The sequence below is a fragment of the Bombina bombina genome, chromosome 2 (assembly GCF_027579735.1).
Source record: "Bombina bombina isolate aBomBom1 chromosome 2, aBomBom1.pri, whole genome shotgun sequence".
NCBI lineage: Eukaryota > Metazoa > Chordata > Amphibia > Anura > Bombinatoridae > Bombina > Bombina bombina.
This window is the reverse complement of record NC_069500.1, coordinates 1,353,854,468-1,353,926,556: the sequence shown is the minus strand read 5'-3', so window position 1 is coordinate 1,353,926,556 and position 72,089 is coordinate 1,353,854,468. Positions and strand designations below refer to the sequence as shown.

Sequence of the window (72,089 nt, the reverse complement as noted above, 5' to 3'; positions counted from 1 at the left end):
GCAGTTTAGTGTAGGCTAGGGTTTTTTTTTTATTTTGGGGGGGCTTTTTTATTTTGATAGGGCTTATTAGATTAGGAGTAATTCGTTTTTATTTTTGATAATTTCATTTTTTATTTTGTGTAATTTAGTGTTTATTTTTTTTTGTAATTTAAATAATTGTATTTTATTAATTTAATTTATTTTATTTTATTGTAATGTTAGGTTTTAGTGTAAGGCAGGTTAGGTTTTATTTTACAGGTAACTTTGTATTTATTTTAACTAGGTAGTTATTAAATAGTTAATAACTATTTACTAACTAGTCTACCTAGTTAAAATAAATACAAACTTACCTGTGAAATAAAAATAAAACCTAAGATAGCTACAATATAACTATTAGTTATATTGTAGCTAGCTTAGGTTTATTTCACAGGTAAGTATGTATTTAGTTTTAAATAGGAATTATTTAGGTAATAATTGTAAGTTTTAAATCATTAATGGCCTTAATGACAGACAGAGTACACTATCTACCTACTTAAGTGCCCATGTGCTGTGTTATACCGGCAAGACCACACAGTCTGTCAGAAATAGGTTCTGCCAACACAAAACTTCTATTAGATCTAAGGATATGACTGCCAGTTTTTGCCCATTTTGTACAAATGGGTCACTCAGTCAACTTTGCTTCCAGGTCATTGACCATATTCCTCAATTTAGGAAAGGAGGAAATAGAGAATTTAGGCTAAAACAAAAGGAGTTATGGTGGATTACATTTTTGAATATCGTTCATCCTAATGGTCTGAATAAGAATTATGATTTGCATTTATTTTTATAATTTGTGTATATATAAAAAAGTTTTTATTGTATTTTCTTACTGTCTTCGCTAGATGTCACTGTCTTATTGCAAATATGCCTGGAAAAGCAGGGGTTAAAATATGTCAGAGGCAATTAGTGATTTGATTGGTTCAGGTACGCTTTTTAAATATGAGTATTCACCTGTTCAGCTATGCATGCTTAAGGACCATGTAGGTCCGAAGCGTCGCACTGTTTTGAGGTCTTGTATCCTCCAATAAAGAATTATCACCAGAAACTGCTGTGGTGCTGTCACATCTTTTCTATAGACTATATATATATATACATATTGCCCTCTAGTGTAACATTTCTAAATGCATTATCTTTATCAATTTAATCATTTTTAACTGTCACCCTAGTCTCAAATGACTGGCATTAAAGCTCGACTGGACTGCAGAACGAAAAAAGGAAACAAACACAATTTCAGATTCAGCTCCATTGATTATACTCAAACTTTACTCACAACTGACAGATAAAAATTTTTATGTATTCCATACTTTTCAAGTTACAATGTTGTGGTGAGTTTTTTCAGCAAGTTAGTTTCACAGACAGATTTAGTTGAATTTAGATGCAGTCCAAAAATAGTGCAATTAACAATTGTATATGAATTCCTGACACATGGGCAATCAATACATTGAGACATTTTTAACTAACATATTTAAATCACCAAATGCATAACTGGAATTATAAATGAACCTTTAGATCAAATTAAAATTGTGCCAGTTACATTTTTTTTAAACTGTAACTTGAAGAATATTTTAAACTTTTCAATAAAAAAAAAATGTTTATAGCTTAAAACAAAGTTAAGAAATGTCCCTAAAAAGGTCAACACATCCAACATATAGAATTTGAAAAGTCCAAAAACAGTTTTAAAAGCTACTGAAAAAGTGTTTTGTTATTGATTGGAATAGCAGTGTAAAATTGTCCATATGCACAGTATAACAGGAGGTTTTGTGCGTCAAATGTATTTAAATATTGTAAGTTAAATGGTTTATCGCTGGTAGCCATGGGATGTACTTTGCAAGGGAATTCTGATTTAATGTCTGTTTTAGTGCTGGCACTTTCTTAGATTCAAAAAACCTTGCTTGCGAATTTAATATATTGGGGAAAACTCACCACAGCTCAAAAATTACAGAATTCAAAGTTTGTACCCAGCTCCATTGTCATCAGTCTATCTTATTACCGCTCACTTCCATAGTTGCCCACATCTGAAAAACATTTGCAGCAGAGCCATGTCTATTATTGGTTTGCATAGCTCCTTCCCAACTCCAACCACCACAAAAACAAGCACATAAAATACTAGTAGTGTAATTTAGCCATACTGACTGCTTAAAGATATAGGAAAATCTGGGCGTGGCTAAGCAAGGAACATGGCCGGTCGCAACTTCTAAGGCTCCAATAGAAGATCCAATAATCGATCGTATATCTATTGAAATGTTCAGCATTTCATGTTCATATAACTGCATAATAAAGCCTACTCATCTACTGAACAGAATGCTATAACCTTGATGGATCTTGGTGGATTATTAACCTTTTTGCTTTTTATGGAACTTTTCCAGCAGACGGCCTGACAAAGATATTTACTACCCTCCCCCGGCCGCATGGGTTAAGCGGCAACTGCACTAACCTCTATAAAACTATGGGAATTAAAACAGGACAAAATCTGCAATTCTGACGAAAGAAATTTGTCACATAAACAAATATGTAGGAGTCACTTTGCCTGATATCGACTCTTTTGCAGAATTTTGAGCAGGACTACTGTGCGAAAATGACAGACTTAAGGGCTGTACTAAAGTCTGAAATGGAGAGCACTCACGGACACCCGCACCAAATAGTTCCCTCTACTGCATCCCCAACTATTCCAAATGAGTCGCTATCTGAGTCCTTTAAACCCTCTCATTTCCCAATAAGAAGGCAGACTTTAACGGCGGACTTCGGAACCACACGATCTGTAGATCATACAACCGTCTCATGTATCCGTGACTACTGGGGCCCAATTGTGGAGGGGTTCTCTGCTGTTAGTGTGTGATGCAGGCGTCGGAGAAGAAACACTTGAACGTGATCGAACCCACCACATGAGAAAAATGGCACAGACCTGGGAGGTTGTGTTGGGGGATGCGGCCGGCCCTGTTCCGTCCACACTAGAAACACTGCTCAAAGGATGGTCCAAGGCCTGGCAACACCGGATCTCAAACTCCTCAATGACAACAGGAGACCTCTTCTTGTCTGAGATCTGCAGTTTTACCATTGCGACCCTAACATTGTGTTGCTTTAAGACTGGCGTAGGGTAATGTTTCTTGGGACACCCCATTTCCTCATAGAGTGCTACCTCTGAGACACTGACATTTTTATTTTACATGATGACAGTAATGTCTGATGCTAGTCCTCTCGCTACATAAGTTTCTTTGCTAGCTCAGCAGTTTAAAGTTATTCCCCCTTCACCTTTATGTAATGCTGATGGTTTGCTTATCTATATTCTAAAATGTTTTTCTTTTTAAATGGGAACATACTGTAAGTGCTATTGGAGACAGCATACCGGAGTTAGCCTAGGTATAATTGTGCTCCCTTCTACTATGTCTGTGTATAACCTGCTGAAATTTCTATGAGAACCCCATATTGTTACTTTAAGATTTATATAATCCCTACTAAGTTGGTTTTGCAGAACATGCCACTATTTTATATTATTATGTATACTCCTTTTCACACTGATATAGCTAAATCTCCCTTCTCTCTACATCCTGGAGTAGGATAAATTTATGTCGGAAGACACTTGATTTTACATACCCAAGATTTGCATATCAGTCTTTTGAATACCTGATAGCGTTTTGGGAATGCTGGTTGATTTATGACTTCATGTTTGCTCCCTATGAGTTCCATGATGGGGGCCTGTTAATAAAGCTGTACACTTAGTTTTTTGTTAGATCTTGTACCCAGCAGTTCAGGTGGTTTATATGCTATATTTTTGTATTGTTCCCTTTAGTGTAACAAATCACATTTACTGATTATCTTATTTAAGCCCCAGTTCCACATAACTGACAGCTTTTATAAATTCACACGCTCATTTAGCCCTCTGTTTCAGATCTCCCTATCTTCAGTTAAGACCAACCCATTTAGAACGTAGTTAGACCTGAGCCTAAAGTACAGTTGGAGACAGGACCGTAGGAAAAGGCCAATATACCTCTAGAACATATTATATCTGTTTTCTTTTTAGAGTAGGCTTCAGTATGCTAATCCTGCAGGTTTTATATAGCAACAGTTTGATACGCACCCACATTTTGGTCAACCTTCAGTAGTTTTTAATCTTTCTACTCCCCCTGTAGAGTAAGTAAACATATAGCTAGCAGTGTCTTATACCTCTGCATTAGGATATTTTACAATACTATTACCACAGAGTCCCATATATACATTAATAACCCCTTAGGGACATAAGACAGGAATACAGTAGCCACATTTATGTATACGTGCTTGCTGTCTTACGGTTTTGCTCTATAGGTCCTTCAAGAGTTAGACACCTGACTGAGTACAAGATATATACTGCATTTTTTCAATATATTTACTGTTACTGTTTCATTGGCAATGACTTCATAACCCTTATTATCCGAGGGTATACCTCGTCTATGACATCAATGGGTGCTAGTTGATACTCATATACTCTTACCTATGGTCTTGCTGATCACTCTTATTATCCTATTTCGGTTACGAAACATAACCTAAGTGAACTGAGGTTTTGGTTAAGTATACTTTATCACAGAATTAATGTCAGATATGGATATGTTCATTGGGATCCAGATCCCATACTCTGTTTAGAATGTATTTTGTCAATACGTTTACTGTTAAATTTATATAGGCTATGACTCACTTCCCTATACAGAGATGGTAAATAATGGATATACGAGTTAATTATGTATAGTTATACTTATCCCCTATATAATATAAGGTCACTCATGATGTATTGTTTTGATGTGCCTTGGCTTTCTGCCTACGCAATTCCTGGACCTTACATAGGCCCCAAGAGAAATCTGATTGTTAGCTAATACCGCTATACTAAATAGTTATATAACGTCCTGGCCACGCCCTCCACCCCCCTCCCCCATCTCCTTTCGAGCGGCTCTTGCCCGCTGCACTTTACCCTCTCCCCTTTATACACTTTGGCCCACTGCTGGCCAAAATAAATGCTAATTCTCCACTTACTAATCTTATTAGACTTAATAGAGTATAGATAGGTGAAGTGGGGAACATTCGCTATGTAATAATATAAAATGAAGTTCCATCTTATTTGCTCCAGACACTTTTGTTACAATATATCTTGGCATTGCTGGTCTTATTTCTACATGTCTTCCCCACATTATAGAGTGCGTCACCCTCATGTCAAAGATAAAATTAGAGACAGCTCTATTTCTCATTATTACTTATATATGTTCTTGTTCATGTGACCATGGGAATAATAGTTGAAGATGCAATCTTTAACTGCTTTGAGGCTCTTTATATGATAAATATGTATCTTTTGCCCTGTTGCAATTTATGTGTCTGGACAAACTTTATATGTATTTATTTATTTCACACAACTTCAACAAAAACCGTTTAAAAAAAAAAAAAAAAGATATAGGAAAATCATATGCATTTGTGATTGGCTGATGGCTGTCATATGATACAGGGGGAGTGGAAATAGACATAACTTTGAACATTTTCAGACTCATTTGAAGTGCTATTGTATTGTCTTGTTATCATGCATTTGTTGATAATGCAAATCTACTATATTTACTGGTCCTTTAAACTTTCATGAGACAGACAAAGGGTGTCACTTCTATTATCAAATTCACTTTGTTCTTTGTCACTTTGTTGTTGTATCATTTGTTGAAAAGAATATGTGCATATCCTCAGCAGAAGCAATGCACTACTGGGATCTAGCTGCTGATTTTAGTGGGCACATACATTTGTCTTTTGTCATTGGCTCACTAGCTGTGCTAAGCATGCTCCCAGTTGTGCATTTCTGCTCTTGAGATAAGTTTAACTATGTGTTTAATCTCTTTGCATTGGTTAAACACATGGGAGATATTCACAATATATCGACAATTTCCTCCCAAAATGTTTTTTTTTGTTTTCTGGACAAATTGATCATCCTGTTTTTCAAGTGATCACAATACAAAATGTATCTGTAAAACCCCTAGCTGCGAATGCCTTTTAAACAGAAAAGTTCTCGAGTTCCTTTTTGTGTGTTACTTAACTGTTTTCAGTATAGAAGCTGTGATACAATAGCCCACTCACATCTCTTAAGGTTTTGACTTAACCCCTTTGTTCACTGAGGAAGGAAAACACTCATTTACATGTGTGAGATTAAAGGAACATGAAACCCAAACATTTTCTTTCATGATTATGATAGAACATACAATTTTAAATATATTTACAATTTACTTCTATTACCTAATTTGCTTTGTTCTCTTGGTATCCTTTGTTGAAAAGAATACATTGGTAGGCTCGGGAGCTGGGAGCTAGCTGCTAATCAGTGGCTGCACATATATATCTGTTGTCATTGGCTTACAGACATGTTTAGCTAACTCCCAATAGTGCATTGCTGCTCCTTCAATAAAGGATACAAAGAAAATGAAGCAACATTGATAATAGAAGTAAATTGGAAAGTTGCTTACAATTGTATGTTCTATCTGAACCTTGGAAGAAAAATTTTGGGTTTCATGTCCCTTTAACCTATTGCAATCTGAATCCACCAAAACCACTGCTAAACATTTACGGCTAGATTACGAGTCTTGCGTTAGGCTTAAAAAGCAGCGTTGGCTGGTCCCAATGCTGCTTTTTAATGCCCGCTGGTATTACGAGTCTTGAAGGTACAGGTGTACCGCTAAATTTTTTGGCCAGACTCGGAAATACCGCAAATCCACTTACGTCAATTGCGTATCCTCTTTTTTCAGTGGGACTTGCATAGCGCCGGTATTACGAGTCTGACAAAAAGTGAGCTGTAGACCCTCTCCTGTCAAGACTGGTCCCGCATTTAAAAGTCAGTAGTTAAGAGTTTTACACTACAACGCCGTAGCATAAAACTCTTAACTAAAGTGCTAAAAAGTACGCTAACACCCATAAACTACCTATTAACCCCTAAACCGAGGCCCCCCCACATCGCAAACAATAAAATAATTTTTGTAACCCCTAATCTGCCGAACCAGACATCGCTGCCACTATAATAAATATATTAACCCCTAACTCCAGCATCGCAAACACTAGTTAAATATTATTAACCCCTAATCTGCCAGCCCTAACATCGCCGACACCTACCTACATTTATTAACCCCTAATCTGCCGCCCCCAACGTCGCCGCCACTATATTAAATTTATTAACCCCTAAATCTAAGTCTAACCCTAACACCCCCCTAACTTAAATATAATGTAAATAAATCTAAATAAAATTACTATAATTAACTACATTATTCCTATTTAAAACTAAATACTTACCTGTAAAATAAACCCTAAGCTAGCTACAATATAACTAATAGTTACATTGTATCTAGCTTAGGGTTTATTTTTATTTTACTGGCAAGTTTGTATTTATTTTAACTAGAAATTACAAGATTTTTAAACTAATTTCACCTAATCTAACCCCCCTAACAAAATAAAAAAAGTCCTCAACGAAGCTGGGAGAAGTCTTCATCCAAGCCGGGCGAAGTGGTCCTCCAGACGGGCAGAAGTCTTCATCCAGACGGCATCTTCTATCTTCATCCATCCGGCGCGGAGCGGGTCCATCTTCAAGACATCTGACGCGGAGCATCCTCTTCTTCCGATGGCTAAACACAGAATGAAGGTTCCTTTAAATGACGTCATCCAAGATGGCATCCCTTCAATTCCAATTGGCTGATAGAATTCTATCAGCCAATCGGAATTAAGGTAGAAAAAATCCTATTGGCTGATGCAATCAGCCAATAGGATTGAAGTTCAATCCTATTGGTTGATCCAATCAGCCAATAGGATTGAGCTGGCATTCTATTGGCTGTTCCAATCAGCCAGTAGAATGCCAGTTCAATCCTATTGGCTGATTGCATCAGCCAATAGGATTTTTTCTACCTTAATTCTGATTGGCTGATAGAATTCTATACGCCAATCGGAATTGAAGGGACGCCATCTTGGATTACGTCATTTAAAGGAACCTTCATTCTTCGCTTGGACTTCATTTGAAGAGGATGCTCCGCGTCGGCTGGATTGAAGATGGACCCGCTCCGCTCCAGATGGATGAAGATAGAAGATGCTGTGTGGATGAAGACTTCTGCCACTTGGAGGACCTCCTCTGCCCGTATTGGATGAAGACTTCTGCCCCTCTGGAGGTCCACTTGTGCCCGGCTGGGTGAAGACGTCTCAAGGTAGGGTGATCTTCAAGGGGGTAGTGTTAGGTTTTATTAAGGGGGGATTGGGTGGGTTTTAGAGTAGGGTTGGGTGTGTGGGTGGTGGGTTTTAATGTTGGGGGGGTATTGTATTTTTTTACAGGTAAAGAGCTGATTATTTTGGGGCAATGCCCCACAAAAAGCCCTTTTAAGGGCTATTTGTAATTTAGTATAGGGTAGGGAATTTTTTTATTTTGGGGGGGCTTTTTTATTTTATTAGGGGGATTAGAGTAGGTGTAATTTGTTTAAAATTCTTGTAATTCTTTTTTTATTTTCTGTAATTTAGTGTTTTTTTTTTCCGTACTTTAGTTTATTTAATTTAATTTTAGTTAATTGTAGTTAGTTTAGGTAATTTATTTAATGATAGTTTAGTGTTAGGTGTAATTGTAATTTAGGTTAGGATTTATTTTACAGGTAAATCTGTACTTATTTTAACTAGGCAGCTATTAATAGTTAATAACTATTTAATAACTATTGTACCTAGTTAAAATAAATACAAAGTTGCCTGTAAAATAAAAATAAATCCTAAGCTAGATACAATGTAACTATTAGTTATATTGTAGCTAACTTAGGGTTTATTTTACAGGTAAGTATTTAGTTTTAAATAGGAATAATTTATTTAATTGTAGTTATTTTATTTAGATTTATATAAATTATATTTAAATTAGGGGGTGTTAGGGTTAGGGTTAGACTTAGGTTTAGGGGTTAATAACTTTATTATAGTGGCGGCGACGTTGGCGGCGGCAGATTAGGTGTTAATAAGTGTAGGTAAGTTGCGGCGACGTTGGGGGGGGCAGATTAGGGGTTAATAAATATAAAGTAGGGTTCGGCGATGTTGGGGGCAGCAGATTAGGGGTTCATAGGGATAATGTAGGTGGCGGCAGTGTCCGGAGCGGCAGAGTAGGGGTTAATAATTATAATGTAGGTGGCGACAATGTTGGGAACGGCAGATTAGGGGTTAATAAGTGTAAGATTAGGGGTGTTTAGACTCATGTTAGGGTGTTAGGTGTAGACATAAAATTCCTTTCCCCATAGGAATCAATGGGGCTGCGTTAGGAGCTGAACGCTGCTTTTATGCCAGTGTTATGTTTTTTTAAGCTGAATCTGCCCCATTGATTCCTATGGGGAAATCGTGCACGAGCACGTTTAGCCAGCTTACCGCTACCGTAAGCAACGCTGGTATTGAGGTGAGCTGTGGAGCTAAATTTTGCTCTAAGCTCACCTTTTTGCGGCTAACGCCGGGTTTAAAAAAACTCGTAATACCAGCGTGGTCTTAAGGGAGTGGTGAAAAAAAATGCTTGTTAGCAACGCACCCCTGTTACCGCAAAACTCGTAATCTCGCCGATTGAGTGGACTAGTAACATTTTTCATTTACAAAAGTAACTATAGTGATATATTTCCACCCCTAGGTTTGTTACCATTTGACTTTCATTTGGTTTCCAAATAAACTTTAAAATGATGTTTACATCAATCAATTCATTTTCATTGGGATTCAAACTTTCCCCTCATAGTCACTTCTCTGTTTATATTTTATAATTCTATTACATAATTGCTCATTAAGCAATGTTTCCTAATGCAGTCTGTGTCATTTTCCAGTTTTTTTAACATCCTTCTTACCAATCTTTTGAACAGTTAAAATTTTATCCACAAACATTTCCTTTCTCAGAAACAGACTTTTACCTCAGACTGAAACTCCAGTAGAAGTAATTCAGAAAACACCTTTTCCACAACTAAATCAATGGCTGGTTATATATTCTGTGTTATTAAAGAGTATGAAGAAATGTGGTGTGATTGGTTGAGAGATGGTTGTGATCCAGATTCAATATTTTCTCAGAAAAATGGGCATATTTATTAAAAAAACATAAGTAGTGGGTGGTCTGTATGAGATTTAGAATAATGATGTTTGTATAATGTCAGGTAAGTCACTGGAGAATTTTAGTTTTACCTCAAGGGCTTAAAATAAAATAGCATTACCCATCTGTGGAATAATGAACTGAGCTGAAATATTACTAGTAAGAAAACTGCATTTAGCTCAATGAGTTTAAAGAGACACTCAAGTCAAAATTAAACTTTCATTATTCAGATAGAGCATGCAATTTTAAACAACTTTCCAATTTACTTCCATTAAAAAAAAGTGCAAAGTCTTTTGCTATTTAAACTTTTTGAGTCACCAGCTCCTACTGAGCATGTGCAAGAATTTAACAGAATAAGTGTAAATGCATTTGTGATTGGCTAATGGCTGTCACATGGTACGTGTATGCATTTGTGATTGACTGATGGCTGTCACATGGTACTGGGGGAGTGGAAAAAGACATAACTTTTAAAATTGTCAGAAAAAAAAATCTACTATTCATTTGAAGTTCAGACTAAGTGATATTGCATTGTCTTGTTATTTTGCATTTGTTGATTATGCAAATCTACTGTGTTGACTGGTCCTTTAACAACTGGGTCAAGGAAAAACACAGTGGATTGACAATATTATGAATTTATTGTTGAATTAAATGTATAGTTTTGGGTATTTAATTGAAATAGTTTTTTATTGATTTTCAAGAAAAACAAAGTAAAATACAAGTCATAAACATTGTGTAGAGGAAGGTTTACAATATACACATATCTCGTTCCTACATGCCCATCACAGTAGGCCAATGAGGTGAGAAATGAACACATATCAGTTGTCTCATCCTGCATAGCGACTTGCAATTACATCTACATACATTATAAACTTACAGATTTAACTCCCCTTCCCCCCCCCCCCACCAGATGTTTCCAAACTTTCTCTATGTTTTACCAGTTTATAATAGAGTCTAATATCGTATCCTTACTGAATATATTACGTGAGTCTGGGCAATTTAAGTCAGGTCCTAATGGATGTCTCTACCCTCCTCCCCACTGTCTCACTGTCCTGATCTCTCTGTCTCTCGTCTCTCCCCTGGTTAGCGTGTGGTCTCGTGTGACCCTTCAAAATCCAATAAAACCATATTTTCTGAAACTGAACAGTATTTCCTTGAGCCCATGCTGCCAATTCTAACATTATGTAAGTGTTGTTTATTTTATCTCGGACTTCTGCCCACCCTGGTGCTCCTGTCTTCCAGTGTCTGGCTATACATATACGTACACAGGTGCACAGTATCCTAATGAAAGTGTTGATTGCTGAGTTGAACGGCCTAACCCTGTCATGTAGAAGTGCCTGAGTTATTGTTAGATCAATCTCTTCATCCAGTGTGTCACTAAGTAACCTCGAAAGTGCCTGCCACACCGGCTGTACATTTGGGCAGTCCCACCACATGTGCCTATACGTCCCCCTCTCCCCACATCCTCTATAACATGTTGCGTTATTCAAGGAGGAGGTGTGAGCTGTCCTTTCCGGCGTAAGGTACCATCTGAAGGCCACCTTCAAACAGTTCTCCTTCATATCAGCACTTAGTATGCTCTTCCCTATTTCTGAGAAAGTCTGTTCCCATATAGCCTTTTCTCTTACTTCTCCTGTATCCTTCTCCCATCGCTCCATGAGAGGAGACTTATGTGTGGTCGTCTTCCCCTGCAATGCTAAGTATATCTGAGAGATCCCATGTTTCCCTCTGGTTTGTGTGGTGCAAAACCTTTCTAGTAGGGTCAAGGGTTGACTTATTCTGCTGGTTAAATATTTAGAGATAGCTGATGAGATCTGTAGGTAAAGAAACCAATTTAATGTGTATGGATAGATTTTGTCTCTAACCTGATTAAAGGTAAGTATCGCCGCTTTATCTAGAAAGTCTGCCACTCTGTACAAACCCTTGTTATCCCATTTCCCTACTAGTTTTCTAAGTTCCGAAGGCAACAAGAACTTCACAGGTAGTAATAGTGAGTAGGGAGTGAGTAGCCCCTTTTTTTTTGTAACCGTATGCCAGTTGTGTAAAGTATCTTGTGTTACATGTGATATAAATGAGGACCGCTTTGTATTTCCTGAGGGATCCCACAAGATATCCGCCGGATTCTCTCTACCTGCAATATCTGCCTCTATTTTTGGCCAGATCACTCCCTGAAAATTTTTCTCCAGTAAAACTGTTTGTGCTAGCCTGGATGCTTGGTAGTAGTCTACCAAATTTGGGACACCGATCCCCCCCATCTGTCTGTGTTGTTGTAAAGTCTGCGATGCTATTCTCGCCCTCCTATCTCCCCTCAAAAATCGTAGTAGGTCAGATTGTAGGGTTTTTAAGTCTGTCAGGGGAACCCCTATCGGCAGGGCTCTAAAAAGATATAGGATCCTAGGAAGAACGTTCATTTTAATAGCCGATAGGCGTCCATACCATGAGAATCTACCTCTCTTCCAGTTGTTTAAGTCCTTCCTAATGGCTTTATAGATGGGTAAATAATTTAATCTATATAGTTCTGAAAAAGTGTTGGTAATCTTAATTCCCAAGTAAGTGATATGAGATTTAGCCCACGTAAGATCAAAATTTAGTTCAATCGTCTTTTTAGTATAGGGTGGGAGACAGATCGATAGGGCCTCGCTTTTGTCCAAATTGACCTTAAAGCCCGAGATCCCCGAAAATTTCTCTAGAATGTCGTATAGGTTAGGTAAAGAGATCAATGGTCTGGTCAGTGTCAAGAGCACATCGTCCGCAAAGAGTGTCAATTTATATTCTTCAGTAGCTATTTGCACTCCCGACACATCCTTCGATTGTCTGAGTAGTGCTGCCAGTGGCTCGATGCTAATGGCAAATAGCAGCGGCGAGAGTGGGCACCCCTGACGGGTCCCACCTAAAATATCTATGGGCATCGACAGGTATCCCGCCGCTCCCACCACCGCCGTCGGTCTGGAATATATAGCTGTCAGCGCCTTTATAAAAGCTCCCTTAAAGCCCATTTTGTCTAATACTTTAAACATATAGGTCCAGTCTACCCTATCGAACGCTTTTTCTGCGTCGAGTGATAGAAGTAGTGATGGTGTCTTGGTGTGTGTTAAATAATCTACCAAAGTCAAGATTCTCCTTACTTTGTCTGGGGCCTCCCTATCCATAATAAATCCTACCTGATCTTTGTGGATCAGTGATGGCAGTATCAATTTAAGTCTGTTGGCTATTATTTTTGTAAAAATTTTAAGATCCGTGTTGATCAGTGAAATTGGCCTATAATTTTGACAGTGCTTTGGGTTTTTCCCTCCTTTAGGTATCACCACTATTTTAGCTTGTAACATATCTTGAGGCAATTCCCTTCCCGCCAGAATACTGTTGCAGAAAATTAATAAGTGGGGCATCAATTCTTTCGTAAATAACTTATAATACTCCCCTGTCAGTCCGTCGGGGCCCGGTGCCTTCCCCGACTTTAAGTCTTTAATAACTGTTAATATTTCCTTGGGTGAAATGTCTGCGTTTAATGCTGTAAGGTCTGAGTCCTGTATTATTGGTAAGTCGATTTGACCTAATAGTTCCCTTGTCTGTCTAGTAAGGTCTCCCGGGGCCACCTTTTTCCCATCATAGAGGTGCTCATAAAACTGAGCAAAAGTCTCGGTTATTTCCTGTGGGTTTGAGGTCAAAGCCCCCCCCTGTCTGTGAATGGAGGGGATTGCGAACAGTTTTGTTCTCTCTCTCAATTTGTATGCCAAATATTTATCCGGCTTATTCGCGTATACATAGTACTGTGCTTTCAGCCTCAAAGCCGCACGGACAGAGTTTTCATTCAAAATAGTGGATAGTTCCACACGTTTGGATTGGAGGGACCTATAGACCCTCTGTGACATAGTACGTTTATGTTCCTGCTCTAGTGTCTCAACCTCCCTCTGGAGTGTGTTCGTTCTTTATGTAGCATATTTTAACACCATGGCCTTTTCTTTAATAAGCAGACCTCTCAGAACTGGTTTGTGTGCTGCCCAAGGTATCAACGGGTTATCTGTTGTCCCCTCGTTTAATTGCCAGTATTCTCTCATTGCTTTTGTTATCCTATCGTATATTTCTGGTTTCCTAAGTAAAGTTGGGTTATATGTCCAAGATCTTGGCCTTAAGAAATTTAGTATGCCCGCTATTTCTAGTACTACTAATGAGTGATCTGACCAAACGCATGTTTGTGTGTGGGATGTAACTAAATTAGTTGTCAGTATTTGACTCACAAAAATATAATCTAGGGTTGAGTATGAGTTGTGTGCCGGTGAAAAGTAAGTATAGTCATGTTTGGAGTTACCAACCGCTTCCCATGAATCTATAAGATTGTGTGCTCCTAGGGAATCCCTGATTGACTTAACTATCGCATTATGGCGATGTTGTTTGCTTGATTGACCCCTGGTCCCTTCCCCCGAAAATGAGGACATGGTAACATTAAAATCCCCCGCTAGAATCACCCTATCTTGTGACCACTGAGTAAGATGTTGTGAGATGATGTCAAAGAAGGAATTCTGCGTCTCATTGGGTGCGTATACATTACAGAGGGTGACTTTGGTATTTTGTATTGTACCTCTAACTATCACAAACCTACCTTCTTTATCACTCAGTACATTATCCAATATAAAATCTAGAGATTTGTGTATTAGTATTGTCACCCCTCTTTTTTTTGTATCCGTCGTTGAGTGATAGTTATGGGGAAACTGTTGTGTCCAGTACTTTGGTATTGTCTGGGTTATAAAGTGCGTTTCTTGGAGAAATATAATGTTAGCGTTCAATTTCAGATAGTGTGTCATAGCCGTCCTCCTTTTAATGTCTGAATTTAATCCCCTAACGTTATGGGAAATTAGTTTTATATTATGTGCCATCTTTGGTCTCCACTATCCCCCCTTCTCCACGTTCTGTCCCATTCCATCTCAGGAAGCCTGAATATTCCCCATAGAACCCTCTTATTAACATGTAGCCATGGTACCTGACTCTCTCTAGATCTCCGTGTCCCTCTCAGCCCCTCACCTCTATTACTGGTAGTAAACATCTGGTTTAAAAAAACAAAATTTAAATAACAAGCAAAGTGTAACAGAAAAACATGAACTTTAGAAAAACCTGCTATGGTCCAACTCATGGAATATCGGAGTGCAGTTAGTCACATCATTCATATATTATGGCATATCTTTTATCTTGAACTCAAGTGAGACATAGTAGATAAGAAAAAAGTGGGAAAAAAGAAAAAAGAAAAAGAGAGAGAGAAGAAAACAAAAGGCATCATAGTTGTCAACATTTCTAGTTAGGAAGATATGTTAAGCCTAAAAATGCTTTATAACAAGAAAACTTTGTGAGAAAGCACAATACTAGATGGTACAACATTTGCATAACATTTATATACTTATCTGACCCCTGGTTTAAGTTGCTACAGGTCAAAAGAGTTCAGCACTAAACTTTTAATTTTGTCCGTAGTGCTTTCACAAAAAGGGAACATTTTTCCCTTATTCAAGGATATCTTCTAATGTCTTGATCATGTTCATGTCTTGCGCTTCTTTTCGGGTATCTTGGACCATTGTTTCTGACGGTATCTACCCTCCATATTGGTTTGAGCTGTGGTATCATCTTGTTGTAGCATAGGTGGGAGATCCATCTTCATCCTACGGCAAGTTTCTGGAATCTCCTGAGGGCCTTTTATAGAAAATGTCTTGTTTTCCCACATTATGTGGAGAGCGAAAGGGAAGCCCCATCGGTAAGGAATTTGATTTTTCCTCAGCATGGAAGTGAATGGTCGTAATGAGCTTCTTCTTTGCAAAGTCCTCAGGCAGAGATCCTGATAAAACTGTATAATAGTCCCTTGGTACTTAAATGTGGGGTTCTTCCTCGCTGCAGCAAGAATCTCCTCCTTCTCTTGAAAGCGCAGCATCTTAATGATCACATCTCTGGGAGGGTCTTCCCCTTTAGGTTTAGGCCTCAGGGCCCTGTGCGCCCTTTCCATTTGAAACCTGTCTTCTCCCTTTGTGCCAGTAATACCCAGAAAAAGGTTAAGCAGATATGAATTTAACTCGCCTGGGCCTACTGACTCTGGGACTCCTTTCAGTCGTAGATTGGATCTGCGACTACGATTCTCTAAGTCTTCTAGTTTATCATAGACCTCCTCCAATTCTGATTGCTGGGAGGTGACTTTTTCTTTTACTTCATTTAGATCTTCAACCATTGTATCTCCACTCTCCTCTAAAGAATTCACTCTTGTGCCCAGATCTATAATCTCTTGTTTAAGGTCTTTTATGCTATTGGTCACAGAGTTTTGTAAAGTCTCCATTTTTTCAAGCATTTTTTCAAAGTTTGCATTAATGTCCTGTTTGGAAACTAAGTGATCTAGATCTGCTCTTGTAATTGGCCTTAGGTCTTCTGTTATACCTCCAGACCCTTCATCCCCCTCTCTCTCCTCATCTGATTGTTGCAATTGTGGGTCTGAGGATTTATCTCCCTTGATAGATTTGAAAAATAAGGTAGATGAGGGTTGCTTGTTTAGTGCTGATGCTTTAGAGTTTTTTTTGGCCGCCGCCATCTTTTTCTGTCTATGTTGCAATGACCGGTGGAACTCCCAATTTCACAGCGCCTACAGGGCCAGATCAACTAAATATATCTATAGTGCCCCAATCTTTGTTTTTAGTGAGATGTGCTCTAATTTCTTCTGGGCACTTTTCAGCAAATGTTAAACACCCCAAGACTAAGGTATCTTTAAAGTCTCATCATGTATGTGAGAGGCCTTGACTGCATATCGAGAGAGCATAATAAACTTTGAACATGTTGGTTATAACTTATGTGTAAATGAGACATTTTCCCAAGGTATCTTCATTTATTTCCAGTGGGCATATTGTTTGTGGAGCTGTTTCTGCGTGTCTTTATAATAACAGCAACTTCTCCCAGTTAACTCATTCTTTTATCTTTTAAGTGCTGCAGCTTTCTCTGTTGGTCACAGCAAAAACATTTTTGTACTTCTCCTTCAGGTCATTAAGGTTATGAATAACCCTGTTGCTTAAATGTAATTTTTGACTGAATAGAGAGTAAAGTGTGGTGTCTTTGACATTGAAAAAGTTAGTTTCCTTGCCTCTATGAGGCCTGTGTAGTAGCTGCGCCCTCCTTCTAATAACGGGCCTCTGAGTATATACTTCTTCCCACTTTATAAGTCCCTTCTCCTCAGTCACATCTTTATCCTATGAACATTCTTCCCCTCTCCACATTATTGTTTGCCCAGCATTAGTAACTTTTTTATTAATTAACCTTGTTCCGGTCGTCTCTGCGTGTCTCCAGTTCCGTAGCTTAGGAGCTGTAAAAGTCGATCACTCCTTTTACGTCTACCTCCTCCTGTTATTCCTTGGCTTCCCCTCCGGGTGATAATTAGCTTGCTATTGTATCCCAAGGCAGCCGGTCGGGTAAGCGCTCTCTCTGGGATTGAAAGTAACTCCACGTGTATAGGAAAGATGGCGTCTGAAGCGCCAGTGTGCAGGGTCTTGTCACATAAATTCTCTTATTAGTAGCGCCTTTCCCCTCTCGAGTCTCCTCAACCCTCCGATGGGTGTCCCTATGGTACTGATCTCTATTAGTACTTAAGTTTTAGCCTTTTTCAGCAATTTTATGCCATTTTAGCAGCAAGTCTGCACGGAGCTTCTGCACTTAGCTGCCATTCCTCTGCTCGCCTAGGCTCCGCCCCCCAGTTTTGGGTATTTAATGGGTTATTATACTCAAAAATGTTTCATCATACATATGAAAGATCAGCATTTAAATGAGTTGAAAATATTTTTTACTTGAAAAATGCCAAGTAAATGCTGTTTAAAGTTAAAGGTCCATGAAACCCATACATTTTCTTTCATGAATCAGATAGAGAATACAATTTTAATAACGTTCCCAAATTTACTTCTATTATCAAATTTGCTTCGCTCTCTTGTTCTTCTTTGTTGAAGAGATATCTAGATAGGCAGCGTCCACATGCCCGAAGCACTACATGACAAGAAATAGTGCTGCCATCTAGTGTTCTTTCTAATGTATAACATTGTTGCAAAACTGCTGCCATATATTACTGCAGACACGTGCACACTCCTGAACTTACCTTCCTGTTTTTCAACAAACAATAACAAGAAAACTTGTATTTGATAATAGAAGTAAATTGGAAAGTTGTTCAAAATTGTATGTTCTATCTGAGTCATGAAAGAACATTTTTGGGTTTTATGTCCCTTTAAAAGGAAATAGCAGTGTCAATCTTTTGTTTACAATCCACATAACAAAATATTGAAGTATTCAGGACATTGCATTTAAAATGATTATTATGAATGTATTATTACATTTTTTATTTCTAATAATAATAATAATATTAATAATAATAATAATAATAATAATATTTCTAATAATAATAATAATAATAATTATAATATTAATAATAATAATAATATTAATAATAATATTTCTAAAAATAATAATAATAATAATAATATTAATAATAATAATATTTCTAATAATAATAATAATAATAATAATATTAATAATAATATTTCTAATAATAATAATAATAATAATAATAATAACAAAACTTTGTAATGACAGAATTATTATTTTTGAAATGCCTTATTTAAGATTAAAAAGCAATATTCATTTAAAGGGACATTCCAGACAAAATAGAATGCAAACGGGTGCATTTCAAGTTGGAAAATAAGCATTTTTGCAATATAGACGTATTAGCAAAACTGTTTCACTCTCCCTGTCTCATAATTTTCCTCCATGAATCCCTCTATCACTCTCCCTGACTCATATCGTCAGTCCCTCTATTACTCTCCCTGTATATTGCAGTCACTCCCTCTATCACCCTCCCTGACTCACACTCTCACCCTCCCTGACTCACACCCTCCCTGACTCAAACTTACTCTATCACTCTCCTTGACTCACAGTCACTCTATCATTCTCCCTGACTCACACTCTCACTCTAATCACCCTCCCTTACTCACACTTACTCTATCACTCTCCTAGACTCACACTCTATTACTCTCCCTGACTCACACCCTCCCTGGCTCACACTCTCACTATCCCTGGCTCACACTCTCATCCTCCCTGACTTACACTCACTCGATCACTATCCCAGACTCACACTCTATCACTCTACCTGTCTCATGCAGTCACTCCCTCTCTCACCCTTCCTAACTCACACTCTCACCCTCCCTTACTCACACTTACTCTATCACTCTCCTAGACTCACACTCTATTACTCTCCCTGACTCACACCCTCCCTGGCTCACACTCTCACTATCCCTGGCTCACACTCTCATCCTCCCTGACTTACACTCACTCGATCACTATCCCAGACTCACACTCTATCACTCTACCTGTCTCATGCAGTCACTCCCTCTCTCACCCTTCCTAACTCACACTCTCACCCTCCCTGACTCACACTAACTCTATCACTCTTCCTGACTCACACTCACTCTATCACTCTCCCAGACTCACACTCTGTCACTCTCCCTGTCTCATGCAAGTCACTCCCTCTATCACCCTCCCTGACTCATACCCTACCTGACTCACACTCTCACTCTATAGGGAAGTAAGTAAAAATATAGATAAAGGGGAATCAGTTGATGTGATATACTTAGATTCTGCAAAGGTGTTTGATACAGTACCACATGAGAGATTAATGTACAAAATTAAGGGACTGGGAATGTTAGCTCATGGATAAATAACTGGATAAAAGACAGGGAGCAACGAGTAGTAGTAAATAGATCATACTCAGATTGGACAAAGGTAATCAGTGGAGTCCCCCAGGGATCAGCACTGGGCCTTGTTCTTTTTAATATTTTTATGAATTACTTGGAGCCAGTGCGGTTAAGTCAGAGGCTGGTGAGGCACTTTCTAGGATATGCCCAAGAAACACACACACACATATACAGTATATATACATACATACACACACAAAAATACACATTTTCACATATTTATATATATAACACTGGGGTGTTTGCAGACTGAGGGTAACTTGCACTAAGGTGTTTGCAGACTAAGGGTGACTTTCACTGGGGTGTTTGTTTACAGACTGAGGGTGACATACACCGGGGTGTTTGCAGACTGAGGGTGACTTACACTGGGGTGTTTGCAGACTGAGGGTGACTTACACTGGGGTGTTTGCAGACTGAGGGTGACTTACACTGAAGTGTTTGCAGACTGAGGGTGACTTACACTGGGGTATTTGCAGACTAAGGGTGACATAAGCACTGGGGTGTTTTTTTACAGACTGAGGGTGACTTACACTTGGATGTTCCTTTAAAGAGTGAGGGTGACTTACACTGGGGTGTTTGCAGAGTGAGGGCGACTTACACTGGGATGTTTGCAGAGCGAGGGTAACTTACACTATATATATATAGATATATATATATAGATAGATAGATAGATAGATAGATATAGATATATCTCAAAGTTGTAAAATGAAGATTTTTTTTCTTGTGGACATATATATATATATATATATATATATATATTTTTATATCATAAGAGATTCTTTTTGAACCTTAGTTTGGCTGCAATGTAAGTCTTAGTGGCAGTGAGGTTTAATGCAAGAGATCACATGAATAAGTACTGACCCTGCTAAGATTGTTGGATTGGAATGCCTGTCTCTTCTGCATTTACAGTAGTTTCTCTTTGTACAACAGCATAAATCGTAACTTGGATGTAGAAGCTGTTAACAAATATCTGTAGAAAGCTTCAACACTCAAAGAGACACAAGTAAAGTTTCTTGTAGACTGCATTACATTTATTCTAGTACTGATCACATCACTTAGCATGACATTTTAAATGCAGTGAAACTACAACACCTACATAAACGGCAGACCCCCTCTCCCCTCCCACTCCTACCTGACAGCTTCCCATAGACAAAAGACAGGAGTGCACAGTAAATAACTTGGATGATTTTAGTGATGTGTCCGCTGCAATCCATACAAGAGGGATCACATCTAAATTCCATTCCCATCAGCCCTATTGATAGCTAGTAGGTTGTGAGGCAGTCCCACTGCTAACAACATTCCACAATTGTTTTATGAAAGCTGCTACTGCATGTGTATTACAGAAAGTGCAGGGGCTGAGAAGGAAAACAATTTACCCAGCAGACCTGTGCTCTCTGCTGACTAGACACTATAATAAAAAAAAAAACCACTATTATGTTTAATTTCCTACCAAAGGGAGTTTTGCTTGAGGATATAATAATCACCACCCTCCATTTTAATTAGTATCCATCAATTAACAATCAAGCAATGGCCCAGTAATATTTCCTCAACATGCCACAATATTTCTCCATGTCATCTTCATTTGCAGCAATACCCACTAACAACAATAGCTTAAGACAAAAAAAATCTTTCCAACAAGTCGATCCACCATAACCCACCTGCAACAACTACAGCAGAGTGGAGGCATTAATGCAGACTTCATATGTTTCTTAACAAGGCTAGGCTAGCTGTAATTATATGATTAAATAATCTGAATCAGAATGTGTAAACTGTAAAGATTAACTACTATAGCCCTAAACCCTCTACACCTACTAACTTGTTGGAGTGGTCACAGCTCCATGTGCTGCATGAGCCTGGCCTCCACTTCTATCTCCCTTGTTGTAATAGACTGTGGGAGCACTCACATTCCACCCCCCTCCCCACGGTGCTATCTTGCAGCAGAGCAGTTTTCTTAGCTGCTCAATGCTGTGCTCTGCCACAGTGCCACTATGCCCAGAAAGTAAAACCCCAGCTGGACGGCCCTACCAAGGTAGTAGCTGAAATACGTACCCCTCTGGAGCTCTATAGGTCTATGATTACAGCTTTTTGCCCAGGATTGCTCCGTTCATTGACCCGTAGTGGGAGTGCAGCGCAGTCGTATGCATGGGTCTCCTGAGTTATACATATACATCTCTTTTCAACTTCTTTGGCATTTTTGCGGCCATATTGGATTGACCACATTAGTAGGAGGGAGCATCTGTTACGTGGCTGTCCCACTGGTAAGTACTTAGTAAGTAATTATTTTATATTTATTATTATTATTATTATGGCAGTAGTTCTGTAGACCCAGTGGGACTGCCCCGTAACAGATGTTCCCTCCTACTAATGTGATCAATCCACTGTTGCCACCAAAATGCCCAAGAAGTTGTAAGGCAGTGTATAAGCTTACCATAACTAACAGACGTGACATTGTCTTCTTCAGGGCAGGGCAGTCCCTTTTCAGAATCTCAGCAGCTGCAGCTCAGCTCTGTTCTTCACAGTTCAACACCATCCATTACAGGTCACAGTCACACACATGACTCGGCTATCTTCTTCTTCACTCTTCCTACCAGCAGTAGGAAGAAGAGATAGTAAGTCACATGATTTTCTGAAAAAATGGCAAAACCAGGTTTGCCCTGTGCAATGTCTTTAGTCCCTTAGCCACAAGTACATAAGGTGCAGTGTGTTATTCCCCTTTTTTATATAGCAAGCTTTATATGAACTACAGGTACAGGTTGCTAAATGCGGTTAGATACACTCTCACTCACCCCGCTCTTCATGCGGCAGCCTCACTTGGTCTGTCCTCCCGGATCTGACTCCTTTCAAGGCAGAAGGAAGAGGTCTTACCTGGTGTAGAGTGTCCGCTTGCAACCTCCACAGTCGCGGTTCCTGTTGCGTCCCAAATTTCACAGCTCGCCCGGTCACAACTGCACCTGATGCTGCCTTCCAATTTGGGATGTGATCCTGAGAGCAAACTCCTTCCTGTTTGCAAGTTACATGAAGTAGAAAAGAAGAGGCGGATCCATCCAATACTTCCAAAACACTGTGAATTTATTGTAGCAATTTTCTTTCACAAACAATTGTTGCAAAAAATTGTTGCAAAAAACTTCAGAGACACACACTTAAAACCATAGGAGCTGATGTGAGGTCCGGTTTCAGTCTTGCATGTTTCGGCGGATCCTGACCGCCTTAATCATAGACCATACCTGAACCTCTACACCTGTAGCCTTTTTACCTGTGTACAGGTATACGCCCTCTAACATTTACTCCAATCAAATGTATACAATAGGATTTAGCCTCAATCGGCTTGACAGCTTGGAAAAAAATTCTATTAACTTACATAGGTTAATCTTAATCCTATAAGTGTCTTTATGTAGCATTTTATAGAAAGACTCAGCTAGTGTTGAATTGCAAATTCAACCCAAAAGAAGGTACTCATTTTTAGTCATTTACAACGCCAACTTCTAACACATCTATTAAAGACACATATAGAAAAATCATATACAGAAAAAGTTTTTTCAGCAGTTGAGGCTGGGGTTGAACTCACAACCTTTGCGTTAAGAGGCATTAGACTTAAGCACTATGCCACAGCAACCCCATAGCTATTATGGTACATTTAATATAGCTATATAGCCTTTATTTAGCATTAGTTTCCTTATAATAGCTAGATATCTAGAAAGTTACTTTTATGCAGTCTTGTTTGTTTATATATGTATACTATTATTGACTCAATTTTAGCTTTAAACTTCCCATATATAGAACTAACGAAAGTTGGGGTTGATAGGCCAAATATTGCTAGATTATACTACTCTTAAATTTAACTATTTATTACTCCAGCAATTAATGATGTCATGTTCTGAGTTAAATCCCTCTGGGACTAATGTCTTAAATACAAAAATCCAATATGCCTCTTGTTTTTTTTAGAGTATTTAGCCTGTCACCACCTCTGTGTGACTTTTGAATGTGTTCAATGGCTGACCAACTGAAGGTACTTATATCCTGATCATGTTCCTCTATAAAGTGGGATGCAAGAGCAGAGCATGATATATCATTTTCTATATATGAGATGTGCTCTCGAATACGAGTTCTTACATCCCTTGTTGTCATTCCTATGTACTGGTTTTTATGCTCTGTGCATTCAACTAAATAGATAACATGATCAGTAGAACATTTTATACAGCCCTTGATATCATATTCTGATCCAGTAGTATATGACTTACAAGTCTTGGTTACTTTGATATACCCACATGCTCTGCATCTTTTACTTCCACATTTGTACACTCCATTTGTATGCAGCCAGGAACTTCCTGCACCCCTTTCCTTATTTTTAAGTTCACTGGGAGATAGTATATTAGCCAACGACTTACTTTTTTTATATACAAATCTACAGCCTTCATCAATTATTGGTTTTAGGGTACTATCTCCATAGATTATAGGCAGATATTTATTTATAATGTCACAGACATCCTTGTACTGATCTGAGAACTGGGTAATAAAGAGAGGTCTGCTATCTTTCTTTTTTTTTTTTTTTTTGAAAATTTTTCTTTATTAATAGAAATCAAACAATTACAGTTGTAAAACAATAATGCAGTTCAGGTCTCAGTTAATTCACAGGCATTAAATTAACAATAATGTTCTAGTCCTTCAAAACTGGGCTTATTTACAGAGGTGGTATTCTTAAACAGGTTAGTGACTAAGGCATTTTAAGTTCTTTTCCTTTTTTCAGCATTCAAATATTCCTCCCATAGAAACACAATAGAATAGTATTCCTCCAGTTTGTTCACTAAACCATAATGGTATTTCTCTAGGGATAATGTTAAGGTGGTGGAGTTTATCCATTCCTCTCTAGATGGAACATCAACACTTTTCCATCGTCTTGGAATTAACTGTTTAGCACAATTCAGCATCATATTCAGTATTACCGCTCTAAGCCTGCATCTAATCTTGGTTGGCTTATGGAATAAACACGTCTGTGGGTCTAAGGATATGTCATGGTCTGTGGCTTTGCGAATCTCAGAGGTCACCAGTCTCCAAAATTCCTGTATTTTTGGACAGTGCCACCACACGTGAAGCAGTGTACCTGTCTGGCCGCAATTTCTCCAGCATAAGGCTTGGGTGTTAGGGTAGATCAGGGATAACCTATGCGGTGTCAAATACCATCTACTTAGTAACTTCATGTTTGTCTCCCTGAATTTCATAGATGTGGTAGAAGAGTTCATGTGTTTAATTATGGTAAGCCAATCCTTTTCTGTAAGAGGGGAGTTTAAATCTTTCTCCCACTTCTCTGTATAGGAGGGTAGCTTGCGTGAGTGATAACTTAGTAGTTGTTGGTAGGTCATAGAGAGGTGGCCCTTAGTTGCCATTTGTGAGAAGCATATATTTTCAAACGGTGTGCGTGTTCTAAGAATTTGCTGTTTATCAGGGTGTGTGCTAATATAATGCTGGAGTTGGAAAAACTTATACCATTGTTGAAAGTGATCAATATTCAATTCTATTAGCTCTTCTTTTGTACATAGGGACTGCCCCCTTAAAACCTTACTAAATGGAATTAGAGTGTGGATCGTGCTGTCGGTTGTACCAATACTTTTGTACTTTATTTGAAAGACAGGATTAGTGATAATTGGGGATAAGGGGGATGGAATGGATGATATAGAAGGGAAATGTTTGAGAACATAGTGCCAGGATTTAAAAGTTTCTCTTGTGAGTGAGGATATTGACGTAGTACATGTTTGTTCAGTAGGAGATATCCAGCAGGCACTACCAAGATTGGGAAAAGAGGCTAGTGAGTGTTCTAGTGTAATCCATTCCTTATTTATACCGTTTTTACACCAATCAATGATACGTACCAGCTGTGTTGCTAATCTATAGAGTGCTATGTTTGGGGCCCCTAATCCCCCTCTATCTTTAGGCATATACAACGTGTGCATAGGGACCCTTATCATATGTTCAGACCAGATAAAGGAATTGAGAACCTTTTGTAAAGAGCGTATATATGAGTCAGGAAGTTGTATGGGGAGGGCTTGGAATGTGTATAGTATCTTGGGGAGTACCATCATTTTTATTGAGTTTATACAACCTATCCAAGATATACTTTTATGTTTCCACTCATGTAGTTCCTTTTTAAGTTTTTGCAGTAATGGGAGATAGTTTAATGAAAATATTAATGACTTATTTTCAGGGATTTGAATACCTAAATATTTAATTGATTTCGTGTTATGATGATACCCAAAGTCTGTTTGTATCTTATCCACCAAACTAGGGGGGTTGTAAAAGCTGATGAATTCTGACTTAGTTTCATTAACTTTGAAGAAAGAATACCTGCTGTAGTTTGAGAGCTCTGACGATAACGCCTTAAGTGACGTGGCAGGGGATGTTAATGTGAGCATGACATCATCGGCATATAATGCCATTTTATACTGATTGCCTTGGACCTCAATTCCTTTTATCTCTGAGTTCTGCCTGATTTTGGATGCCAAAATCTCCATTGCCAGAACAAACAACAAAGGCGAGAGCGGGCAGCCCTGTCTCGTACCATTGGCAATAGTTATTGGGGGGGTTAGGGAATCATTTAGTCTAATTCTAGCCGAGGGGGAATTATACAATGCAAATATTTTTTCAACTATTGTTTGTCCAAATCCAAATTTATATAAGGTTGCCTTCAGGAACTTCCAGTTTAGTCTATCAAAAGCCTTTTCGGCATCTATTGATAGAAATATAGTTGGTATCTCATTAACTGTGACATAGTCGAGAAGGTTAAGTAGTTTTATTGTATTGTCCCTGGCTTCACGGGAGGGAGTGAAACCTGCTTGGTTGACATGTATTAGTGTAGGGAGAAGTTTATTAATACGAGAGGCAATAATCTTAGCGTAAAGTTTTATATCTGTATTAATTAAGGAGATAGGGCGGAAACTTGATGGGGTTGTGGGGGGTTTATCAGGTTTAGGTAGTACTGTTATATGAGCCTCAACCATGTTTTTAGAAAATGGGTTCCCCTCCCCCACCTCATTAAAAAGTTGAAGAAGGAAAGGGGACAAAATATCTTTAAAGAATTGATAGTAATTCACTGAAAAGCCATCTGGGCCTGGGCTTTTACCCTTATTCATTTCCTTAAGTCCTCTAAGAATTTCTTGATGGGTAATGGGTAAGTCTAACTCAGTTCTCTGTTCGGGAGTCAGGGAAGGCAGGGTACAGTTCTGTAAGTAGTGTTCTAACTCTGAGTCTTCAATGGGCTTAGCGGCGGTAGGAGCTATGTTATATAATTTAAGGTAGTATTCCCGGAATTGTGTACCTATCTCCGGGGTAGTTTGCACCTTTTGTTTTTGAGGGGTGATCAAATGGTGGATATATGATTTCAATTTTCTCTTTTTAAGAGCTCTGGCCAATAATTTCCCTGCCCTATCACCTTCATAGAAAATTTTTTGTTTAACTTTGTGAGTGATAGCTTGTTGTTCTTGGGCTAGGAGAGATTTCAATTGGTTTCTAGTGCACATTAAATCTTGTAATACTTGTGGGTCAGTAGGTGTTTTCTTATGTTGTAGGTCTAATTTAGATAGTGATTCAGCCAATTCAGTGTATCTTAAGAGGGCTCTTTTTTTATTTTGTGCCCTAATTTTTATGAACTCCCCTCTCATGTAACACTTATGTGTTTCCCACAAGGTGGAGATTTCAATATCAGGGGTGTTATTGATAGCAAAAAATTCCTGCAGGGAGCGTGTCAAGGCCTCTGTGTGCTCAGTCTTGTGTAATATTGTATCGTCCAACTTCCATATGAATTCAGTATTCCTAGAAATTGGGCCAGTTTAGAGAGAGTAATACAGCAGAATGATCAGACCATGTGGTGGCTTTGATTTGGGAGTTTGAAAGGTGAGGGAGACCTACTTGGTTTACGAAAAAATAATCTAATCTGCTGTACATTTTTGTGGGGGCTGAAAAGAATGTGTAATCAATCTTGTCCTCATGGAAATATCTCCAGGAGTCATAAAGATTGTGCTCCCTTAAGTTTTTCCACAGAAATTGTGCGGTTTTCTTAGAAACGCAGACATTGATATTTGAACTATCTTTTAGTGGTTGAAGAGGGAAGTTAAAGTCTCCCCCCAGGATGACAATACCTTTGGCCATGTCTACTAGTTTCTGGAACATTTTACGAAAAAATGGGATGTGCTGAACATTTGGAGCATATATATTAATTAATGAGACTGGGGTTCCATATAGAAGTCCAAAGACTCCCAGAAACCGTCCTTCGGTATCTTTGGTGGTTTGTATGTGATGGAAGGCTGTGTTCCTATGGAATAAAATGCTAACCCCCCTCTTTTTTTGTAGATCAGAACTGTGGTAGTGTTGGGTAAAATGGGAGCCTAGATATTTAGGTTCTCTGTGCCTTTTGAAATGTGTCTTCTGTAGAAACAAAATATCTGCTTTCCTCCTAGATAAGTCAAGCAATGCCATTGAACGCTTGTTAGGTGAATTAAATCCCCTAACATTTTGTGAGATTATTTGTAGTGTGTGTGTCATAGTAACATATGTCTAACATTATACCTGTCATTTGAAATTATACCAGAATTGAAACCTTGTAAATACCAATAACCTGCTTTCTTTTGAATGTACACGAAATATGAAAAAATGGGACCTGCATTGAAAACGTAATTAAAAGAAAATACAAATACAAATAAAAACACATGCCTTAACAGTAAACGTCTAATAATTAGCATCAATTTTCTAATAACACAAACTCAGGGGTATCCTAGAGAAACCGCGAGTATTCTTATCATAATTACTATAAGTAAGTAACACCAGAGAACTTAATTTTGCCACCTAGGTGGCCAACAGGAATGTCTTTGACTTAGTCCTGAAACAAAGTCTCTCTATAAAATTATAGGAATCTTCGCCTTAAGGCGATAAACAGAGTCATGGAATAATAGCACACATAAAACAACTTTACTCACGAATCCGAACAGTCTTATTCACAGAGATTCTGGTTCTGAGTCCTCTTCATCCTTAGAAGAGGTAGGGGACCTCGTCTCCCCTCGCTGTGAGGGTGTAGCAGTAGATTTCTGTGTTTGTGAGAGTCTACCTTTTTTTTTAGGTTGAATAGTGTTCCATGTTTCTTTTTTCTTCTGCGCTTGAGATTTTGCACTCTCCGACGGGCATTCCTGCTGAGTAGATGGTATAGGGGGAGGATCTAAGTCCAATAATTTACAAAACTGTGGTATTTCTTGTGGACTTGAACAGTGGACCCATCTGTTATTATGAATAACCATGAGTTGAAATGGGAATCCCCATCTATACGGGATCCTCTTATTTCTAAGGATGGTTGTAATTGGAGAAAGTTCTTTTCTACGTTGTAGAGTACGAACTGCCAGATCTGCGTAGAATTGTAAGACAACACCGCGGAACCTGACGGGTTGTTTTTTCCTCGACGCAGCCATAAGGTTTTCCTTTTCTTGGAAGTTTTTGAATTTAATGATGATGTCTCTGGGGGGTGCTGTATCAGGTGGTTTGGGCCTTAACGCCCTATGTGCCCTCACCCATTGTATGGTAGCTGCATTAGGGTCATCCAATAAATGCTGAAATAAAGCTGGTAAATACACTGGAAGGTCCTTAGGGAGAACTGATTCTGGAGCGCCTCTAATTCTTATGTTTTTCCGTCTATTCCTATTCTCCATGTCCTCCATTTTATCCTGCAGCGCCACTATCTGTTCTGATTGCTGCTCAATTGTTTCTTGTATGTTTGTCACCTCTGCTTTAATCATATCTTGGTTATCCTCTAGAGCTTCCATCCTAAAGCCTACTGTATGTAAATCTTGCTTTAGTTCCATCAGCTCTTCTCTGATACATGTTCTTACTATTTTAGCAATGTCCTGTGTAGAAGCCAGAGAGGAAAGAATATGTGTGGGTATCTGAGTATGCTCCTCATTCGATGTTTCTGGAGAATCTTGTGAAGGGACTGTGAGGTGCGGGGATACCACGGTTGTTTTAAGGCTTTCCAGTTCCTTCCTCTCTGATGGGCTAAAGAATGAGCTGACTGAATGTCCTTTAGTCTGTTGTGGTTTGATTGTTTTAACCGGTTTAACATTTCTCTTAGTAGTCATGATATGGCAATTTGTGGTATATGGCTGATTACAAATGTTCCCCTTCTCTAGTACTGTAAAGCCTGAATTGTATTAGTGCACTGGGTTTTGCTTGTGTTAGAGTTTCTGGTGTCTTTAGTGGGTGAGAAAAAACAAAAGGGAGAACAGAAAAACTCCAGCACTGTGTCCAGTTGCTTGTGGTAATCAGGCACTTACTATATTAGGCTGTCCCCTTCCAGTAATTTATTTCACAATCCTCAGCATTCCTCAGACCTTTCCTCACACTTGTCTGAAGTTTTCTTGGGCATAGGACTTACCCCAGCTAGGTCTATTCTGTGCAGATTAGAGGATCGTGAGGTTCTCTTGTAAGTGCTGCGCCACTCGATTTCCAAGATGGCCGCCGGACTGTAGTTTCATAAATCTGTAAAAGTGAGCTAAAGTGCTTATTTTTTGTCCATTAAACTCCGGAGTGGCACCGGAGTGTTCTCTGAGAATTCCCAACTCTGTTCCATCTAATTTAGTAGTAATAGGTTCGTATGAACATACTGTAGGTCCGGTGTTTTGCGGCTCTCAGCAAGGAGCTCTGGGCTTAAGCAACTGTCATTGTTGCGGCCGACTCCACCCATCGTCTGCTATCTTTCTTATCTGTTTTCTCTTTTATTTTCAAGAGATCTTTCCTGTCCATTTTACTCACTTTTTCTCCAATGCTCATTACTTGTTGTTGATTATAACCTCTAGCTACCATTCTTTCAGTTAGTTCTGACCTTGCTCTAACGAAATCTCTATCTTGGGAGCAATTCCTTCTGGTTCGCATCATTTGACCCTTTATTATCCCCTTGATGACATATTTTGGGTGATTACTTTTGGCGTGCAATAAAGCATTGCCCGCAATCGGTTTTCTATATAGGTCTGTAATGACTCTCCCATTTTGTCTATCAGCAATCAAAACAAGGTCTAAGTAGCTAATTCTTTCTTTACTCCAGTCAGAGGTAAATCTCATACCAAATCTATTATTGTTAAGATAGTTTAAAAACATATCCTTGCCTATTTCGTCACCATCCCATACAATCAACAGGTCATCTATAAATCTCTTATAGAGAAATATAGAGCCTTTAAATGGGTTAGCATCATTGGTAATGAGACTTCTCTCTAACCATCCCATAAAGAGGTTTGCATATGAGGGCGCAAACCGCGCCCCCATAGCAGTCCCCTGTTTTTGCAAATAGAATTCCCCCTCAAACATAAAATAGTTATGTCTAAGGAGGAACTCTATAACCTCCAGGATGTAGCTCTTAAAGTAAGGATCGTAGGTTGTTTCAAGATCTAAAAAATATTCAATGGCTTTTAAGCCTAATTCATGTTGAATCATAGAATACAGTGATACTACATCTATTGAAAGCCAGCTGAAGGCATCTCTCCACTCAAAATCATCAAAAATATTCAACACATTTGTTGTGTCCTTAAGATGGCTGTCAAGATTGTGTACCATAGGTTGTAATATATCATCTATCCAGTTGGATAAGGGTTCTAATATAGATTCCAACCCTGATATAATGGGTCTACCCTTAATATCTTTAACACCTTTATGGGTTTTAGGGAGATGATAGAAAATTGGTATACGTGGATTTTCTACATACAAAGAGTCAAACGTTTTTCTGTCTAGATACCCATTCTCCAAACCGTCATCTAATAAGGATAGTAATTTTTCTTGAATTCTCAAAGTTGGATCAGAACTTAATCTTGTATATACCTCATTTTCTCTTAATTGTCTGTAAGACTCATTTACATACCAGTCCCTATCACATACCACAATACTATTTCCTTTATCTGATCGTTTTATCACTATATTTTCATTTTCTTCAAGGCTCTTTAGAGCTTTTTTTTCATTGTAAGTCAAATTGGATCTTTTATGTTTAACTTTTACAGTTTCTTTTAAAACTGTAAGATCTTCTAACACCCTTTTGTGAAAAAGCTCTAACTGTGGGCCTCTTGTTCTGGTGGGATAAAAGTTAGATTTTTGTCTTTTAACAGACTTTTTAGTCTGTTTCCTTTCGAGCTGTTCAGATGTATCTGCTTCAAGATCCACCACTTCAGTTTTAAAATGCTTTTTAATAGTTAGTTGTCTAATGAAGCGATTTACATCAAGAACAGTTTGAAAAAGATTAAAATCACCACTAGGACAGAAGCCCAAGCCATAATTTAATACTTTTATTTCATTTTTGTTTAATGCATAAGAAGACAGGTTTAAAACAGCTCCTTGTAAACTTATTTCTCCTTCTGAACTAGAAGTCACATGATGTCACTGAGCAGACCTGATTGGCTCTTGAGGCTGCTTGGAGAGCAGCCTCTATTAGGAGTGTATGGGCCGCGAGAAGCTTAAACAGCACCACTGGGTGGCGCTATCTCTTGCGGCTCATACACAAACTAGCAAGCCATCTATGTTGCGCAATGGAGGGGCAGCTGAATGACTCACTGCCTCTCCTTCATTGCGCAACATGGATCGCTCAGGGGTGTGTAAATTTTTGCAAATATGCATCTGAAAAACATGACAATTTAAAAAAATCATTATTACAAACTTATTTTCTTAAAATTTGACAGGTGAGGCACTGCCTCCCCTGCCTCCTATGACAGCACGTCACTATGTATATATATATATATATATATATATATATATATATATATATACAGTATATATTGTACCAAAATACTATCAGATACATAGAAATATGTATTTAGGAATAAGTATATATTTATATTTTCATGTGGAGTTAACGCACATGAGAGTATGTGATCGGGTTTGCAAGCAAGTTGGGTGTTAGGAATTTTTTCACACTTTTTTTGCTCCATTGACTTCAATGGGGGAAAAGGTTATCGTGAGCTCAGTATTGTAAGTTTGGCTTTTTACGCAAGATAAGTGCGTGAACGAAAGCAGTTTACTTTCAGCTCATAATACAAGCGCAACTGACACACACAAAAAGCTGAGTTGAGTGGGAACGGTAAATAACACTCCACTTGTAATCTGGTCTGATGTCTTTTAAACCCAAGTTCAAGAGACTAAGAGACTACTATAATGTGGCTCTTCCCACGGATGTGGTTATAATTCTTATCATGCTAATTTTGTGACTATATAATTAAAATTTTATTAAAGACTGAAATAATATGTCCCATTAGTTTGTTTTACTGCTCCTAATGCAGCAATATTTTATCACAGAAATAACTCTGCCCTCCCCCCACACACACAGTTCCTCATCCTCTAAGTGGTTCCCCTCCAAAGAAGATCAAAAGAGGTCTCATGGATTATTTTTTCTTTATTTGGGAAGGATCTCAATCTTATAATAATTTGAGGAAACTGCTGTATGTTGAAAACCATTTCACAGACATTTGCAACACAATTGTGACCCCAAAAAAGTAAACTCATACAAAATTGTACTGATCATTCATTTCAACAGAGAAAGATAAAGTCATTCTACAGCATCTTTATAATCCTGTTAGATTTCCATGTAAATTCTGATTATGACATCACAAACTATCATTGTACACTATGAGGTCAATACTTGAATCGCTGTAGACTGTGATCTCATAGCTGCCTCTGAATGTTATAAAGACTGTTAGAGCAAATCCCAGTACACTTTACTCCGGTTGTTTACTTGTGAATACTGAGAGAATTATCATGTTTGCTTTAAAGATTGCAGTGCTGCTTATCTTTATTTATCAATTTGGTGCATGTGACGACTCAGGTAAGAAAGCAATTTAAAGGGACATTATCACCAATTTATTTTTTGTAGTTATGATTATGTTATATTATATGTGTATATATATATATATATATATATATATATATATATATATATATATATATATAAATAATTATGTTATATGGTATTATTAAGAGTAGCAGGAGACTGAGTTGTTCAGGTTAGATAATATTTGCTAGATAGCAATCAGGTTATTTGTGTATCTGTATTTTTAGATAAATATGAACAAGTTATTGTCAGATGATACCATATATACCTTATTTATTGCAATGGTAGTCATGTTATTACTATTTCTATAGATTTATATCCCCTAGTAGTGATAATAAAAAGTATGGTCTATTTAAAGTGCTTAAGTGATTGGCTGCAGTAATAAACAAAAATCACTTTGTAATATAATTCTCCAGTTTCATATACAGTTAACTTGAAGTTTAAATACATAGTAATTTAGAAGTTGACACCAGTATTTATCCTTTCCAGTGTCAGATGACGTGGGGCCGCACATGCTCATACGACTTATTAGTCAATTATCACCAAAACAGTGTGAGGATCTTCTATTGGATATTACAGAATCACTTGGTCAACGCAGGGAATACGGTAGGTTTATTAACAGAAGGATGAACTGGTTAAAGACAAAACAATATAGATTACATTGATAACAATGGCACATTATAGTTTATGCTTTGTGCATTATTAAACAGTCACTAGCACAATAAGAAACACTGCATCATACATTACTGTAGTGCAGAACATTCTTCTAAAGTCTAAAGGTGTTTTCTTAAAATAATAAACAGCCCTAGCAAAACTCTATAGAATTCCAGCTTTTAGCTTCCTTATAGACTCCCTTTAATACATTTCCTCCTAGTTTTTATCATTTTTATCTCACTTTTTGGCTCCCTTTGATAAGTGCCCTTGTTTACATACACCCTTATACTAACTACCCAAAAGTAATGGTTATTATGTTATTTCCTTTAACATAAACACTGAAACACAAAAAAATGTCATTAAAATAAACAAATCCAATAAATGAATTGATCTGATTAATACTTTTTTGTATTTTGTTTATTTGCAACAGACAAAGACAAATGTCCTGACATTCTGGTGGAACTCCTTGACCAACTAGGAGACATGTCCTGGGATATATTTTCTGATGCCCTGTATGACGTAACACGTAAAGATGTTTCTAAAGGTAAAGTCTATGTTTGGCCATTGTTGTTCCTTTGTTTTAAGTGAACTTATAGTTTATTATGTTAGTACACATAAGTATTTGCTTCTAGCATGGAGAATTCTATACATTGTTGGAACATTTCATACTGTGAAATAGCTGCCTGGAGGAGAAGAGGAGAGCAGTTTTACATATGATTGTACATAAATGTCCTGCTGATTAAACACTATATATATAGCCATACTGAGACATTACATGTTCTCATGTTTATTACATACAGCACTAGTAGATCAGGTCTTTACATACAGTACTAGTAGGTTAGGTCTGTACATACAGCACTAGTAGGTCAGGTCTGTACATACAGCACTAGTAGGTCAGGTCTGTACATACAGCACTAGTAGATCAGGTATTTACATACAGCACTAGTAGATCAGGTCTTTACATACAGTACTAGTAGGTCAGGTCTGTACATACAGCACTAGTAGGTCAGGTCTGTACATACATCACTAGTAGGTCAGGTCTCTACATACAGCACTAGTAGGTCAGGTCTGTACATACAGCACTAGTAGGTCAGGTCTGTACATACAGCACTAGTATGTTAGGTCTGTACATACAACACTAGTAGCTCAGGTCTGTACATACAGTACTAGTAGGTCAGGTCTGTACATACAGCACTAGTATGTTAGGTCTGTACATACAACACTAGTAGCTCAGGTCTGTACATACAGTACTAGTAGGTCAGGTCTGTACATACAGCACTAGTATGTTAGGTCTGTACATACAACACTAGTAGCTCAGGTCTGTACATACAGCACTAGTAGGTCAGGTCTGTACATACAGCACTAGTAGGTCAGGTCTGTACATACAGCACTAGTAGGTTAGGTCTCTACATACAGCACTAGTAGATCAGGTCTTTACATACAGTACTAGTAGGTTAGGTCTCTACATACAGCACTAGTAGGTCAGGTCTGTACATACAGCACTAGTAGGTCAGGTCTGTACATACAGCACTAGTAGGTCAGGTCTGTACATACAGCACTAGTAGGTCAGGTCTGTACATACAGTACTAGTAGGTCAGGTCTGTACATACAGCACTAGTAGATCAGGTCTTTACATACAGCACTAGTAGGTCAGGTCTGTACATACAGCACTAGTAGGTCAGGTCTGCACATACAGCACTAGTAGGTCAGGTCTGTACATACAGCACTAGTAGGTTAGGTCTCTACATACAGCACTAGTAGATCAGGTCTTTACATACAGTACTAGTAGGTCAGGTCTGTACATACAGCACTAGTAGGTCAGGTCTGTACATACAGCACTAGTAGGTCAGGTCTGTACATACACCACTAGTAGGTTAGGTCTCTACATACAGCACTAGTAGATCAGGTCTTTACATACAGTACTAGTAGGTCAGGTCTGTACATACAGCACTAGTAGGTCAGGTCTGTACATACAGCACTAGTAGATCAGGTCTTTACATACAGTACTAGTAGATCAGGTCTGTACATACAGCACTAGTAGGTCAGGTCTATACATACAGCACTAGTAGGTTAGGTCTTTGCATACAGCACTAGTAGGTCAGGTCTGTACATACAGTACTAGTAGGTTAGGTCTGTACATACAGCACTAGTAGGTCAGGTCTGTACATACAGCACTAGTAGGTCAGGTCTGTACATACAGCACTAGTAGGTCAGGTCTGTACATACAGCACTAGTAGATCAGGTATTTACATACAGCACTAGTAGATCAGGTATTTACATACAGTACTAGTAGATCAAGTATTTACATACAGTACTAGTAGGTCAGGTCTGTACATACAGCACTAGTAGGTGAGGTCTGTACATACAGCACTAGAAGGTCAGGTCTGTACATACAGCACTAGTAGGTTAGGTATATACATACAGAACTAGTAGGTTAGGTCTGTACATACAGCACTAGTAGGTTAGGTCTGTACATACAGCACTAGTAGGTCAGGTCTATACATACAGAACTAGTAGGTTAGGTCTGTACATACAGCACTAGTAGGTTAGGTCTGTACATACAGCACTAGTAGGTCAGGTCTATACATACAGAACTAGTAGGTTAGGTCTGTACATACAGCACTAGTAGGTTAGGTCTGTACATACAGCACTAGTAGGTCAGGTCTATACATACAGCACTAGTAGGTCAGGTCTGTACATACAGCACTAGTAGGTTAGGTCTGTACATACAGCACTAGTAGGTAAGGTCTATACATACAGCACTAGTAGGTTAGGTCTGTACATACAACACTAGTGGGTCATGGCTGATTAAATGTATCCTATTTAGTTTTACAATATGTAATGATAATAAAACACGGGTCATCTCTTATTGTATAGTTTAACCAACATGCTGTCTCTTTACTCAACAGCTCTTGGAAAGTCCTTCAATAAGGGCAAGGCCTCGCTGATGACGGATGATGCCAAAGGCTATGCTGAAGGCTATCGTAGGCGAAAGAGAGGGCTCAAGACCTTCATATTACCAAAAGGTGCAAGAATGGAGACATCTGGAGCTAGAGTCAACAAGAGAGACTGTAAGTGTATTTAACAAAGTTACGTTGCTTTAAGAAACAGGTTAAATAATAAATAAATAATAATATTACAGTTTAATATTTTTGTACATAAACACAGACTGGATTCATATACATTTAGAAGGGACTATTTCCATGTTGCATTTGTTTCAGTTAAAGAAAAAAAATCATAGCTCAAAACAACTTTCCTATTAATGTTGCCAAACAAGGTTTGACATTTTAACGTTTCCTTTTTTTATATTAAATTGATGTAAAATTGATGTGTCCAGCCCTTACAGAGACAAACAATTCTATTCCTAGTAAATGGTGTGCTCTGTTAGATTTGACTAATCTTTACAATTAATTATTTTAATGGTTTAACTTTAAAATGATAACATCAGCAATCTAATGGTAACTAATCATATATTAGCTCAGTTATAATAAGACATACCTTTTGTTACTGTTCCCTGAGCTGTTTAGAACATCATCGTTCAGTTTTCTATCTGTTTTCTAATATTGAATATACTTTACCTTTGAGATCTGCCTATTATCTGCTTTATCCAAATTCAATTTTGTTTAATTTGCAGTGAACAGCCTTAAAGAAGAGGATTTGATTGTTGAGAGAGAACAGCAGCCACCATATAGCCGTCCCCTTACTGCATGGCACCACCCATTGATCTATTGGATGATCTTTGGGTTCTTCGGAGCTGCTGTATTAACTGCTGTTATCATCTTGGTCGTCGTTAAAAGCAGTGATGATGAAGAGACAGATGAAGAAGAACTTTCTGTTTTGTCTGTTTGACCAGCTTATGAATAAAAAATGCAGTCGATCAAATCACTTTATAATTATAAAATAAATTTGAATCTTTTACACCACTTCTGTCCTATATTGTTTTATATTTTAACATACATTGGTATATGAAAGATTAATAATATCTCTGGGAGAGGTAGTTAGGAATCAGGGAACACCTATCTCACCAGATTAAGCACCATAGGCAAACCATATTGTCATGGATACCAGACAGCTAAGGCTACCTCTCCAACCCTCTACAACCTCACCCCTGTTGTGTTCTCAGTGGTTTTGGACTCCTCGGAGCAACTATAATCCCTGGAAGCTTATGTTTGCTTGTCTTGTGAAGAGCTGGTGTATGACCAAGAAAACCCTCCTAGGCTGGCCGGGCTCCTGGAACTCCCGGTCGGCTGCCTCACAACGAACACCTGCCTATCTCCTCCTAGGCTGGCCGGGCCCCTGGAACTACCGGTCGGCCGCATCGTCCAGGGATACCGGTGCCCATTGACCCAGGTCGCTCCAGTGGCCCTTTGTCCCAGAGCTCTGCTCTTCTGGGGTTTGCTGCCTCTCAGGGTGGGCCAGAGGTAAGGTGATTGCCTTAAGGGAGCTCCCTTGGGAACCGGGGGTTCTGGTTCCCCCTATAACCCCTATTCTCCCTGGACTTCCAGGTGGACGTTTAAACCAGCATAACTCTGGTCCCCAGCCACGGATCACATCGCTTTTTGGACTGTAGATTCTGGGGACCGAGAGCTTTAAAATAACACCCTGGAAGTGCCACCGCTCCCCCTAGGGATCACTCCAAAAACTGCCACCCCTGGGTACTGTGAATCTGTAGGACCATGGCTGCTATGGCCGGCGCCAGCGTGTCTGGAGGTGAGGGAATGGTGGGAAAACTGTGGCATTGTCTCATGTCTTATCAAGATGAGTTGTACGTATAAAAGATGTGTGTTTGTCCCAATAAAGTCAGTTCTTGTTTCACCGTTTCACCTGAATGCTAGTCTGTCTAGTTATTTGGGTGGGCTCCTGCTAGAATCACTTTCCTGTGCTACATAGCATCTTGTTCCAGGCAGCAGAAGGACCCCTTTGGCGGAGCTACCCAGTCGGGGTAGCCGGGTATCCGTCACACAAATATTTTTTTTTTCTAGTTAATTATTGTTATACATTGCTCCTATGTTGGTGTGAAACAGGAATATATTAGTGCTATGGAAAGAGAAATGGTGGTGTAAATCAGACATGATTTAGTTTGAGTGGAGACAGGAATCAGTGGGTTTTTTTTTAGAGAAATCAATGGTGTGGGAGGAATATAAATAAACTATTCCTAATGTGGGAGGGATATTAGTGAGTTGGTGTGGGTAGGATAGGAATCATCTGGTGGTTTTAGGCAGCTTGAAATGCAGAGACTAAAATTAATTAGTGACACAGAGAGTGAAATGACTTGGTAAGTGGGACAGAAATCAGTGTTTTTGGGGTTCCTAAATTAGATTGTGATATGGGTCCATATTTTGTAAGGGATATAAAAAGGATTATTGTCCAAATTAAATGTGAAATGTTATCACATGCATAACAACTGTTGGACAGCACTAATATTTGGTACAACTTTTGGCCAGCACTAATATTTGGTATAACTGTTGTTCGGCACTAATATTTGGTATAACTGTTGGCCAGAATTAATATTTGATATAACTGTTGTTTGGCACTAATATTTGATATAACTGTTGTTTGGCAGTCTGCACTAATATTTGGTATAACTGCTGTTCGACGCTAATATTTTTTATAACTGTTGGCCAGCACTAATATTTGGTACAACGTTTGGCCGACACTAATATTTATTATAACTGTTGTTCAGCACGTCACTATGTATATATACAGTATATATTGTACCAAAATACTATCAGATACATAGAAATATGTATTTAGGAATAAGTATATATTTATATTTATATTTTCATGTGGAGTTAACGCACATGAGAGTATGTGATCGGGTTTGCAAGCAAGTTGGGTGTTAGGAATTTTTTCACACTTTTTTTGCTCCATTGTCTTCAATGGGGGAAAAGGTTATCGTGAGCTCAGTATTGTAAGTTTGGCTTTTTATGCACAATAAGTGCGTGAACGAAAGCAGTTTACTTTCAGCTCATAATACAAGCGCAACTGACACACACAAAAAGCTGAGTTGAGTGGGAACGGTAAATAACACTCCACTTGTAATCTCGTCTGATGTCTTTTAAACCCAAGTTCAAGAGACTATCGGCTAGATTTAGAGTTCTGCGGCCAAAGGGGTGCGTTAGCTACGCGTGCTTTTTTCCCCCCGCACCTTTTAAATACCGCTGGTATTTAGAGTTCACAGAAGGGCTGCGTTAGGCTCCAAAAAAGGGAGCATAGAGCATATTTACCGCCACTGCAACTCTCGATACCAGCGGTGCTTACGGACACGGCCAGCTTCAAAAACGTGCTCGTGCACGATTCCCCCATAGAAAACAATGGGGCAGTTTGAGCTGAAAAAAAACCTAACACCTGCAAAAAAGCAGCGTTCAGCTCCTAACGCAGCCCCATTGTTTCCTATGGGGAAACACTTCCTACCTAACACCCTAACATGAACCCCGAGTCTAAACACCCCTAACCTTACACTTATTAACCCCTAATCTGCCGCTCCCGCTATCGCTGACCCCTGCATTTTATTATTAACCCCTAATCTGCCGCTCCGTACACCGCCGCAACCTATGTTATCCCTATGAACCCCTAATCTGCTGCCCCTAACACCGCCGACCCCTATATTATATTTATTAACCCCTAATCTGCCGCCCCCGCTATCGCTGACCCTTGCATATTATTATTAACCCCTAATCTGCCGCTCCGTACACCGCCGCAACCTATGTTATCCCTATGTACCCCTAATCTGCTGCCCCTAACACCGCCGACCCCTATATTATATTTATTAACCCCTAATCTGCCGCCCCCAACGTCGCCTCCACCTACCTACAATAATTAACCCCTAATCTGCCGACCGGATCTCACCGCTACTATAATAAATGTATTAACCCCTAAAGCTAAGTCTAAACCTAACACTAACACCCCCCTAACTTAAATATAATTTAATTCTAACAAAATAAATTAACTCTTATTAAATAAATTATTCCTATTTAAAGCTAAATACTTACCTGTAAAATAAACCCTAATATAGCTACAATATAAATTATAATTATATTGTAGCTATTTTAGGATTAATATTTATTTTACAGGCAACTTTGTATTTATTTTAACCAGGTACAATAGCTATTAAATAGTTATTTACTATTTAATAGCTACCTAGTTAAAATAATTACAAAATTACCTGTAAAATAAATCCTAACCTAAGTTACAATTAAACCTAACACTACACTATCATTAAATTAATTAAATACAATACCTACAATTATCTACAATTAAACCTAACACTACACTATCAATAAATTAATTAAATACAATACCTACAAATAAATACAATTAAATAAACTAACTAAAGTACAAAAAATAAAAAATAGCTAAGCTACAAAAAAAAAAAAAAATATTTACAAACATTAGAAAAATATTACAACAATTTTAAACTAATTACACCTACTCTAAGCCCCCTAATAAAATAACAAAGCCCCCAAAATAAAAAAATGCCCTACCCTATTCTAAATTAAAAAAGTTCAAAGCTCTTTTACCTTACCAGCCCTGAAAAGGGCCATTTGCAGGGCATGCCCCAAATAATTCAGCTCTTTTGCCTGTAAAAAAAACACATACAATACCCCCCCCAACATTACAACCCACCACCCACATACCCCTAATCTAACCCAAACCCCCCTTAAATAAACCTAACACTAAGCCCCTGAAGATCTCCCTACCTTGTCTTCACCACACCGGGTCCCGATCGGTCCAGAGGAGCCTCTGAAGTCTTCATCCAAGCCCAAGCTGGGGCTGAAGAGTGACGTCCATCATCCGGCTGAAGTCTGGATCCAAGCGGCAAATGAAGAAGTCCATCTTCAGGAAGAAATCTTCATCCTATCCGGGCAGAAGAGGACATCCGGACCGGCAAACATCTTCATCCAAGCCGCATCTTCTATGTTGTTCCATCCGATGACGACCGGCTCCATCTTGAAGACCTCCACCGCGGATCCATCCTCTTCTTCCGACGACTAGACGACGAATGAAGGTTCCTTTAAGGGACGTCATCCAAGATGGCGTCCCTCGAATTCCGATTGGCTGATAGGATTCTATCAGCCAATCGGAATTAAGGTAGGAAAATTCTGATTGGCTGATGGAATCAGCCAATCAGAATCAAGTTCAATCCGATTGGCTGATCCGATCAGCCAATCAGATTGAGCTCACATTCTATTGGCTGATCGGAACTATTGGCCAATCGGAATTCGAGGGACGCCATCTTGGATAACGTCCCTTAAAGGAACCTTCATTCGTCGTCTAGTCGTCGGAAGAAGAGGATGGATCCGCGGTGGAGGTCTTCAAGATGGAGCCGGTCCTCATCGGATGGAACAAAATAGAAGATGCGGCTTGGATGAAGATGTTTGCCGGTCCGAATGTCCTCTTCTGCCCTTATAGGATGAAGATTTCTTCCCGAAGATGGACTTCTTCATTTGCCACTTGGATCCAGACTTCAGCCGGATGATGGACGTCACTCTTCAGCCCCTGCTTGGGCTTGGATGAAGACTTCAGAGGCTCCTCTGGACCGATCGGGACCCGGTGTGGTGAAGACAAGGTAGGGAGATCTTCAGGGGCTTAGTGTTAGGTTTATTTAAGGGGGGTTTGGGTTAGATTAGGGGTATGTGGGTGGTGGGTTGTAATGTTGGGGGGGGGTATTGTATGTGTTTTTTTTACAGGCAAAAGAGCTGAATTCTTTGGGGCATGCCCCGCAAATGGCCCTTTTCAGGGCTGGTAAGGTAAAAGAGCTTTGAACTTTTTTAATTTAGAATAGGGTAGGGCATTTTTTTATTTTGGGAGGCTTTGTTATTTTATTAGGGGGCTTAGAGTTGGTGTAATTAGTTTAAAATTGTTGTAATATTTTTCTAATGTTTGTAAATATTTTTTTATTTTTGTAACTTAGTTAATTTTTATTTTTTGTACTTTAGTTAGTTTATTTTATTGTATTTATTTGTAGGTATTGTTTTTAATTAATTTATTGATAGTGTAGTGTTAGGTTTAATTGTAGATAATTGTAGGTATTGTATTTAATTAATTTATTGATAGTGTAGTGTTAGGTTTAATTGTAACTTAGGTTAGGATTTATTTTACAGGTAATTTTGTAATTATTTTAACTAGGTAACTATTAAATAGTTATTAACTATTTAATAGCTATTGTACCTGGTTAATATAATTACAAAGTTGCCTGTAAAATAAATATTAATCCTAAAATAGCTACAATATAATTATAATTTATATTGTAGCTATATTAGGGTTTATTTTACAGGTAAGTATTTAGCTTTAAATAGGAATAATTTATTTAATAAGAGTTAATTTATTTCGTTAGATTTAAATTATATTTAAGTTAGGGGGGGGTGTTAGGGTTAGAGTTAGATTTAGCTTAAGGGGTTAATACATTTATTATAGTTGCGGTGTGGTCCGGTCAGCAGATTAGGGGTTAATTATTGTAGGTAGGTGGAGGCGACGTTGGGGGTGGCAGATTAGGGGTTAATAAATATAATATAGGGGGTCGGCTGTGTTAGGGGCAGCAGATTAGGGGTACATAGGGATAACATAGGTTGCGGCGGTGTACGGAGCGGCAGATTAGGGGTTAAAAAAATATGCAGGTGTCAGCGATAGCGGGGGCGGCAGATTAGGGGTTAATAAATATAATATAGGGGTCGGCGATGTTAGGGGCAGCAGATTAGGGGTACATAGGGATAACGTTGCTGGCGGCGGTGTACGGAGCGGCAGATTAGGGGTTAAAAATTTTTAATAGAGTGGCGGCGATGTGGGGGGACCTCGGTTTAGGGGTACATAGGTAGTTTATGGGTGTTAGTGTACTTTAGAGCACAGTAGTTAAGAGCTTTATAAACCGGCGTTAGCCCAGAAAGCTCTTAACTCCTGGCTTTTTGCTGCGGCTGGTGTTTTGTCGTTAGATTTCTAACGCTCACTTCAGCCACGACTCTAAATACCGGCGTTAGAAAGATCCCATTGAAAAGATAGGATACGCAAATGGCGTAGGGGGATCTGCGGTATGGAAAAGTTGCGGCTGCAAAGTGAGCGTTAGACCCTTTCCTGACTGACTCCAAATACCAGCGGGCGGTAAAAACCAGCGTTAGGAGCCTCTAACGCTGGTTTTGACGGCTACCGCCAAACTCTAAATCTAGGCCTAAGAGACTACTATAATGTGGCTCTACCCACGGATGTGGTTATAATTCTTATCATGCTAATTTTGTGACTGTATAATTAAAATTTTATTAAAGACTCAAATAATATGTCCCATTAGTTTGTTTTACTGCTCCTAATGCAGCAATATTTTATCACAGAAATAACTCTGCCCTCCCCACACACACACAGTTCCTCATCCTCTAAGTGGTTCCCCTACAAAGAAGATCAAAAGAGGTCTCATGGATTATTTTTTCTTTATTTGGGAAGGATCTCAATCTTATAATAATTTGAGGAAACTGCTGTATGTTGAAAACCATTTCACAGACATTTGCAACACAATTGTGACTCCAAAAAAGTAAACTCATACAAAATTGTACTGATCATTCATTTCAACAGAGAAAGCTAAAGCCATTCTACAGCATCTTTATAATCCTGTTAGATTTCCATGTAAATTCTGATTATGACATCACAAACTATCATTGTACACTATGAGGTCAATACTTGAATCGCTGTAGCCTGTGATGTCATAGCTGCCTCTGAATGTTATAAAGACTGTTAGAGCAAATCCCAGTACACTTTACTCCGGTTGTTTACTTGTGAATACTGAGAGAATTATCATGTTTGCTTTAAAGATTGCAGTGCTGCTTATCTTTATTTATCAATTTGGTGCATGTGACGACTCAGGTAAGAAAGCAATTTAAAAGGACATTATCACCAATTTATTTTTTGTAGATATGATTATGTTGTATCATATGTATATATATATATATATATATATATATATATATATAAAAATAATTATATTATATGGTATTATTAAGAGTAGCAGGAGACTGAGTTGTTCAGGTTAGATAATATTTGCTAGATAGCAATCAGGTTATTTGTGTATCTGTATTTTTAGATAAATATGAACAAGTTATTGTCAGATGATAACATATATACCTTATTTATTGCAATGGTAGTCATGTTATTACTATTTCTATAGATTTATATCCCCTAGTAGTGATAATAAAAAGTATGGTCTATTTAAAGTGCTTAAGTGATTGGCTGCAGTAATAAACAAAAATCACTTTGTAATATAATTCTCCAGTTTCATGTACAGTTAACTTGAAGTTTAAATACATAGTAATTTAGAAGTTGACACCAGTATTTATCCTTTCCAGTGTCAGATGACGTGGGGCCGCACATGCTCATACGACTTATTAGTCAATTATCACCAAAACAGTGTGAGGATCTTCTATTGGATATTACAGAATCACTTGGTCAACGCAGGGAATACGGTAGGTTTATTAACAGAAGGATGAACTGGTTAAAGACAAAACAATATAGATTACATTGATAACAATGGCACATTATAGTTTATGCTTTGTGCATTATTAAACAGTCACTAGCACAATAAGAAACACTGCATCAGGCATTACTGTAGTGAAGAACATTCTTCTAAAGTCTAAAGGTGTTTTCTTAAAATAATAAACAGCCCTAGCAAAACTCTATAGAATTCCAGCTTTTAGCTTCCTTATAGACTCCCTTTAATACATTTCCTTCTAGTTTTTATCATTTTTATCTCACTTTTTAGCTCCCTTTGATAAGTGCCCTTGTTTACATACACCCTTATACTAACTACCCAAAAGTAATGGTTATTACTTTTATTATCATAATAATTTTTATTATATATTATTATTACTATTATTATACTCAGTTTTCTATTACCCAGCATGCTTCACATTCCTTTAACATAAACACTGAAACACAGTCATTAAAATAAACAAATCCAATAAATGAATTGATCTGATTAATACTTTTTTTGTATTTCGTTTATTTGCAACAGACAAAGACAAATGTCCTGACATTCTGGTGGAACTCCTTGACCAACTAGGAGACATGTCCTGGGATATATTTTCTGATGCCCTGTATGACGTAACACGTAAAGATGTTTCTAAAGGTAAAGTCTATGTTTGGCCATTGTTGTTCCTTTGTTTTAAGTGAACTTATAGTTTATTATGTTAGTACACATAAGTATTTGCTTCTAGCATGGAGAATTCTATACATTGTTGGTACATTTCATACTGTGAAATAGCTGCCTGGAGGAGAAGAGGAGAGCAGTTTTACATATGATTGTACATAAATGTCCTGCTGATTAAACACTATATATATAGCCATACTCAGACATTACATGTTCTCATGTTTATTACGTACAGCACTAGTATGTTAGGTCTGTACATACAACACTAGTAGCTCAGGTCTGTACATACAGCACTAGTAGGTTAGGTCTGTACATACAGCACTAGTAGGTTAGGTCTCTACATACAGCACTAGTAGGTCAGGTCTGTACATACAGCACTAGTAGGTCAGGTCTGTACATACAGCACTAGTATGTTAGGTCTGTACATACAGCACTAGTAGGTCAGGTCTGTACATACAGCACTAGTAGGTCAGGTCTGTACATACAGCACTAGTATGTTAGGTCTGTACATACAGCACTAGAAGGTCAGGTCTGTACATACAGCACTAGAAGGTCAGGTCTGTACATACAGCACTAGTAGCTCAGGTCTGTACATACAGCACTAGTAGCTCAGGTCTGTACATACAGCACTAGTAGGTCAGGTCTGTACATACAGCACTAGTAGGTTAGGTCTGTACATACAGCACTAGTAGGTTAGGTCTCTACATACAGCACTAGTAGATCAGGTCTTTACATACAGTACTAGTAGGTCAGGTCTGTACATACAGCACTAGTATGTTAGGTCTGTACATACAGCACTAGTAGGTCAGGTCTATACATACAGCACTAGTAGGTTAGGTCTTTACATACAGCACTAGTAGATCAGGTCTTTACATACAGTACTAGTAGGTCAGGTCTGTACATACAGCACTAGTAGGTCAAGTCTGTACATACAGCACTAGTAGATCAGGTCTTTACATACAGTACTAGTAGATCAGGTCTGTACATACAGCACTAGTAGGTCAGGTCTGTACATACAGCACTAGTAGGTCAGGTCTATACATACAGCACTAGTAGGTTAGGTCTTTACATACAGCACTAGTAGGTTAGGTCTGTACATACAGTACTAGTAGGTTAGGTCTGTACATACAGCACTAGTAGGTTAGGTCTATACATACAGCACTAGTAGGTTAGGTCTGTACATAGAGCACTAGTAGGTTAGGTCTGTACATACAGCACTAGTAGGTCAGGTCTGTACATACAGCAATAGTAGGTCAGGTCTATACATACAGCACTAGTAGGTTAGGTCTTTACATACAGCACTAGTAGGTTAGGTCTGTACATACAGTACTAGTAGGTTAGGTCTGTACATACAGCACTAGTAGGTCAGGTCTGTACATACAGCACTAGTAGGTTAGGTCTTTACATACAGCACTAGTAGGTTAGGTCTGTACATACAGTACTAGTAGGTTAGGTCTGTACATACAGCACTAGAAGGTCAGGTCTGTACATACAGCACTAGTAGGTCAGGTCTGTACATACAGCACTAGTAGGTTAGGTCTTTACATACAGCACTAGTAGGTCAGGTCTGTACATACAGTACTAGTAGGTTAGGTCTGTACATACAGCACTAGTAGGTTAGGTCTGTACATACAGCACTAGTAGGTCAGGTCTGTACATACAGAACTAGTAGGTCAGGTCTGTACATACAGCACTAGTAGGTCAGGTCTGTACATACAGCACTAGTAGATCAGGTATTTACATACAGCACTAGTAGATCAGGTATTTACATACAGTACTAGTAGGTCAGGTCTGTACATACAGCACTAGTAGGTCAGGTCTGTACATACAGCACTAGTAGGTCAGGTTTGTACATTCAGCACTAGTAGGTTAGGTATATACATACAGAACTAGTAGGTTAGGTCTGTACATACAGCACTAGTAGGTCAGGTTTGTACATTCAGCACTAGTAGGTTAGGTATATACATACAGCACTAGTAGGTTAGGTCTGTACATACAACACTAGTGGGTCATGGCTGATTAAATGTATCCTATTTAGTTTTACAATATGTAATGATAATAAAACACGGGTCATCTCTTATTGTATAGTTTAACCAACATGCTGTCTCTTTACTCAACAGCTCTTGGAAAGTCCTTCAATAAGGGCAAGGCCTCGCTGATGACGGATGATGCCAAAGGCTATGCTGAAGGCTATCGTAGGCGAAAGAGAGGGTTCAAGACCTTCATAATACCAAAAGGTGCAAGACTGGAGACATCTGGAGCTAGAGTCAACAAGAGAGACTGTAAGTGTATTTAACAAAGTTACGTTGCTTTAAGAAACATAATACTGCATAGTGGGTGATCTATTACAGGTTAAATAATAAATAAATAAATAAATAAATAATAATATTATAGTTTAATATTTTTGTACATAAACACAGACTGGATTCATATACATTTAGAAGGGACTATTTCCATGTTGCATTTGTTTCAGTTAAAGAAAAAAAATCATAGCTCAAAACAACTTTCCTATAAATGTTGCCAAACAAGGTTTGACATTTTAACGTTTCCTTTTTTTATATTAAATTGATGTAAAATTGATGTGTCCAGCCCTTACAGAGACAAACGATTCTATTCCTAGTAAATGGTGTGCTCTGTTAGATTTGACTAATCTTTACAATTAATTATTTTAATGGTTTAACTTTAAAATAACATCAGCAATCTAATGGTAACTAATCAGATATTAGCTCAGTTATAATAAGACATACCTTTTGTTACTGTTCCCTGAGCTGTTTAGAACATCATCGTTCAGTTTTCTATCTGTTTTCTAATATTGAATATACTTTACCTTTGAGATCTGCCTATTATCTGCTTTATCCAAATTCAATTTTGTTTAATTTGCAGTGAACAGCCTTAAAGAAGAGGATTTGATTGTTGAGAGAGAACAGCAGCCACCATATAGCCGTCCCCTTACTGCATGGCGCCACCCATTGATCTATTGGATGATCTTTGGGTTCTTCGGAGCTGCTGTATTAACTGCTGTTATCATCTTGGTCATCGTTAAAAGCAGTGATGATGAAGGGACAGATGAAGAAGAACATTCTGTTTTGTCTGTTTGACCAGCTTATGAATAAAAAATGCAGTCGATCAAATCACTTTATAATTATAAAATAAATTTGAATCTTTTACAAACCTTCTGTCCTATATTGTTTTATATTTTAACATACATTGGTATATGAAAGATTAATAATATCTCTGGGAGAGGTAGTTAGGAATCAGGGAACACCTATCTCACCAGATTAAGCACCATAGGCGAACCATATTGTCATGGATACCAGACAGATAAGGCTACCTCTCCAACCCCCTACAACCTCACCCCTGTTCTCAGTGATTTTGGACTCCTCGGAGCAACTATAATCCCTGGAAGCTTATGTTTGCTTGTCTTGTGAAGAGCTGGTGTATGACCAGGAAAACCCTCCTAGGCTCGCCGGGCTCCTGGAACTCCCGGTCGGCTGCCTCACAACGAACACCTGCCTATTTCCTCCTAGGCTGGCCGGGCCCATGGAACTACCGGTCGGCCGCATCGTCCAGGGTTACCGGTGCCCATTGACCCAAGTCGCTCCAGTGGCCCTTTGTCCCAGAGCTCCGCTCTTCTGGGGTTTGCTGCCTCTCAGGGTGGGCCAGAGGTAGGGTGATTGCCTTAAGGGAGCTCCCTTGGGAACCGGGGGTTCTGGTTCCCCCTATAACCCCTATTCTCCCTGGACTTCCAGGTGGACGTTTAAACCAGCATAACTCCGGTCCCCAGCCACGGATCACATCGCTTTTTGGACTGTAGATTCTGGGGACCGAGAGCTTTAAAATAACACCCTGGAAGTGCCACGGGTCCCCCCGGGATCACCCCAAAAACTGCCACCCCTGGGTACTGTGAATTTGTAGGACCATGGCTGCTATGGCCGGCGCCAGCATGTCTGGAGGTGCGGGAATGGCGGGAAAACTGTGGCATTGTCTCATGTCTTATCAAGATGAGTTGTATGTATAAAAGATGTGTGTTTGTCCCAATAAAGTCAGTTCTTGTTTCACCGTTTCACCTGAATGCTAGTCTGTCTAGTTATTTGGGTGGGCTCCTGCTAGAATCACTTTCCTGTGCTACATAGCATCTTGTTCCAGGCAGCGGAAGGACCCCTTTGGCGGAGCTACCCAGTCGGGATAGCCGGGTATCCGTCACACAAATATTTTTTTTTTCTAGTTAATTATTGTTATACATTGCTCCTATGTTGGTGAGAGACAGGAATATATTAGTGCTATGGAAAGAGAAATGGTGGTGTAAATCAGACATGATTTAGTTTGAGTGGAGACAGGAATCAGTGTTTTTTTTGGAGAGAAATCAATGGTGTGGGAGGAATATAAATAAACTATTCCTAATGTGGGAGGGATATTAGTGAGTTGGTGTGGGTAGGATAGGAATCATCTGGTGGTTTTAGGCAGCTTGAAATGCAGAGACTAAAATTAATTAGTGACACAGAGAGTGAAATGACTTGGTAAGTGGGACAGAAATCAGTGTTTTTGGGGTTCCTAAATTAGATTGTGATATGGGTCCATATTTTGTAAGGGATATAAAAAGGATTATTGTCCAAATTAAATGTGAAATGTTATCACATGCATAACAACTGTTGGACAGCACTAATATTTGGTATAACTTTTGGCCAGCACTAATATTTGGTATAACTGTTGTTCGGCACTAATATTTGGTATAACTGTTGGCCAGAATTAATATTTGATATAACTGTTGTTTGGCACTAATATTTGGTATAACTGTTGTTTGGCAGTCTGCACTAATATTTGGTATAACTGCTGTTCGACGCTAATATTTTTTATAACTGTTGGCCAGCACTAATATTTGGTACAACGTTTGGCCAGCACTAATATTTATTATAACTGTTGTTCGGCGCTAATATTTGGCATAACTGTTGGTCAGCACTAATATTTGGTATAACTGTTATTCGGCAGTCGGCACTAATATTTGGTATAACTGCTGTCCGTCACTAATATTTGGTATAACTGTTGGCTAGCGCTAATATTTGGTACAACTGTTGGCCAGCACTAATATTTGGTATTACTGCTGTTTGGCACTAACATTTGGTATAACTGTTGACCAGGACAAATATTTGGTACAACTTTTTGTTATAGCTATTGGCCGGCACTAATATTTTGTATAACTGATATTCGATAGTCGGCACTAATATTTGGTATAACTGCTGTTCGGCCCTAATATTTGGTATAACTGTTGGCCAGCGCTAATATTTGGTACAACTGTTGGGCAGCACTAATATTTGATATAACTGTTGTTCGGCACTAATATTTGGTATAACTGTTGGCCAGGACTAATATTTGGTATAACTGTTGTTCGTCAGTCGGCACTAAAATTTGGTACAACTGCTGCTTGGCACTAATATTTGGTATAACTTTTGGCTAGCACTAATATTTGGTACAACTGTTGGCCAGCACTAATATTTGGTATAACTGTTGCTTGGCACTAATATTTGGTATAACTGTTAGCCAGCACTAATATTTGGTACAACTGTTTGCCAGCACTAATATTTGGTATAACTGTTAGCCCACTAATATTTGGTATAACTGTTGACCTTCACTAATATTTGGTATAACTGTTGTTCGGCACTAATATTTGGTATAACTGTTGGCCAGGACTAATATTTGGTATAACTGTTCCTCAGCACTAATATTTGGTATAACTGTTGTTCAGCACTAATATTTGGTATAACTGTTGGCCAGGACTAATAGTTGGTATAATTGATGGCCAGCACTAATATTAAGGAGTCTACTGTATGTATTTTGCTGTGTGTATGATTGTTTATTAATATTTCCACCTTATAGATGTCCTGCAACTAATCTATTTGATACTAAAGTCAAGAGCTTGTTCAAGATTAATTCAGCGATTAATTCAGTGTTCCTGTCGTTAAAGGGATAGTTTACACTAATATTTTCTCCCCTTTAATGTTTATTTAATTATCCATGATACCTACTGGAGTGTATTAAATTGTTTACAAATGGCTTCTTCTCCTTTATTTTCTCATTTGAAATAGCTGATTTTGTCTATTGTTTCTCCACCCATACTGAACATTTCTAAACTTAAATTCTGGTTATACAAAAAACATGTAAACTAGAAAATTTAGATAAAATAATGCTCTCATTTGGTGCTTGTGACAGAGATGTACTAAAATGTTCATTTTCCATTGTTCTCTCTAAGGGCCCGATGAGCTAACGGTCTCTGGGCTGCCAAGGTTCTTAAAGGGACATTAACCACTAAATAAATGCATTTAAGAAAAGATTAGTCTGAGAATAACATGTAGATGTATTTTTTTAAAGTCTTATTCGCTGTTTAAATATTGACAAAATAAGGGTAAAGTTTTAGGGGCCGATTTAAGAAGCAGTCAATGCTTCTTATTCCGCGTGAGCCTTCAGGCTCAGCGGAAATATAAGTTAAGAAGCAGCGGTCATAAGACCGCTGCTCCTTAATTTATCCGCCACTTCTGAGGTGGCAGACTGCAATCATCCCGTGTGGACACAATCGAAATAATTGACACCCTCTGCTAGCGGCCGATTAGCCACAAATCTGCAGGGAGTGGCATTGCACAAGCATTTCACTAGAAATGCTTGTGCAATGTTAAATGCAGACAACGTATGCTGTCGGCATTTAGCGATGTCGGGCTGACATGATCTGCTACAACGGATCATGTCCGCCCGACAGTTAATAAATCGGCCCTCAAGTATCCATCAAACAATGGGAGCTGCCATGTTGTAACTTAGGTAACCTTCTCTTCTGTGGCCAATTACAGACAGTTATAAATAGGTCACTAGAGTGTGCAGCCAATGGCTGTGTGGAATATAACAGTGTTCTGCACTTCCATTTCTAACAGGAACTGAAAAGCTCACAATGTCAGAATGGAATTACATGAAAAGGGGGCAAAATATATAATAAAAGTATATAAGAGAGTATTTTTTTATATATACCATTTATCATTTTATATTACTATCTCAAAGTGTTTAATGTCCCTTTAAATAATACTTGCCAGTCCTATTTCTCTGGTGGAATTATCTAAAGCCACTTTTTTACCTTGAAAACAGGGTGTCTCACAAAAGGGTGTATACTGTATTTTCGTACGGAAAGGAGATGCAAACATTACAAAAGTGCACAATTACATTTGTATATTACAAAATGAATAATTGAACCATTCACACAAAAGTACACAGGAAAAAAAATGTATTGTTAAGGTGCAACAGAAATCTTAACAAAATTCTTCACCAAAAATCGTTTGTTTTTAAAACCTAAGATTTGTATGTAAATAACACAGGAATAAATTGTATTAAATATGCACAGCGTAAATAATCGTTTAAGCGAACTGGATGCACAAAAATCACTTAATCATAAAATAAAATAAAAAATTAAAGGGACACTCAAGTCAAAATTAAACTTTCATGATTCTGATAGAGCAGAAATTTTAAACAACTTTCCAATTTACTTCCATTAACAAAATGTGCACAGTCATTTTATATTTATACTTTTTGAGTCACCAGCTCCTACTGAGCATGTGCAAGAATTCACAAAATTGCATTTGTGATTGGCTGATGGATGTCACATGATACAGGAGGAGTAAAAATAGAAATAACTATAACATTTGTAAGAAAAATCTACTACTCATTTGAAGTTCAGACTAAATTCTATTGCATTGTCTTGTTATCATGCATTTGTTATGCAAATCTACTGTATTGACTGGTCCTTTAAAAGTACAGAAATACAATGCATAATTGTTGTTGTTTGGTAAAATTGGCTGAACATGGGCATATATGAAAATGTTTCTCTAATCCCTGCATAATTCTGTAAAGATTTTCGCACTACAGATGCTTCTTGCAAATTAAAAGTTAGCAAGCATTTATCAAAATACTCAAAATGCCTTTAACCCTAATAGAAAACCCCATGCATATAAAAATATAGGTGATTGTAAGATGCTATATGCAGAAAGCAGTGTAATGTGATTTATATTAGCAAGCAATCAAATTAGCCAAAATTGAAAATGAAAGATTAATTGCAAAGGATTTTTTTTTAATATATAGACTATATAAAACAATCCATCACACTGTATTCGAGAGAAACACAAGAGGAGAAAAAAAAATAAAAAATATACGTTTTGTGTTAACAGGCAGATAAACATATTCAGCCAAATTTACAAATTCACAAACACTCGCCTAGATTACGAGTTTTGCGTTAGAGGCTGTGCGGTGCTAACGAGCAGTTTTCTCTCACCGCTCACTTACATGCAGTGCTGGTATTACAAATTTTTATAAACCCGGTGTTAAAAGACAAAAAGTGGGGGGCGTGTCCGTGCAACGTTCTTGACAGGACGTATTTCCTGAAGGCTCCAGGAGAATCTCTAATAATCCGCCGATTATTAGCCTTCTACAGCAAGAATTATAACATCACACATAAAAGGTTTGCAATAATAGATACTGGGGCCCCATATCTCTTCATTTTGCTGTTTTATGAAGCTGGAGACTCAGATCGGAATATAAAGGCCTAAGGCGGCGGCCTACTACCTCTAGGCTAACACCTCCCCCGGGGAAGAGTCGGGTTATTAGTGCTGTTGGGTTTGCCCAACTTACTAAACCTCTTCAAAGTATAATATTAACTGGACAGTCAATCGCTACACAACTTATAATCTCCTGAAGTCAAGACTATTTAAAGCGAAGCAATCCTAAACCATGGCACATATAACTGAAGGGGGCTGCCCGATATACCCTGTGGACTTCCCCAAAAAACTAATGTTCCTTATGAATAGGCTCATTGAGAAGGCTCCGTATGACTACTTGACTGATCGCATAGCGGCGAGAGAGACTGCTGCAAAATGCGAGGAGAGATCATCGGGGGCATCGCAATATCCCGACACTGGCTCTGCATACAATACTTGCAACTCTAGCATACCCCAGGAAAGTGTATCCTCCGATCTGAAATCTTCCGGCGACCCAGAGAAAACACATGCTGCAGACCATGGGATTGCCACAGAGGAGCACTGTTTAACAGAACATATGTTAGTAGCCCTGCTGGAAAGGGCCGTGCCCCATACACAGATTGCGACTGTGAAAAAGCTTGGTCTGATTGCATCAGGCGACATGCCGAAGGGAGGCTACCTGGCCGCACAACTTACCCGCAAGAGAACATCATGCCGCCAACAGCCCACATCAGTTAGAAACAAAGAATGGGAGACACTTGCCTATACCCAAGCTGGTTCACGCAGTCATTCAGCAACATCATTAGACCGGCTACTTGACAACTTTGAGCCACAGTATACTCACGGAGCAAGACAAGAGATATCGGCTCAACATCATCTGGTCCCCCAGATCGCTTCAGGAGTAAAATCCTTTAACTTCTTGCTGCAGCTCATCAGGGATGCAGGGAGCTCTATGGTCGCAGCGCTCAGAGAAGACGCGGGCTCACAGGAAGGCCCGCAGACAGCTGCTGAACTTGTACTCTGTGTGCGCTCCCTCTCAAGCGCAAGTTAACACGATCCTGCCTTTTCTATTCTGAAGTAACTGACACTGGTTGGAGAGACCCCCAGCATAGCTCTGGAAATGCCGAACGCTCTAAAAACCCCACAGCAGCGTGGAGTGGGGTCCACTTTTGCAACCAAAGAGGAGAGCCTGCTATGAAAGCCGGAGAGGGGCAGATAAACAAGGCATTTTGAGAGGACTATCCTTTATTGTCGTGTTGGGTAAATGTTAATCCGGGTATGCAATCGTTATGTAATTGTTGGCGTTTTTTGTTCACTGCCATGCATAATTTAATTTCATGTGGAGGTGGTCTAGCCTGCCCTAGTGCTGCTTCATTGTCTGTCACCTTGCCCATAGTGTAAATGTTGCTGTCGCCAAGCCTTTGTCTCCGTATCCTGCCTTAATACTACAGTAAGGGGATTCGCCTCACAATATTATCATCTGCATCTTAGAAATACTGCAGGACGTTGGCTCCCTATGGCTATGACCACTATTGGGCTATGGCCATCATTTATAGTATGCTTACTTAATTGTTTATGCACCACGGGGGGGGGGGGGGAATGGCTATTAATGCTCTAATGTGTTTTTTCCCTAATGCTACACTAACCCATAACCCCAGTCACCTGCATAGCAGTTAAGATATCTGGCTGTTCATTGGGGAGCATAGCATGGACCTTATTATATTGTTCTAAGAAAAATTATCTACTTAGCATACCTACATAAGGCGTAGATTGATACCCTCCCCCCCACTAACGCACTAAGTTACATATTCTGCCCATGTATTTACCCAGCCTATAAGTATTACCGGTCCTGATCCTGATAGATTAACAGATAATCAGTTATATCAACTCAAGCATTGACTGTACAGCAGATATCTTTTATTGAGAATCTATGTTTTGTTGTTTGTTTGTTTTGTTCAAATTGTTTGTTATTTGTTTTTATTATACATAATCCCTACACCTATGCTTACAATACAGCAAGGAGGATCCATGAGTGGTCCGCATTGTTACTTGAAGGGACAAAAAGGTCTATAAGCATGATTTTATACTATCAACTTGCCACTGTATTGTACATTTATATAGAAGCATGTTTAATGTATCGTATAATTCCTCAATAAAAATTGTTAAAAAAAAAAAAAAGACAAAAAGTGAGCGTAGAGCAAAATTTTGCTCAAAATCTCACTTCAATACCAGCGCTGCTTAAATCAGCGGTGAGCTGGTGTAACATGCTCATGCACGATTTCCCCATAGGAATCAACGGGGAGAGCCGGCTGAGAAAAAGTCTAACACCTGCAAAAAAGCAGCGTATAACTCAGTAACACAGCCCCATTGATTCCTATGGGGAAAGACATTTTATGTTTACACCTAACACCCTAACATGAACCCCGAGTCTAAACACCCCTAATCTTACACTTATTAACCCCTAATCTGCCACCCCCGACATCGCCGACACCTACACTATTCTTATTAACCCCTAATCTGCCGCTCCGGACATCTCTGCCACCTACATTATACTTATTAACCCCTAATCTGCCGTCCCCAATGTTGCCGCAACTTATCTACATTTATTAACCCCTAATCTACCGCTCCGGACATCGCCGCCACTATATTAAATGTATTAACCACTAAACCTAAGTCTAAGCCTAACCCTAACACCCCCTAACTTAAATATAATTTAAATAAATCTAAATAAATATTCCTATCATTAACTAAATAATTCCTATTTAAAACTAAATACTTACCTATAAAATAAACCCTAAGCTAGCTACAATATAACTAATAGTTACATTGTAGCTAGCTTAGGATTTATTTTTATTTTACAGGCAAGTTTTTATTTATTTTAACTAGGTAGAATAGTTACTAAATAGTTATTAACTATTTAATAGCTACCTAGTTAAAATAAATACAAAAGTACCTGTAAAATAAAACCTAACCTAAGTTACAATAACACCTAACACTACACTACATTTAAATAAATTCCCTACATTAAATACAATTAAATAAATTAAATTAAATTAGCTAAAGTACAAAAAACCCCCACTAAATTACAGAAAATAAAAAACAAATTACAGATATTTAAACTAATTACACCTAATCTAATAACCCTATCAAAATAAAAAAATGCCCCCCCAAAATAAAAAAAAACCCCTAGCCTAAACTAAACTATCAATAGCCTTTTGCGGGGCATTTCCCCAAAGTAATAAGCTTTTTTACCAGAAAAAAAATAATACAAACAACCCCCCAACAGTAAAACCCACCACCCACACAACCAACCCCCCAAATAAAAACCTAACTAAAAAAACCTAAGCTCCCCATTACCCTGAAAAGGGCATTTGTATGGGCATTGCCCTTAAAAGGGCAGTTAGCTCTTTTGCAGGCCCAAAGTCCCTAACCTAAAAATAAAACCCACACAATACACCCTTAAAAAACATAACACTAACTCCCTGAAGATCGACTTACCGGGATAAGTCTTCATCCAAGCCGGGCTGAAGTCCTCAACGAAGCCGGGAGAAGTCTTCATCCAAGCTGGGCGAAGTTGTCCTCCAGACGGGCAGAAGTCTTCATCCAGACGGCATCTTCTATCTTCATCCATCCGGGCGGAGCGGGTCCATCTTCAAGATATCCGACGCGGAGCATCCTCTTCTTCTGATGACTAAAGATGAATGAAGGTACCTTTAAGTGATGTCATTCAAGATGGCATCCCTTAGATTCTGATTGGCTGATAGAATTCTATCAGTCAATCGGAATTAAGGTAGAAAAAATCCTATTGGCTGATGCAATCAGCCAATAGGATTTACCTTCAATCCTATTGGCTGATCCAATCAGGCAATAGGATTGAGCTCGCATTCTATTGGCTGATTGGAACAGCCAATAGAATGCAAGCTCAATCCTATTGGCTGATTGGATCAGCCAATAGGATTGAAGTTCAATTCTATTGGCTGATTGCATCAGCCAATAGGATTTTTTCTACCTTAATTCCGATTGGCTGATAGAATTCTATCAGCCAATCTGAATTTAAGGGACGCCATCTTGGATGACGTCACTTAAAGGTACCTTCATTCATCTAGAGTCGTCGGAAGAAGAGGATGCTTTGCGTCGGATGTCTTGAAGATGGACCCGCTCCATGCCGGATGGATGATGATAGAAGATGCCGTCTGGATGAAGACTTCTGCCCGTCTGGAGGACCACTTCGCCCGGCTTGGATGAAGACTTCTCCCGGATCGTTGAGGACTTCGGCCCGGCTTGGATGAAGACTTCTCCCGATAAGTCGATCTTCAGGGGGTTAGTGTTAGGTTTTTTAAAGGGTGTATTGGGTGGGTTTCATTTTTAGGTTAAGGACTTTGGGCCTGCAAAAGAGCTAACTGCCCTATTAAGGGCAATGCCCATCCAAATGCCCTTTTCAGGGCAATGGGGAGCTTAGGTTTATTTAGTTAGGTTTTTATTTGGGGGGTTGGTTGTTTGGGTGGTGGGTTTTACTGTTGGGGGGTTGTTTGTATTTTTTTTACAGGTAAAAGAGCTGATTACTTTGGGGCAATGCCCCACAAAAGGCCCTTATAAGGGCTATTGATAGTTTAATTTAGGCCAGGGTTTTTTTTATTTTGGGGGGGCATTTTTTTAATTTGATAGGGTTATTAGATTAGGTGTTATTAGTTTAAATATCTGTAAATTGTTTTTTATTTTCTGTAATTTAGTGGTTTTTTTTTGGACTTTAGCTAATTTAATTTATTTAATTGTATTTAATGTAGGAAATGTATTTAATTGTAGTGTAGTGTTAGGAGTTATTGTAACTTAGGTTAGGTTTTATTTTACAGGTACTTTTGTATTTATTTTAGCTAGGTAGTTATTAAATAGTTAATAACTATTTAGTAACTATTCTACCTAGTTAAAATAAATACAAACTTGCCTGTAAAATAAAAATAAAACCTAAGATAGATACAATGTAACTATTAGTTATATTGTAGCTAGTTTAGGGTTTATTTTATAGGTATGTATTTAGTTTTAAATAGGAATAATTTAGGTAATGATAGGAATATTTATTTAGATTTTTTTTAATTATATTTACGTTAGGGGGTGTTAGGGTTAGGCTTAGACTTAGGTTAAGGGGTTAATAGATTTAATATAGTGGCGGCAACGTTGGGGGCGGCAGATTAGGGGTTAATAAATGTAGGTAGGTGGCGGCGATGTTAGGAACGGCAGATTAGGGGTTAATAATAATATACTAATGTTTGCGAGGCGAGAGTGCGGTGGTTTAGGGGTTAATATGTTTATTATAGTGGTGGCGACGTCCGGAGCGGTAGATTAGGGGTTAATAAGTGTAGGTAGGTTGCGGCGACATTGGGGGTGGCGGATTAGGGGTTAATAAATATAATGTAGGTGTCGGCGATGTTGGGGGCAGCAGATTAAGGGTTCATAAATATAATGTAGGTGGCGGCGGTGTTCCGGAGCGGCAGATTAGGGGTTAAAAATCATTTTTAGTGTTTGCGATGCAGGAGGGCCTCGGTTTAGGGGTTAATAGGTAGTTTATGGGTGTTTAGTGTACTTATTAGTACTTTAGTTATGAGTTTTATGTTACGGCGTTGTACCATAAAACTCATAATTACTGACTTTAGAATGTGTTAGGACTCTTGACAGGATAGTCTGTACCGCTTACTTTTTGGTCTCCCAGGACAGACTCGTAATACCAGCGCTATGAAAGTCCAATAGAAAAAAAACTTTACAATGTTTACGTAAGTCGTTTTGCGGTAAGGCCAAAAAAGTGTGCGGTGACCCCAAACCTTCAAGACTTGTAATACCAGCGGTAGTAAAAAAGCAGCGTTAGCACCTGTTAACGCTGCTTTTTCAGCTACCGCAAAACTCGTAATCTAGCCGATAGCCTCTTAGATCAATATAAATATAACATTCAAAAAAGGAAAAAAAATCCAACACAAACATTGGGGTAGATTTAACAAGGGCCCCTGTTTCCCTTATTTCCGCATGAGCCTTCAGGCTCACCGGAAACAGCAGTTATGAAGCAACGGTTTTAAGACCGCTGCTCCTTAACTGGTCTGCTGCCTCTGAGGTTGCGGACATCAATCCGCGCAATCCTATATGATCAGGTTGATTGACACCCTCTGCTAGCAACCGATTGGCCGCGAATCTGCAGGGGACGGCATTGCACAAGCAGTTCACCAGAACTGCTTGTGCAATGCTAAATGCCGACAGTGTATGCTGTCTGCATTCAGCGATGTCTGTCGGACATGATACGCTACATCGTATCATGTTAGACAGACATTGAAAAATTGGCCCCATTATTTTTACCAAAAATAACTTAATACTATCACGTTTATCTAAGGTCTGCATAGTTTTACCTTATCTTTACCGGTTCTTTAAAATATAAACATCGCAATGTGATTTGTACAGTATAGTGCAGGAAAACAGTAAGGTTTCATAAAACATAAAAATTATCTATTAATTACATTCAGCTAGATTACGAGTTTTGCATTATGAGTGAAAAAGCATCATTATGCTTCATAACGCCGCTATTACAAGTCTTGTAGCTATAGCTGTACCGCACACCTTTTTGGCCGTCACACAACGTCAGTACCGCTCTTTTAAAAAGTCCTTTTTCAATGGGACTCCCATAGCGCCGGTATTACGAGTTTGCCTGGGAGGCCAAAAAGTGAGTGGTACACTCTATAACCACAAGATCTGTACCGCCATCTAAAGTCAGTAGTTATGAGTTTTACGTTACAAAGCTGTACCATAAAACCCATAGCTAAAGTGTTACAAAGTACACTAACACCCATAAACTACCTATTAACCCCTAAACTCCCGCATCACAAACACTAAAATAAATTTATTAACCCCTAATCTGCCGCTCCCGACATTGCCGCCACCAAAAAAATATATTAACCCCTATTCCGCCGCTCCCCGACATCGTCGCCACTATAATAAACCTATTAGCCCCTAAATCGCCACCCTCCCGCATCGCAAACACTATTTAAAGATTATTAACCCCCAATCTGCAGTCCGCCCACACCGCTGCTATAATAAACCTATTAACCACTAAACCGCAAGTCCCCAACAAAGAAATATGCTTAAATAAATTATTAACCCCTAATCCTAACCCTAACGTAACCCTAACCCTAAGTCTAACCCTAACCCTAACATAAACCTAAGCCTAACACCCCCTAACTTAAATATAATTAAAATAAATCTAAATAAACCTTACAATTAACTAAAATAATTCCTATTTAAAACTAAATACATACCTACCTGTAAAAAAAAACCTAGCAAATCTAAATAAACCTTACAATTAACTAACGGCTAGATTTAGAGTTTTGTCGGTAACGACCCGCGTAGCTAACGCTGGCTTTTTTCTGGCCGCACCTTTAAAATAACTCTGGTATTGAGAGTCCACAGAATGGCTGCGTTAGGCTCCAAAAAAGGAGCGTAGACCATATTTAACGCAACTTCAACTCTCGATACCAGAGTTGCTTACGGACGTGGCCAGCCTCAAAAACGTGCTCGTGCACGATTCCCCCATAGGAAACAATGGGGCTGTTTGAGCTGAAAAAAAACCTAACACCTGCAAAAAAGCCGCGTTCAGCTCCTAACGCAGCCCCATTGTTTCCTATGGGGAAACACTTCCTAAGTCTGCACCTAACACCCTAACATGTACCCAGAGTCTAAACACCCCTAACCTTACACTTATTAACCCCTAATCTGCCGCCCCCGCTATCGCTGACCCCTGTATATTATTTTTAACCCCTAATCTGCCGCTCCGTAAACCGCTGCTACTTACATTATCCCTATGTACCCCTGATCTGCTGCCCCTAACACCGCCGACCCCTATATTATATTTATTAACCCCTAATCTGCCCCCCACAACGTCGCCTCCACCTGCCTACACTTATTAACCCCTAATCTGCCGAGCGGACCGCACCGCTATTTTTATAAAGTTATTAACCCCTAATCCGCCTCACTAACCCTATAATAAATAGTATTAACCCCTAATCTGCCCTCCCTAACATCGCCGACACCTAACTTCAATTATTAACCCCTAATCTGCCGACTGGAGCTCACCGCTATTCTAATAAATGTATTAACCCCTAAAGCTAAGTCTAACCCTAACACTAACACCCCCCTAAGTTAAATATAATTTTAATCTAACGAAATTAATTAACTCTTATTAAATAAATTATTCCTATTTAAAGCTAAATACTTACCTGTAAAATAAATCCTAATATAGCTACAATATAAATTATAATGATATTATAGCTATTTTAGGATTAATATTTATTTTACAGGTAACTTTGTATTTATTTTAGCCAGGTACAATAGCTATTAAATAGTTAAAATAATTACAAATTTACCTGTAAAATAAATCCTAACCTAAGTTACAATTAAACCTAACACTACACTATCAATAAATTAATTAAATAAAATACCTATAATTATCTACAATTAAACCTAACACTACACTATCAATAAATAAATTAAATACAATTCCTACAAATAAATACAATGAAATAAACTAACTAAAGTACAAAAAATAAAAAAGAACTAAGTTACAAAAAATAAAAAAATATTTACAAACATTAGAAATATATTACAACAATTTTAAACTAATTACACCTACTCTAAGCCCCCTAATAAAATAACAAAGCCCCCCAAAATAAAAAAATGCCCTACCCTATTCTAAATTACTAAAGTTCAAAGCTCTTTTACCTTACCAGCCCTGAACAGGGCCCTTTGCGGGGCATGCCCCAAGAAGTTCAGCTCTTTTGCCTGTAAAAAAAAACATACAATACCCCCCCAACATTACAACCCACCACCCACATACCCATAATCTAACCCAAATCCCCCTTAAATAAACCTAACACTAAGCCCCTGAAGATCTCCCTACCTTGAGTCGTCTTCACCCAGCCGAGCCAAATTCTTCATCCAAGCGGAGCAAGAAGAGGTCCTCCATCCGGTAGAAGTCTTCATCCAAGCGGGGCAGAAGAGGTCTTCCATCCGATTGAAGTCTTCATCCAAGCGGAATCTTCTATCTTCATCCATCGGGAGCGGAGCGGCAGCATCCTGAAGACCTCCGATGCGGAACATCCATCCTGGCCGACGACTGAACGACGAATGACGGTTCCTTTAAATGACGTCATCCAAGATGGCGTCCCTCGAATTCCGATTGGCTAATAGGATTCTATCAGCCAATCGGAATTAAGGTAGGAATATTCTGATTGGCTGATGGAGTCAGCCAATCAGAATCAAGTTCAATCCGATTGGCTGATCCAATCAGCCAATCAGATTGAGCTCGCATTCTATTGGCTGATCGGAACAGCCAATAGAATGCAAGCTCAATCTGATTGGCTGATTGGATCAGCCAATCGGATTGAACTTGATTCTGATTGGCTGATTCCATCAGCCAATCAGAATATTCCTACCTTAATTCCGATTGGCTGATAGAATCCTATCAGCCAATCGGAATTCGAGGGACGCCATCTTGGATGACGTCATTTAAAGGAACCGTCATTCGTCGTTCAGTCGTCTGCCAGGATGGATGTTCCGCGTCGGAGGTCTTCAGGATGCTGCCGCTCCGCTCCGGATGGATGGCGATAGAAGATTCCGCTTGGATGAAGACTTCAATCGGATGGAAGACCTCTTCTGCCCCGCTTGGATGAAGACTTCTACCGGATGGAGGACCTCTTCTTGCTCCGCTTGGATGAAGAATTTGGCTCGGCTGGGTGAAGAGGACTCAAGGTAGGGAGATCTTCAGGGGCTTAGTGTTAGGTTTATTTAAGGGGGGTTTGGGTTAGATTAGGGGTATGTGGGTGGTGGGTTGTAATGTTGGGGGGGTATTGTATGTTTTTTTTTACAGGCAAAAGAGCTGAACTTCCTGGGGCATGCCCCACAAAGGGCCCTGTTCAGGGCTGGTAAGGTAAAAGAGCTTTGAACTTTAGTAATTTAGAATAGGGTAGGGCATTTTTTTATTTTGGGGGGCTTTTTTATTTTATTAGGGGGCTTAGAGTAGGTGTAATTAGTTTAAAATTGTTGTAATATATTTCTAATGTTTGTAAATATTTTTTTATTTTTTGTAACTTAGTTCTTTTTTATTTTTTGTACTTTAGTTAGTTTATTTCATTGTATTTATTTGTAGGAATTGTATTTAATTTATTTATTGATAGTGTAGTGTTAGGTTTAATTGTAGATAATTATAGGTATTTTATTTAATTAATTTATTGATAGTGTAGTGTTAGGTTCAATTGTAACTTAGGTTAGGATTTATTTTACAGGTAAATTTGTAATTATTTTAACTATTTTAGCTATTAAATAGTTCTTAACTATTTAATAGCTTTTGTACCTGGTTAAAATAATTACAAAGTTACCTGTAAAATAAATATTAATCCTAAAATAGCTATAATATCATTATAATTTATATTGTAGCTATATTAGGATTTATTTTACAGGTAAGTATTTAGCTTTAAATAGGAATAATTTATTTAATAAGAGTTAATTAATTTCGTTAGATTAAAATTATATTTAACTTAGGGGGGTGTTAGTGTTAGAGTTAGACTTAGCTTTAGGGGTTAATACATTTATTAGAATAGCGGTGAGCTCCAGTCGGCAGATTAGGGGTTAATAATTGAAGTTAGGTGTCGGCGATGTTAGGGAGGGCAGATTAGGGGTTAATACTATTTATTATAGGGTTAGTGAGGCGGATTAGGGGTTAATAACTTTATTATAGTAGCGGTGCGGTCCGCTCGGCAGATTAGGGGTTAATAAGTGTAGGCAGGTGGAGGCGACGTTGAGGGGGGCAGATTAGGGGTTAATAAATATAATATAGGGGTCGGCGGTGTTAGGGGCAGCAGATTAGGCGTACATAGCTATAATGTAGGTGGCGGCTCTTTGCGGTCGGCAGATTAGGGGTTAATTATTGTAGGTAGCTGGCTGCGACGTTGTGGGGGGCAGGTTAGGGGTTAATAAATATAATATAGGGGTCGGCGGTGTTAGGGGCAGCAGATTAGGGGTACATAAGTATAACGTAGGTGGCGGTCGGCAGATTAGGGGTTAAAAAAATTTAATCGAGTGGCGGCGATGTGGGGGGACCTCGGTTTAGGGGTACATAGGTAGTTTATGGGTGTTAGTGTACTTTAGAGCACAGTAGTTAAGAGCTTTATAAACAGGCGTTAGCCCAGAAAGCTCTTAACTCCTGACTTTTTTCTGCGGCTGGAGTTTTGTCGTTAGAATTCTAACGCTCACTTTAGCCACGACTCTAAATACCGGAGTTAGAAAGATCCCATTGAAAAGATAGGATACGCAATTGACGTAAGGGGATCTGCGGTATGGAAAAGTCGCGGCTGAAAAGTGAGCGTTAGACCCTTTTTTGAATGACTCCAAATACAGGCGGTAGCCTAAAACCAGCGTTAGGAGCCTCTAACGCTGGTTTTCACGGCTACCGCCAAACTCCAAATCTAGGCCTAAATAATTCCTATTTAAAACTAAATACATACCTACCTGTAAAAAAAAACCCTAAGCTAGCTACAATATACTGTAGCTAATAGTTATATTGTAGCTATCTTTGGTTTTATTTTTTATTTCACAGATAAGTTTGTATTTATTTTAACTAGGTAGACTAGTTAGTAAATAGTTATTAACTATTTACTAACTACCTAGTTAAAATAAATACAAAGTTACTTGTAAAATAAAACCTAACTTGCCTTACACTAAAAACTAACATTACAATAAAATAAAATAAATTAAATTATTAAAATACAATTTTCTAACTTACAAAAAAACCCACTAAATTACAAAAAATAAAAAACGAAATTATAAAAAATAAAAATGAATTACTCCTAATCTAATAGCCCTATCAAAATAACCCCCCCCCCAAAAAAAACCTAGCCTACACTGAACTGCTAATGGCCCTTAAAAGGGCCTTTTGTGGGGTATTGCCCCAAAGAAATCAGCTCTTTTACCTGTAAAAAAAAATACAAACACCCCCCAACAGTAAAACCCACCACCCAACCAACCAATCCCCCCAAATAAAATCCTATCTAAATAAACCTAAGCTAACCATTGCCCTGAAAAGGGCATTTGGTTGGGCATTGCCCTTAAAAGGGCATTTAGCTCTTTTACATTGCCCAAACCCTAAACTAAAAAAAAAAAACACCCAAAACACCCCCAAAAAACTTACACTAACCGCCGACAATCCACTTACAGTTATCGAAGTCCGGACATCCATACTCATCCAGTCGGTGAAGTCCTCATCCAAGCGGAAAGAAGTCTTCATCCAGACGGCATCTTCTATCTTCATCCATCCGGCAAAGTCCTCATCTAAGCGAGAAGAAGTTTTCATCCAGACGGCATCTTCTATCTTCATCCATCCGGCGCGGAGCGGGTCCATCTTTAAGACATCCGGCGTGGAGCATCCTGGATGTCTTAAAGATGGAGCATGGCGTCCTTTATATTCCTATTGGCTGAAAGATTTCTATCAGCCAATAGGAATTAAAGGGGAAAAAATCCTATTGGCTGTTCCAATCAGCCAATAGGATGAAAGCTCTATCCTATTGGCTGATTTCAACAGCCAATTGGATATACTATTAGTTATATTGTAGCTATTTTTTTACAGGCATGTATTTAGTTTTAAATAGGAATTATTTAAGTAATAATTGTTTATTTAGATTTATTTTAATTATGTTTAAGTTAGGGGGGTTAGAGTTAGACTTAGGCTTAGGGTTACGTTAGGGTTAGGTTTATGCTTATGGTTAGGGTTGGGTTAGGTTTAGGGGTTAATATATTTATTTAGTGTTAGTGATGTTGGAGGCCAGAGGTTTAGGGGTTAATAACTTTAGTACAGTGGCGGCGACATTGGGGACGGCAGTTTAGGGGTTAATAACTGTAATGTAGGTGGCGGCGATGTTAAGGGCGGCAGATTAGGGGTTTATAATTGTATTTAGGTGGCTGCGATGTTAGGGGCAGCAGATTAGGGGTTACTAACTGTATGTAGGTGGCGGCGATATCGGCAGCGGCAGATTAGTTTTATTTAGGTGGCGGCACTGTTCAGGGAGGCAGATTAGGGGTTAATAACATTATGTAGGTTGTGGAGATGTCGGGCGGCAGATCAGGGGTGCTTAGACATGGTTTTTATGTTAGGGTGTTAGTTTTAAACATAACTTTTTCTTTCCCCGTAGACATCAATGGGGCTGCATTATGGAGCTTTTGTTTCTGCGATCGCAGGCGTTAGGCTTTTTTTTGCCGGCTCTCCCCATTGATGTCTATGGGGAAATCTTGCACGAGCACGTCAAAGCAGCGCTTGTATTTGGATGCGGTATGGAGCTCAACGCAATAATATCGCCCGTACAAGCCTGCTTTTAGTAAACTTGTAATAGCAGCGCTATAGGGAGGTGAAATAACACCGTTTTTGTGGTGGTCGTTATTTTCCCTATAGCGTTGAAAACTCGTAATCTAGCTGAATGTCATTTCAATGATTTCAACAATTAGTCTCTGTATCTAGATCTTATAGACAAGACTAATTGAGTTGCTGATGAGTGTGGGGGGAGAGGAGGCGATAATTTAAAAAAAAATGGAAATATCTGTCAATCCTTCCTCTTCTTATTCATCTAAAATCCCACTAAGATTCTTCTTATAATAGGTTTTTTACTTAGTATATTATAGGATATTCTGATCTTACTATAGCATTCATTACATATTCAATAGAGCGGAAAAGATATATTAATTTTTTCTGGGTTTCAATGGGGTAAGATTTAATTAATAAAGATACCCCATTGATTAAATAAAAACTTTCGGCTAGATCACAAGTTTTGTCGGTAAGGCTGTGTGGTGCTAACGAGCCTTTTTTTCTTACCGCTCCCTTTAGCCAACGCTGGTATTACGAGTTTTCTTTAAGCCGGCGTTAGCCTCAGAAAAGTCAGCGTTGAGCAAAATTTAGCTCCACATCTCACCTTGATACCAGCATTGCTTACGGTAGCGGTAAGCTGGCAAAATGTGCTCATGCACGATTTCCCCATAGGAAACAATGGGGCTGAGCTGGCTGAAAAAAAACCTAACACCTACAAAAAAGCAGCGTTCAGCTCCTAACGCAGCCCTATTGTTTCCTATGGGAAAATAAAAGTTATGTCTGCACCTAACACCCTAACATGAACCCTGAGTCTAAACACCCCTAATCTTACACTTATTAACCACTAATCTGCCGCCCGCAACATCGTCACCACCTGCATTTTACTATTAACCCCTAATCTGCCGCTCCGGACACCGCCGCCACCTACATTATACTTATAAACCCCTAATCTGCTGCCCCCAACATCGCCGACACCTACATTATATTTATTAACCCCTAATCTGCCCCCCCCAACGTCGCCGCAACTATATTAAATTTTTTAACCCCTAACCTTCCGCCGCCAACGTCTCCGCCACTATAATAAATTTATTAACCCCTAAACCTAAGTCTAACCGTAACCCTAACACCCCCCTAATTTAAATATAATTTAAATAAATCTAAATAAAATAACTACAATTAAATAAATTATTCCTATTTAAAACTAAATACTTACCTATAAAATAAACCATAAGATAGCTACAATATAACTAATAGTTACATTGTAGCTAGCTTATGATTTATTTTTATTTTACAAGCAACTTTGTATTTATTTTAACTAGGTACAATAGTTATTAAATAGTTATTAACTATTTAATAGCTACCTAGTTAAAATAAGTACAAAATTACCTGTAAAATAAATCCTAACCTAAGTTACAATTACACCTAACACTACACTATCATTAAATAAATTACCTAAACTACCTACAATTAATTACAATTAAATTCAATAAACTAAATTACAAAAAAACAACAACACTAAATTACAGAAAATAAAAAAAGAATTACAAGAATTTTAAACTAAAAAGCCCCCCAAAATAATAACATTTCCCTACCCTATACTAAATTACAAATAGCCCTTAAAAGGGCCTTTTGCGTGCATTGCCCCAAAGTAATCAGCTCTTTTACCTGTAAAAGAAAAATACAATACCCCCCAACATTAAAACCCACCACCCACACACCCGTACTCTAAAACCCACCCAATCCCCCCTTAATAAAACCTAACACTACCCCCTTGAAGATCACCCTACCTTGAGCCGTCTTCACCCAGCCGGGCACAAGTGGTCATCCGATCCGGCCAGAAGTCTTCATCCGATGGGGCAGAAGAGGACATCCAGACCGGCAGAAGGCTTCATCCAAGCGGCATCTTCTATCTTCTTCCATCCGACGAGGAGCGACTCCATCTTGAAGACATCCGTCGCGGAGCATCCTTCCAGCACGACGGACTAACGACGAATGACGGTTCCTATAAATTACATCATCCAAGATGGCGTCCCTCGAATTCCGATTGGCTGATAGGATTCTATTATCTATTATTATTATTTTCTAACTTCCTAGCTAAAATAAATACAAACGTCCCTGTCAAATAAAACCTAAGCTGACTTACACTAAAACCTACCATTACAAAAAATAAAAAACCTACCATTACAAAAAAAATATATATAACAAAATTATACAAAACAATAAAAATTATTCCTATTCTAATACCCTTTTAAAAAAACAACAACTATACTATAATAAACTACCAAGGCCCCTTAAAAGGGCCTTTTGTAGGGCATTGCCCTAAAGTTAACAGCTCTTTTGCTACAAAACAAAACAACACCCCCACCCCCCAAAGCAAAATCTAATCTACCCATTGCCCTGAAAAGGGAATTTGTATGGACATTGCCCTTAAAAGGGCATTTAGCTCTTTTGCTGCCCAAGCCCTAATCTAAAAATAAAAACCCCTAATCTGCTGCCCCTAACACCGCCGACCCCTATATTATATTTATTAACCCCTAATCTGCCACCCCCAACGTCGCCGCCACCTACCTACAATTATTAACCCCTAATCTGCCTCACTCCCGCCTCAATAACCCTATAATAAATATTATTAACCCCTAATCTGCCCTCCCTAACATCACCGACACCTAACTTCAAGTATTAACCCCTAATCTGCCGACCGTTCCTCACCGCTACTCTAATAAATTTATTAACCCCTAAAGCTAAGTCTAACCCTAACACTAACACCCCCCTAAGTTAAATATAATTATTATCTAACAAAATAAAATAACTCTTATTAAATCAAGTATTCCTATTTAAAGCTAAATACTTACCTGTAAAATAAACCCTAATATAGCTACAATATAAATTATAATTATATTGTAGCTATTTTAGGATTAATATTTATTTTATAGGCAACTTTGTATTTATTTTAACCAGGTACAATAGCTATTAAATAGTTATTTACTATTTAATAGCTACCTAGTTAAAATAAATACAAAATTACCTGTAAAATAAATCCTAACCTAAGTTACAATTAAACCTAACACTACACTATCAATAAATTAATTAAATAAAATACCTACAATTATCTACAATTAAACCTAACACTACACTATCAATAAATTAATTAAATACAATACCTACAAATAAATACAATTAAATAAACTAACTAAAGTACAAAAAATAAAAAAATATTTACAAACATTAGAAAAATATTACAACAATTTTAAATTAATTACACCTACTCTAAGCCCCCTAATAAAATAACAAAGCCCCCCAAAATAAAAAAAATGCCCTACCCTATTCTAAAATTAAAATAGAAAAGCTCTTTTACCTTACCAGCCCTTAAAAGGGCCTTTTGCGGGGCATGCCCCAAAGAATTCAGCTCTTTTGCCTGTAAAAAGAAACATACAATACCCCCCCACCAACATTACAACCCACCACCCACATACCCCTAATCTAACCCAAACCCCCCTTAAATAAACCTAACACTAAGCCCCTGAAGATCTTCCTACCTTGTCTTCACCACGCCGGGTTCACTGATCCGTCCAGAGGAGCCTCCGAAGTCTTGATCCAAGCCCAAGCGGGGGCTGAAGACGTCCATCCTCCGGCTGAAGTCTTGATCCAAGAGGCGGCTGAAGAATTCCATCATCGGGCAGAAGTCTTCATCCTATCCGGGCAGAAGAGGAGATCCGGACAGGCAAACATCTTCATCCAAGCGGCATCTTCTATCTTCTTCCATCCATCGACGAGCGGCTCCATCATCAAGACCTCCGGCGCGGATCC

The 72,089-nt window shown here is 38.5% G+C and overlaps 2 protein-coding genes across 2 annotated transcripts; both read left to right on the top strand.

Moving 5' to 3' along the window:
- Positions 1–33,555: 33,555 nt before the first annotated feature.
- LOC128647533 (uncharacterized) lies at positions 33,556–38,131 on the top strand. The gene is made up of 5 exons (XM_053700317.1): positions 33,556–33,622; positions 34,118–34,234; positions 34,713–34,826; positions 37,192–37,353; positions 37,917–38,131. Exons 1-5 carry the CDS (start codon positions 33,556–33,558, stop codon positions 38,129–38,131), a joined length of 675 nt encoding a protein of 224 aa, XP_053556292.1.
- Positions 38,132–38,958: 827 nt separating this feature from the next.
- On the top strand, positions 38,959–49,504 carry LOC128647532 (uncharacterized). Its single transcript, XM_053700316.1, has 5 exons — positions 38,959–38,992; positions 45,607–45,723; positions 46,272–46,385; positions 48,527–48,688; positions 49,290–49,504. Exons 1-5 carry the CDS (start codon positions 38,959–38,961, stop codon positions 49,502–49,504), a joined length of 642 nt encoding a protein of 213 aa, XP_053556291.1.
- The last annotated feature ends 22,585 nt before the right edge of the window (positions 49,505–72,089 follow it).

What these genes read in the sequence shown, in the direction of transcription:
- LOC128647533 (XM_053700317.1), top strand. Translation starts at nt 33,556, where the DNA reads ATGTTTGCTTTAAAGATTGCAGTGCTGCTTATCTTTATTTATCAATTT. An exon ending in TGGTGCATGTGACGACTCAG is followed by an intron (nt 33,623 to 34,117) that starts GTAAGAAAGCAA and finishes TATCCTTTCCAG; the next exon opens with TGTCAGATGACGTGGGGCCG. An exon ending in TGGTCAACGCAGGGAATACG is followed by an intron (nt 34,235 to 34,712) that starts GTAGGTTTATTA and finishes TATTTGCAACAG; the next exon opens with ACAAAGACAAATGTCCTGAC.
- LOC128647532 (XM_053700316.1), top strand. Translation starts at nt 38,959, where the DNA reads ATGGCTGCTATGGCCGGCGCCAGCGTGTCTGGAG. An exon ending in ACGTAAAGATGTTTCTAAAG is followed by an intron (nt 46,386 to 48,526) that starts GTAAAGTCTATG and finishes TTTACTCAACAG; the next exon opens with CTCTTGGAAAGTCCTTCAAT. An exon ending in TAGAGTCAACAAGAGAGACT is followed by an intron (nt 48,689 to 49,289) that starts GTAAGTGTATTT and finishes TTTAATTTGCAG; the next exon opens with TGAACAGCCTTAAAGAAGAG.